The sequence below is a fragment of the Labrus mixtus genome, chromosome 1, assembly GCF_963584025.1.
Source record: "Labrus mixtus chromosome 1, fLabMix1.1, whole genome shotgun sequence".
Lineage (NCBI taxonomy): Eukaryota > Metazoa > Chordata > Actinopteri > Labriformes > Labridae > Labrus > Labrus mixtus.
In genome coordinates this window covers 36002659-36074747 of record NC_083612.1, presented here as the reverse complement: position 1 = coordinate 36074747, position 72089 = coordinate 36002659, and the positions used below count along the sequence as shown (strand labels likewise).

Here is a 72089-nt window from a genome sequence, read left to right as displayed (position 1 = left end):
CACATCTTAATCATATTATATAACCCTAGGCTATATCTTTCAAATATTCTACAACAGCTTTCTGTGTTTTCTTTAGACTCACTCCTGTTGTTCCCAGTAAACCCTCCAGGTTCCATTTCCTCCCTGCCTCACTTATCTTTTGTTTTATTTATTTAGCCTCATCCTCTCTTCTCTATATTTTTTACAATGGAACAGTAGGCCATGTGTTCATCATTTTCTATGTTTTTTAAATTCCACACATTCATCTGTTTCACTTTTGCCTAAAAAAAACAATGCTTTATTTAACCCTGTATGGTCAAACCTCAGTCTAGTTGAAATGGTCTCCTCCCTTCTTTTTTTCTATTTACACCGTGTGCATTCATAAATTTATGTTTACTGTAATATTTCCTTTCATTACTATCCCCTCACATCTGTCTTGCTATTTCTTTATCATTTCTTTTTTTAATCAATGCCTTAGTTTGCTCTACCAAAGGGTATATTTATAGTATCTTTGATCTTGGTTGAATTTTTAGTTATTTTGTCTGCTCTCTCATTTACTTCTACAACCTACATGAGCAGGTACCATAGACTGTACGGTACCAGGTACCTTCTTCTGTGTGGCGTTTTCTGGAAGTTGTAAAAAGACGTTTTGGTGCATTATTGCCACCAACTGGATAGAGTGTGAATCGGGAACTATAGCCTAATATTTAAAAAGAAAAAGAAAAATAGGAATAACTAAATTATTTCTATGGAATTTGTTCTTATAAGATATTCAAATAAAAATGTAACACTTTTTTTTGTAAAATGTCAGCTATATCCAATTTCATATGCCTAATCTCATTTTCAGCTCCCTCCTCTCGGCCTCATACATTTGACAGTGAATGATAATATGTTTCCTACTCCTATTGTTTCCTGTTGTTGACAAAAGTCGCATATTCCTGTAGGATCCTGTGTGCCTAAAATGTAGTCTTGCTATTATTGTTTCTTCTCTCCAGGTTCTCCAATCTTTTCTCATCTTATCAGTTTTCCTTTGTATTCTGTAGAACTACCTTCCTGTTGTCTTCTGTTCCTACTTCTTTTGCCACCTATTCTTCATCTTGTGTTTTATTATGGTCTTAATTTCAGTTTTACTGTATGGTACTGTTCAATGTCAGGTAGGTAGGTAGGTACTTTATTAATCCTTTGCAGGAAATTACATCGTCACAGCAGCAACTGCAATCACGGTCAAGACACCAAACAAAAAGATCAGTTTTTAAAAACTAGACTAAAACTTCAGAGTTATACATAAAAGATATCCTAGAAATGTGTAAACAAAATCTGATTCAGTGTATTTATAAATAAATAAATAAATATGAGTACATGTATTCATTCATTCTCCATTAAACCGTCTGATGGCAGTTAAGAGAAATTACTTTCTGTAACGCTTCTCAGACTTGACACAAACGGTAAATGCACAACCCCTTAAAAGGTTTGAAAGTTCAACAAAGTTTACTGACAAATGCTCAAAAAGAGAGTAAGCAGAGGTACAAAAATGTCAGGAAAAAAACAGGGGCCGTTTCTGAATAGTCACAGTTCAGTATGCAGTACTTTTCAGTGGGGCGTTTCAGTAGACTGAACCCTCTTGGTCATTCAGTGGTCATTTTTTGTGTCCACCTCAGTATACTGAACATTTCAGCATGGATACTAACTTCCTGGTTTAATGCAGTATGGATCATAGTAATAGTAATATAGTATAATAGTAATAGTACGTCACTTTCCTGTGCCGTTCACTTTACCATATTATTTTCGAGTTGGTTTGAATTATGATCACTTTTTAGCACAGCAAGTTTGAAAACGAAAAGCCAAAGACCTTTTAGTTTTCATTTGAATTATGTCATACAATATGCATACATAGAGAGTAAAAGTATAATGCAAACTGGATGACTGAATATTCATTTTAAATATAGGTCAAATAATGCACCTATATTCTGAAAATTAAAACATGTTTCTGTTACTGTATTTTCATTTTAAAATTAGCTTATTCATTTGAATTATGATACAAATTTAGCGGAGCATTTTTTGAAAATGAAAAAGCAAATGTAATTTTCTTCTTAATTTTAATTTAGTCAAAGAATGTGCATTTTTGAAGTTGAAAACTAAAATTCAAATTAGATAAATTAGTCATCATTTTATTTTTGAGTCAAATCATAATACACTCATATTCTGAAAATTAAAAAGCATTTCTGTTAATGGATTTTAATTTTCAAATTAGCTTTATCATTTGAATTCTGATCACTAATCGCTTCCATACAGGTTAGGACTGTAATGCTGGGTATGGATGGTAAGTGTTGTTCAGGTGATGTCGGTAAGAACACCAGTGAAGCAGTTTTCCATCTTGATTTGCCACCTTATTCCAGTATGCTTGAAATACAGATGGGTGGGTTTAGCATCTGTGCATGCCGCGTGTGGGTGTTTGTCTGTGTGTGTGTATGGTCTGCAAGCAATAAAGGCAGAAATCAAACACTGTCTCTGGATTAATGTTTAATACTATTCTGTTGCTAATACAAAGTATACACTTATAACTGACACTCATATAAACACACTATTAGCTTAAGTTACAAAATGTGCACCCACAGTAATAAGTAATCATATTAACAACACAGAAGATAAAGGAGGGTGCACAATAAGCATTGTTAGCAAACATAAAGCAAAGCAGTTACTAATAATTGTTTATGTTCTAGCTAGCAAGCTAATCGCTATCATCAATCAGCCTGTCGATGTCCGCTTTACTGTTTGTTCTTATGCATCTATATCGCTGCAGTTGTCAGTTTTTTAACAGTGTTGTTGTATCGTTTGTGTTATATCCTAAAAGCCTTACAAAGGACAAAGACTACAAATTAGCCATGGCTAGGAGTCCTATATTTATTGCATCAATTAGATGTAACAAAGCGCTAATTGCTAGCAGTAGAAAGTAAATGTGTTTTCATAAGTCGATGTGTTTTTTATCAGTCAATGTGTTCTTATAAGTCGATTGGTAATTATTCTAAGTGTTTTTATTCATCACTGTGTTCAGTTCTCAGTACGTTGTAGCTCCAAACTGAATCTGTGTGCTCTGAAGTTTCGATTTTTCTCAACCGGAAGGTCGAGTGCTCAATCCCCAGCTCCTGCAGCAACATGTCCAATGTGTCCATGGGCAAGACACTTAACCCCAAGTTGCTCCCGCTGCTACATCTGCGGCATATGAATGCGAAATAGCGAACGAATGGGATTAGTTACTTCTGATGGTCTCACTACATAGCAACCACTGCCATCAGTGTGTGTTTTTGAACATATACTTGCAAGCAGTCAGTCACTGACACCCTCTGACGTCAAGAGGTGGAGCCCTGTGGTCAGTGAGCGTGTGGGACTATCTGGCTCAAAAGTCAGAGCATTTTTGATGGTAGCTACGAGCATGGCTAACTTAAAGTTTACTATTACCTGCGCTGCGGCCATCAGTATGTAGTTTTGTTATTTACTCCTTTCGTTGCCATTGTGATAATGCTTCTGTTGCCTGTAATGTCTGTTTCTAAACACCGGGGGGCAGTATTGGACAGCTCACTGGGCAGAAAAGGTAGAGCAGGTTCAGCATCTTTGGCTCTGACATTTAGTGAGTAATACTGAAATGTAGCACTGAAATCTGTGTTGTGATTAGGCCTAGCCAATATGAATAAAAATTTTATCAGTTGATATCAATAATTGTCACGATAAATGTCAAATCATTTTTTCTTAAAATTCCAAGGCTGATCTTTGCTCCTGAGTGAAAGTTGAAGAAACTAGATGTTTAATTGTTTCAAATGGGGAGAAAGTTTTGTGGTGTTGCCCGTTTTACCTGCACTTGTCTTCAGCACAGTTTACAGAGCACAATACTCTGTTAAAATCCAAAGATGAGTGTCCTTTCTTGTCGACGATGTTTTTCTCCTGCTTTGAGCCAGTAGGCTAAGCGTTCTTCTGTGTCACTATCACTCATTTTGGCTGTTTCCATTCCGCTCCAAATATCTGTAAGCCTGCCTACCAATATCTCTGCGACATGATTGGCTGTTCTTTCTCTTTTTCTCTTTCTCTTTTATGTCTGGTGGCAACTAGCGTTTGATGCCCATTAGCACCGTCCCTTTTCCCAGTGTTAGCGTGGTGTAATAACAGTTTTAAATCTATGAAACTTTTATCGAACAGTTTAATTTATATTGACAAAAATTATACCATGATAATTATCTCTTTCGTTTTATTGCCCACACCTAGTTGTGATTGCCAGTAAATACTGGATCAGTTGGTATCGGTTATAGATTTCTGTATCCATCCCTACTCTTCACATGTTGAAATTGTTTTATTTTCTGATTTAACGCTTAATTCATGTATACACGTTTTAAACAGATCACTTTATTTTGCATTCAGTGATGCTGAGATTGCATTCATGTTTATAAAATATTGCACATGTAAAAATATTATGTCTCTGACATTTTCAGTCTCCAGTTTGGCTTTCTGGCTCCCGATAATGTTTCTTTTCGAGTCCGGGAGGAGCGAGGGATTAGCAAAAGTTGTTAGCATTAAACAGTTGAAGCAATATCCTTATTATTAAGCTGGTGAGTTAACTTGATAGTAAGCTCAGCTAACAAACATTTGGACATTTTAACATGAGGCTCTATGGGGACTGACTCACTGCAGGAGACAGACTCTAGTGGACACTGGAGGAACTGCAGCTGTAAAGTTTGACATTTTAACATGGGGTTCTATGGGGACTGACTCACTGCAGGAGACAGACTCTAGTGGACACTGGAGGAACTCCAGCTGTAAAGTTTGACATTTTAACATGGGGCTCTATGGGGACTGACTCACTGCAGGAGACAGACTCTAGTGGACACTAGAGCCATGCCCCATCTCTCCATATAAGGACATCCGATTGGTGCATCAGGACGAGAGCAGTGAGGTGGAGACACGTAGAAGTTGCAAGAGATGGCCCCAAAAGGCTACAAGAGGGGTGTGTCTTGGGGTTTAGATCTTGATTGTGAAATTTAATTTTAGATTTAAGAAGAATAATAAAGATGAAAAGTCATTTTTTGGTTAATTAAAACATTTAGCAATAGTAAATTCAAGTTTTTGATTGATGTCTATTAAACTGGATACATCTATATACTATATATATACACTCACCGGCCACTTTATCAGGTTCAGCTGCTTGTTATTGCAAATATCGCCTCAGTCAATCACATGTTAGCATCTCAATGCATTCAGGCATGTAGACGTGGTCAAGACGATCTGCTGAAGTTAAAACCAAGCATCAGAATGGGGAAGAAAGGTGATTTAAGTGACTTTGAAAGTGGCATGGTTGTTGGTGCCAGACAGGTTGGTCTGCCATTCTACTCGGATTTTCACGCACAAACATCTCAAGGTTTTACAGAGAATAGTCCGAGGTCAGAGGTCAGAGGAGAAGGCCAGACTGGTTGGAGTTGATAGAAAGGCAACAGTAACTCTACTAATGTAGCATCATTTAAACGCCACAGCCTACCTGAGCATTGTTGCTGACCATGTCCATCCCTTTATGACCACAGTGTACCCGTCTTCTGATGGATACTTCCAGCAGGATAACACGTCATGTCACAAAGCTCATATTATATCAAACTGGTTTCTTGACCATGACAATGACTTCACTGTACTCAAATGGCTCCACAGTCACCAGATCTCAGTCCAGTAGAGCACCTTCGGGATGTGGTGTGATGCTATCATGTTAATATGGACCAAAATCTCTTCCAGCACCTTGTTGAACCTATGCCACAAAGAATTAAGTTCTGAAGGCAAAAGGGGTCCAACCCGTTACTAGCAAGGTGTACCTAAGAAAGTGACCGATGAGTTTTCTTTTTATACTGAATGGAGTATTAATCTGTCGTACATTTTGTTAAAAGAATGTTTGTTAGCATTTTCTGAAAAAGCATGTTCTTCATTTGTGCCTACGCATGGGCTGAGGAAGTTGTAACTTTGTTCACAGTAAGAATAAATTCAAGTAAAAAGATATTTATGAATCTCAGATTTGTACTGAAAAATTTGTACAAACGGTCTAAGAATAGATTTATGTGTATGCACTGTAAATGAGGTCATTTATGTCAATGTCATTTAACGTTTTCTAATCTGCATGGGTATAGAGAAGCAGCGTATAGATCAACACGTTTCAACAAATTGTCCTTTAACGTTTGATAATAACGGTAGAGCAGTGATAAAGGCTTCCAGTGTGCTGACTTTGCTGTTTTCTCGTAAGCTGTAATGATGTCACCTTATTATAAAAATGATGATGAAATACACAACTTTTATTTTCCCACACCGTTTTTTTCTTTTGTATGCTTACAATGGAAAGACAAGAAAGATATAAACACCACAAATTTAAGTCAGTATCATAAGGCATTAGTTTTGACAGAGTTGGAATATAATTCAAGGGTTTATGACGATGCACAGATTTGGTCATTATTTCCCATTTTAGATGGTTTTGCTCTGCATTAACAATGTTCCTCTGAACAGACATCATGTTAAAGAAAGAATGTGTGACTTTTTGATCCAGTAGATGTCGTCCTTGAGCACCAGCATGAAACCAAAACAAACTGCTGTTTGGCCACACCTTCTCCACACTGAAGCCTCCGCTCTCCTACAGAGACACACCTCAAACACCCCTCCATTCTGGTAAACACGGAGGAGTTATCAAATAGGAACGCACCATAATGAAGCACTAAGCGCAAGCAGCAGACAAAATTGTCCTTGTCTCAAGCTGCATTGTTGTGTTAGCATGCTAATGTTAGCACTCTTTTGTTAGCTCTTACCTTCACATGTAAATTGACACAGAATGACTCTAGTCCTTGACTAAAACAGTTTTTATACACAAGGGGAGGAGCCGGCTGTCCCGTCCATGTAAACCCGGCTCTGACAACAACACAGCCAGCGGGACTCGAGCGTCTCACTCATTGTAGACAGTCATGACTCAAAGAAACATTTAACCAGGGGAGACTTGAGTTCTGCTGTATTTATGAGTAAAATGTTGCACAGTCTTTCAGTGATAAATTCAGTATACAGTCAAAAGAAAGATTCTTGTGAGAACTGAGCTCATTGATCCCCAGCATAGGATTTTGACCCACACTCTGGATGGAGACGAATCACAGTCAGGACTCAGTGCGAAAGCCGTCAGCCTGTCCAAGTCGCAGTGATAACAACCTGAGAAGACAAGGAAGAAGACAAACTGTGTTTGATTAAATTTTCCTCCAACTGTCAGCATGTTTGACTCGTAGACTCTCTTCATTCTGTTGTTTGGTTTGACACACAGACCTGATCAGAAAATCTCTCTTCATCAGAACAGTTGACTTTATAGTTCGAACATTAACTTCAGACCCAGCTCTTAATCTTACCCCTTTGGGTTAGGGTTAGGGGTCAGTAAATAGCCAAGTTGTGTCTTACCTAACTGGTCCACGCCATGGTGATCAAGGCTGGGGCTCCCTCTAGGTACATATTCCTGGCAGATCTGCGATGTTTTGACGTACATACCTGGAAGTTTAAGACACCGAATTAGAAACATTGATTCTTTCATGTCACCTTTTGTGTCAGGGTTCTTCTGTCAGACCGTCTATATGTTCAATACTGGGAAAGTGAGCAGACAGAACTCCCTCGCCACATGTTCACCATTCTCATTTTTCTCTCAGGAGGCTTTTTGAAATGTTCCACTTGAATAAGCCTACCAACACTAGTTAAAGGATCAATAAGATAATAAAGTGACCTTACGATATGATCAGGCATTAAGGAAACATGCTATGTTGAAGTGCTGGCTTCTCTGACAACAATGCAGCAGCCAGTATGTCCTCCTTCTAACTTTAGATTCTGGTCCTGAATGCTCTGGATTTGTTTGGACCAGAGAAGGTAGGCGGTTTTACGGCACCCCCCCCCCCACACACGGCCGTTTTGGACGCCCCTTGGTTTAGCAGAAACGTGCTCAAGCAAGGATCAATATTGGAGATGCTTTTGAAAAATGGAGAGAGGTTAGAACGCAGATAGGTTTACAGACACATGCAGAGCTGGTTAATGTATACATTGCTTTCCTAAAGACCTGTCTTATGAAATAGATGTGCAAAGGATATTTTAGATTCCTACAAGTGAAATGCCATTAAGAGCTTCCGGGTGAAGAAAAATTTTGGTGACTGCTGCACAAAGTTCTCCACGGTGATGCAATACACATTAAGCAGTTAACAACAAGACCAGCAAACAGAGCTCTTTGGTGCGATAGAGGCTCAGCACCAGTCTAATAACTGTTTACTGCGTTTTTCATCTTAACAAGAAGGGGAGACTGGAACTACCCTGGAGCTTGTACATGGTTACAGTGTGATGACAGGAAAGGTCGTACAGTTTATCTAACTGTTTTCCAGGGACAATCAGCTGGTTTCATGTGTGTGTGTGTAGAGGAGATTAGTACCGGGGCACAGCTCTTGTCCTTTTTGCCACACAGGTTGACTTTGCAATGCAGGAAGACGTAACCATTGCTCTTGGAGAACTGGAACATGTTGAAGGACAAGACGCTGGACGTTCCTTCACCAGTTCCCTTTACTTTCACTGACTTGTCTTTGGGGTTTGCACAGCTTCTCACAAACAGACACATTTATTAAAAAAAAATGTTGTTCTGATTCATTTTGAAACGCAGCAGACAACCTCCACCCCTGCATGTGACTCACCCTGTTTTGATCAGGTCGTATTTCGGTAACTTATCAGATTCTTTGTTTTTGTTTGCCCAGCAGGAGTCAATCACCACGGCAACCAAATTACTACCCAGTCCTGTAGTCTTCAGCTCCACCCAAATCTTCTGGTTCAAAGTAACCAATGTTGCAGTTTGTTGGAGGCCAGCATCGCTGTAGGCCTTCATGGTCAGATTGTATTGCCAAATTCCAGATTTAATCTCTGATACCACAGAGCTGCAAAGCACAAACACACACAACTGTTTATACTCAGAAACATCCAATCAAGTATTCTAATCCAACAGTATCAGCCACCCCTCACCTGCTCTGGATCTTGAAAGACATAGTCTTGATTGGTGGCTGAGCATAGCTGCAAGGAAAGTTAAGTGCCACTTCGTCCTGACGGATAATCGAGTCATTGCTTTCTGACGTACTAATGGTGTTCGTCTAGATAACCTGTGCATCGCTATCCTGCAGGGTCACAGGGAATTAGATGTTAGGTTGATAGTGGCTGACTAGAAAAAGCTCAAAAGATCACTTAACCAAACTAAGAAGCAAAAGGTCAACACTAAAGCCAAGCCCACAGAAAGACCCCAAACTAGAGAGAGAACCTCTGCTGAAGTGAACCCACAATGACCTCTGCCTTGCACATTTCAGTGTTGTTGAAACTGAAGGTCACCATGCCGTCTTGCAATTCACCCTTGCATTTTGGGTCTGAGGTGTAAGGTTGTGTAGTCGAAGCCTCTTTCCATCAGGAGACAGTTTATTAAAGAAACTGAAGCAGAGTTCCTATAGCAGGTGGTGGCATCCCCTGTGAATTCAGCAGCACAGACATGTTACACTGATCAAGTTAAACAGTAGAAACTCCAAATACATTTGAAACACAACAATTCCACATTTCTTCAAATCAGAGATTCTGCTGCAGTAGACATTCAGGTTGAGACCAAATACCAGATGATAAGCAGCAGAAGACACAATGGTCAAATCATCTCTGATTTCAAGAAGTGAAGTCTGTTCCTTGGAAAACATCAGAGTGCCAGTGTGTGACAGGACTTTCCTTCAGCCTCTGAGGATCAATACCCTGCACAAGTCAAACCTTCACTGCTGTCTTACTGAAAGTTTTATTTTGTCTGTATGGGGCTGCGAAACCAGAGTGACATAAGCAACCCAAGCCATTAGCCTCCGTCTCACCACAGAACTCGTGAGAAGCACAGACCTTGTCCGGACAGAAGATCTCATGGGTGGTGGCTGAGAGAGAAACAGAACAAAAGACATGTAAGGGATAACAACAGACTTTTGTGATTAAATGAAATACAAAATTGGAGGTCTTCTTGAAAACTGTTCATCAGGTGGACTCCATCAGGTGGAATACTGCCCAGCACCTATCGTGTGCAGTCATTTGGAGGAAAAGGTTTTGAGAGAGCTAATGGACGCGAGGCAAATGGTGCAAATTAAACCGCTTTGAAGCGACGAATAGTTTAAATTATCTTCCATCATAGTGAAAATTGTGCACTAGTTGTTTAACTCACAAATACAAGAGACCACAGCATTTTGCCGTTCTCTAAACTTAAAATAAACCCCCCCAAAAAAGTTTAGAAACATTATTTTGGTCACTTATTTCGCCCCTTTAATAATACTAATTGGTGTTGTATGTTATATCGTTGGAAAGCCTGATTACTCACCTTTACAACGAGGTATAACTTGTAAGCATCGTGCATTCATGGAATGAGCAACACAGCTAAGCGTGTGGGTAGCACTCTAAAAAAAATGTTCCAAAATCCCCGGCAATGTTCCTCTGTTGGTATTCACTCCTGTTTTGAGCTTCAAGTACTGCCAGGTGTGTGACAGTTACAGGTGTATGACTGACACCTGATTGGCACCTAATTGACAGCACATGTGGGATCATCTTGGGTGTGCTGTTCATGCCAGAGTGACCAACACAACCACGCTGGTTGACCTTCAACAACTCGCACCAGGCTGGTGACCAGCATGAGGAGGAGGGGCCAAGCTGTTGTGGCCTCGTATGGATCTTCCACACGCTACTGAGGTCCCTGACAGTGTCAAATGAATAAAGTGTCAAAATGGCCACCATGTGTTGTTTGTTCCTTATTACTGTGGGAGAGTGCAATCATCCAATCCACCAAGAAACTCAAAACAGGAGTGAATACTAACAGGAAAAGATTGCAGGGGAATTTGGCACATTGTTTTGCGGCGCTACCCACACGTTTAGCTGTGTGGCACATTCCAAGAACAAGTTATACCTCGTTGTAAAGATGACTAATCAGGCTTTCCAACGATATAAAATACAACACCAATTAGTATTATTAAAGGGGCCAAATAAGTGACCAAAATAACATTTCCAAACTTTTTTTGAGGAGTTTAGTTTATTGTGTTCTGGTAGGCTTTTGTTGTAGTGCGTCGTCATCCATTCTCATAAATCTTTTCTCTCAGTGCAGCTTTGGTGAGGGCCTGTCATGTTTAAATCATTCCCAGTGCATCAGAACACGCAAAGTAACGTCCAAGTTCTGCCTTTTAAAACCGTTAATTCGTATCAAACTAATTTTCCCTACTGTTGGAAGTCTGAGGACTGAGGTGAGCATTAAAAGCAACCATCATTAATTAAATACATATCATCTGCTATGCCTCATAGACCGGCCACACAGGCCTCATAGGCCTCCACCTGTCATGGGGCCTCTGAGACTGTAAATCTCAAAGGCCGCACACTAGGGAAGCTTCCAAGGAAGAGTTAAAGGGAGACGCCAGACACCCGGTAGAGTAGCATCTTTTGTGAACAAGTAACGGGTAAATAGGTTTGGTCTTACGGCAGTTGGACTTTTGTCTCCAGCCACTCAGTTCAGGGACGCCCATCAGGCTGCAAGCTCTGGCATAGGCCTCCAGGTAATGACAAGGCAGATTGTCAACCGAAGGATATGAATACAAAGTTTCTTCACAGACTTTTATGTAATTATCCAGCGCTATGATCGCGTGACAGCTGGTGAAAGGGTCTTCTCTCAGGACACCACATCTGTTCCAGAGAGGTAAAGAGGCAGAATCAGTGGAGTGTTAAACCTAAACAAAGGAAAGCTGCAGGATAAATGTGACAATCTGAAATCTCTGCTCACCTTTCCTTTGCCTTAGGGCAGTCGATCGAAGGGTCTGCTTTGTCTGTTTGCACATTCTCACAGCTAGAGGTCGAGAAACAAAGTGAACTCAGGGCTGCTGTGCTGCTCTCACATGTTCATATCAACACACAGACTCATCAGGATTAAGGTTGTCACTATATCAGAATTTTAGACTTCAATACAATACGAGTAATACTCTTCAAAATGTGTTCAGTTAAGACAATGTCCACGTGTCTGCTTGCATATAATGAGAGTCTCTTCCGCTCCTTTGTTTAAAGCTTTTGTTCTTTCTGATTTTATTAATCATAAAAATAAAGAACATTGTACTGCTTGTAACACGTGGCAATAAAAGTATCAAAGTAATGCTAATTTTTACAACCTTAATCAGGAAAGTGTCAGGATTGTGGGATTTGGAGATCTTGGAAGAGTCCTTACCTGCCGTCCGATGCAATCTTCTCATCTTCAAGATAATAGGTATTACCACAAAGTACCTTTATCCTAAAATAACTCTGGTCAGGTCCTGGACAGGTGGAGGAAAGACTGTTAATCAGATCAGTAAACTACTGTAACCAAAACCTCCGTCTTCATAAGAATTAAAGCCCCACATTTGTTCCATTAGTCTGCGACACACTCACAGACCATTTTTATTTTATCAAGAAATTAGACATTCAAAGATGCAGCAGTCTCCTTTTTTACACCTACCTCCCATAGTACATTTAGAGACTGTAGGTACCACTAGCAGGCCTGATAACTGAAGGCTCTACCTCCCACAGTACATTTAGAGACTGTAGGTACCACGAGCAGAACTGATAACTGAAGGCTTTACCTCCCAAAGTACATTTAGAGACTGTACCACGAGCAGGTCTGATAACTGAAGGCTCTACCTCCCAAAGTACATTTAGAGACTGTATCACGAGCAGGCCTGATAACTGAAGGCTCTACCTCCCACAGTACATTTAGAGACTATAGGTACCACGAGCAGGCCTGATAACTGCAGGCTCTGCTTCCCAAAGTACATTTAGAGACTGTATCACGAGCAGGTCTGATAACTGAAGGCTCTACCTCCCATAGTACATTTAGAGACTGTACCACGAGCAGGTCTGATAACTGAAGGCTCTACCTCCCATAGTACATTTAGAGACCGTGGGTACCACGAGCAGACCTGATAACTGAAGGCTCTACTTCCCATAGTACATTTAGAGACTGTACCACGAGCAGGCCTGATAACTGCAGGCTCTGCCTCCCAAAGTACATTTAGAGACTGTATCACAAGCAGGTCTGATAACTGAAGGCTCTACCTCCCAAAGTACATTTAGAGACTGTATCACGAGCAGGTCTGATAACTGAAGGCTCTACCTCCCATAGTACATTTAGAGACTGTACCACGAGCAGGTCTGATAACTGAAGGCTCTACCTCCCATAGTACATTTAGAGACCGTAGGTACCACGAGCAGCCTGATAACTGAAGGCTCTACCTCCCACAGTACATTTAGAGACCGTAGGTACCACGAGCAGCCTGATAACTGAAGGCTCTACCTCCCACAGTACATTTAGAGACCGTAGGTACCACGAGCAGCCTGATAACTGAAGGCCCTACCTCCCAAAGTACATTTAGAGACCGTAGGTACCACGAGCAGGCCTGATAACTGAAGGCTCTACCTCCCACAGTACATTTAGAGACCGTAGGTACCACGAGCAGACCTGACAACTGAAGGCTGTACCTCCCACAGTACATTTAGAGACCGTAGGTACCACGAGCAGGCCTGATAACTGAAGGCTCTACCTCCCACAGTACATTTAGAGACCGTAGGTACCACGAGCAGGTCTGATAACTGAAGGCTCTACCTCCCATAGTACATTTAGAGACCGTAGGTACCACGAGCAGGCCTGATAACTGAAAGCTTTACCTCCCACAGTACATTTAGAGACTGTAGGTACCACGAGCAGGCCTGATTACTGAAAGCTTTACCTCCCACAGTACATTTAGAGACTGTAGGTACCACGAGTAGGCCTGATAACTGAAGGCTCTACCTCCCACAGTACATTTAGAGACTGTAGGTACCACGAGTAGGCCTGATAACTGAAGGCTCTACCTCCCACAGTACATTTAGAGACTATAGGTACCACGAGCAGGCCTGATAACTGCAGGCTCTGCTTCCCAAAGTACATTTAGAGACTGTATCACGAGCAGGTCTGATAACTGAAGGCTCTACCTCCCATAGTACATTTAGAGACCGTGGGTACCACGAGCAGACCTGATAACTGAAGGCTCTACTTCCCATAGTACATTTAGAGACTGTACCACGAGCAGGCCTGATAACTGCAGGCTCTGCCTCCCAAAGTACATTTAGAGACTGTATCACAAGCAGGTCTGATAACTGAAGGCTCTACCTCCCAAAGTACATTTAGAGACTGTATCACGAGCAGGTCTGATAACTGAAGGCTCTACCTCCTATAGTACATTTAGAGACTGTACCACGAGTAGGTCTGATAACTGAAGGTTCTACCTCCCATAGTACATTTAGAGACCGTAGGTACCACGAGCAGCCTGATAACTGAAGGCTCTACCTCCCACAGTACATTTAGAGACCGTAGGTACCACGAGCAGCCTGATAACTGAAGGCTCTACCTCCCACAGTACATTTAGAGACCGTAGGTACCACGAGCAGCCTGATAACTGAAGGCCCTACCTCCCACAGTACATTTAGAGACCGTAGGTACCACGAGCAGGCCTGATAACTGAAGGCTCTACCTCCCACAGTACATTTAGAGACCGTAGGTACCACGAGCAGACCTGATAACTGAAGGCTGTACCTCCCACAGTACATTTAGAGACCGTAGGTACCCCGAGCAGGCCTGATAACTGAAGGCTCTACCTCCCATAGTACATTTAGAGACCGTAGGTACCACGAGCAGGTCTGATAACTGAAGGCTCTACCTCCCATAGTACATTTAGAGACTGTAGGTACCACGAGCAGGCCTGATAACTGAAAGCTTTACCTCCCACAGTACATTTAGAGACTGTAGGTACCACGAGTAGGCCTGATTACTGAAAGTTTTACCTCCCACAGTACATTTAGAGACTGTAGGTACCACGAGTAGGCCTGATAACTGAAGGCTCTACCTCCCACAGTACATTTAGAGACTGTATCACGACCAGGCCTGATAACTGCAGGCTCTACCTCCCACAGTACATTTAGAGACTATAGGTACCACGAGCAGGCCTGATAACTGCAGGCTCTGCTTCCCAAAGTACATTTAGAGACTGTATCACGAGCAGGTCTGATAACTGAAGGCTCTACCTCCCATAGTACATTTAGAGACTGTACCACGAGCAGGTCTGATAACTGAAGGTTCTACCTCCCATAGTACATTTAGAGACCGTAGGTACCACGAGCAGCCTGATAACTGAAGGCTCTACCTCCCACAGTACATTTAGAGACCGTAGGTACCACGAGCAGCCTAATAACTGAAGGCTCTACCTCCCACAGTACATTTAGAGACCGTAGGTACCACGAGCAGCCTGATAACTGAAGGCCCTACCTCCCACAGTACATTTAGAGACCGTAGGTACCACGAGCAGGCCTGATAACTGAAGGCTCTACCTCCCACAGTACATTTAGAGACCGTAGGTACCACGAGCAGACCTGATAACTGAAGGCTGTATCTCCCACAGTACATTTAGAGACCGTAGGTACCACGAGCAGGCCTGATAACTGAAGGCTCTACCTCCCACAGTACATTTAGAGACCGTAGGTACCACGAGCAGGTCTGATAACTGAAGGCTCTACCTCCCATAGTACATTTAGAGACTGTAGGTACCACGAGCAGGCCTGATAACTGAAAGCTTTACCTCCCACAGTACATTTAGAGACTGTAGGTACCACGAGTAGGCCTGATTACTGAAAGCTTTACCTCCCACAGTACATTTAGAGACTGTAGGTACCACGAGTAGGCCTGATAACTGAAGGCTCTACCTCCCACAGTACATTTAGAGACTGTAGGTACCACGAACAGGCTCGCATTCTCGGAGTGTAATGTTCTCGGAGGGTAGTACGGCATTAATAGCTCCTTAAGATAAAATGGTGCCTGACCATTTAGAGCTTTGTAAGTGAGAAAAAGGATTTTAAATTCTATTCTAGATTTTATAGGGAGCCAGTGCAGAGAAACCAGTACAGAATTAATCTGGTCCCTTTTCTTATTTCTAGTTAACGAGCTGCAGCGTTCTGGACTAGTTGAAGAGTCTTTAGAGACCAGGGCACCCTGACAAAAGAGAATTACAATAATCCAACCTGGAGGTAACAAATGCATGAACTAGTTTTTCTGCATCCTTTTGTGACAGGATATGCCTGATCTATATTACGAAGGTGAAAATAGGCTGTTCTTGGAATATGTTTTGTAAAGCTGTCACACATGGTGACCTACAAGTCATAAAACTACCTCCAGTCTTTGAACTTTTTTTACTCTACATACCAACAGTTATGATTTTCCCACAGCAGAGGAATGCAACAGAACAAGCAGTAATTAGTTAAGAATTAGCAGCCTATAAAATTGTTCCATGAAGACACACTCCAAGCTATCAGTAATTCATTTGTATCAGTTTATGAGCTGTATTAATGATGAAACGTGTGGTCCACAGATTTCCGTAACTAAGAGTCTCCATTTGTTTTCTGCTTTCAATAACTTCTATACTGTATTTGAACATATGGTTAACATGCTTATTCAGCTTTTAATAAGATGCTTTAAATCTTTTTCATAAACACAAAAAACAACAAAAAAATAGAGAATAACAGGCAAAGGTACAACAAGACTGTGTGGATATTTTTCTGCCGGAATCAAGGAACTACCCATCCGACAATCCATTGCGAATGATACCGCTTCTTCTTAAATGTAATTTACTCAATCTATGGTCGTGTAGTTCTTTTCCCCGATATTGTGAATAAACCATGTTGTTCTTCAAACAAGGTTGATATCAGATGAACTTGTGTCTCCTCGGAGCATTGACCATCGTTTCACACTCAGCTCGTGGTCAGTCTACCTGTGATGGTTATGAAATCATGGATAATTATTAAATCCTCTATGGATTTTTACTTCAGGAACCACCCTGTTGAGCCCTATTTCAAATAAATAGATTATTTCGGTTTGATGAATTTTTCCAGAGTAAATATGGTTTACTAGTTTTCCTAGTCCTAGCTTCTTTTTTACTGCCATTCTTCGTCAATGTGTGCATGTTGACTCCTGCATACAGAAGAAATGCTGACAGTTTCAGCACACTTGTGTTGCGCGAGGATTTGCATTTTGTCCCATATGTGTTTTTTTGAGACGGGAGGGGGTCAAAATAGCTTTTTTGCCTGGAGTGGCACAAGTGCATGCTCCGGACCTGAACATCCTGAAATTCAAGCTGTCAACAAGTATCCATCCATCCATTTTCTTCCGCTGATCCGAGATCAGGTCGCGGTGGCAGCAGGCGCAGTAAGTCAGCGCAGACTTCCCTCTCCCCAGCAACGCTTTCCAGCTCCTCCTGGGGATATATAATCCAGAGTCAGTTTTACAACCATCTTTTTTAAGAAAGCCCCTTGATCCCTGGATCCCAAGGCAAGTGGGAACAAAGTAAGTCTAGAGCTGGGGGACGGTGTGTCCGGTGTGTGAGGACATCAGAGATCTCTTTTTCAATTGGCCAAGAACAGCAGAAACACAGACTCAAGCAGAAGACATTTCATAAAAAGACAATCATCAGCTCAAACAGAACATCCAGATTCTAGGCTTTTGCCTAAAGATTTTGAAAACATTCATACCAAGTATTCCTCATTTTAAAATCAGACTGCAGGTTGTTTTAAAGCAACAGGAAAAAGCATCCTTCAAAAGCTTAAAGCTTTCTTTCGTGACTCAGTTCAGACTTTCAGAGCAACAAATTGCACGACAACGAGAAAAGGTTGTTGATTCATCCTTCAAAATAAAAGAGAGGAAAGGTCATCCAGAATGTTTCCCAGAATAGCTTTACAAATGAAGATCAGCCAGCGTGTACTCAAGCATCCAGTTGACTTTAGAATATAAAGAACACTGATGAGTACAATTAACAAATGTTAATTATTATTCCTTGCTGCTGCAATCATATTGCGAGCACAACCTGTTCCTATTGTGGTGAGATGAAGCTCTAGCGTAAGTTAGTCAGGAAGACTTTACAATTGCCTTCACGATCGGGTCTTTCTCATTCATCCTTTTTGCACGCTCACTCACATTTCCGGTGTTATTCTTGAGCTGTCATTTTCTGGGGCCCTCATTTTCAACCTATCATCATTCTGCTCCCCTTTTAAATATGTTTCTTTGCCTTGGTTCCTTCATGCTGATGTTTCGGGCGCCCCTCCACCTCCCCATCACCGCCTGTCTTCGCAGAATCATCATTCATCAATTTTTCACCCATCCAGTCTCATCAAGTCATCAGCTTCACCATCACCAGGGTTTGGACTCCAGAACTTTGGTGTGTCATCGCGATTGCAATATAGCAATTGCATTAGTAAATTGTATATTGTAATCTTGACCTGCAATATTTGTGTTCCTAACATACAAAGTTTGCAGATGTATTCCTGTGTGCGCCTTTTGATTCAGACCTTGGGCTCCAGGTGTCCTAGTCTTCTGATGTTTGTCCACCTTCAACACTTTATTTACAGTAACATAGGTTGTGGTGGTGGACTTTAGGAGGGGCAGGCCTGAACTAAGCACCATCTCTATCTTTGGGGATGAGGTGCAGGTGGTGGAGTGCTATAAATACTTGGGGGTGCACATGAACAATAAACTGGACTGGAAGCACCACACAGAGGCCGTCTACAAGAAGGGTCAGAGCAGACTCTACTTCTTGAGGAAGCTTAGGTCTTTTAATGTGTGTAGCAAAATGTTATCCATGTTTTATCAGACTGTTGTGGCAAGTGCCATTTTCTTTGCAGCCGTCTGTTGGGGCAAGAGCATCAGGGCTTGTGATTCTAAAAAGCTTAACAAGCTGATTAGGAGGGCTGGCTCTGTGCTGGGGACTGCTGTGGAGCCCCTGGAGGTGGTGATGGGGAGAAGGATGATACAGAAACTGTTGAACATTATGGACAATAACATGCATCCCTTACACAATCTTGTGTGTGAACAAAAGAGTGTTTTTAGTGGGAGGCTACAGCAGCTAAGCTGCAAAAAGGACAGATTTAAAAATACTTTTTTACCTACTGCAATTGCACTTTATAACGACTCCCCTTTAAGTAAGGACAGAAGACATTTAAACTTTTAAACTTTAGCCTGAGTTGCATATATCGAACTGTATTGTGGGCTCATGTTTTTTTTTCTTTTTTGTATGGGTGGGATATGTATGTATATATGTGTTGTGTTGTGTGTTTGTATGTATGCTGGCTGCTGGAACACCTAAATTTCCCTGCTGGGATGAATAAAGTATATCTTATCTTATCTTAAAAACAACTATGCTTTTCCCCTGAATTTGATCAGATATGTTGGTAGCTATGACACATCAAATGTTGTCATAATGTTGTTTACAGTTAACGTTAAAGATAATACTTGTATTTGTAGCAGCACTTTTTTTTCAAAAGTTTAATAGACCTCCTTTTTGTTTCTGCGTTTACCTGAAAGTTGGACCCTGTTCCCACTGAGCTGTTATTAAGTGCATAATAAAGTATTTATTAATCTTTATAAGTAGTGGTCCCACTTTAGATCCAGTACCTGCAGAGGAGCTTTATTAACTGTTAATAAGTGCATAATAAAGTATTTATTAATCTTTATAAGGCTTTAATAATATCCTAATAAAGTCTGTTAATAAACATCTTATGAATGTTGATAAGTGATCTAAAACAAGTTTCTTTGTGTTAATTAATATCTTACAAGCCAATTATGAATTAATTTATAGTTTAATTAACACTCATGAAGTCTTATTAATGGTAATAAACATCTTATTAATGTTTATGACAGTATATAAAGTGTTAATAAGTTTCTTATGAGACATAATAAATGTGTTAATTATGCCTATATTTACACTTATATAGTCTTATTTATGTTAATAAGAATCTAATAAGGTCTTATTACCTGTTATTAATGCTTATTACAAGCACCTTAATATAAAGTGTTACCACTAAGACTAATATGTAGAAGACTAAATAAGATAATAGTGCAGTGGTAAGTAGTGCAAAAGATACTGAAGTAAACATGTAATAAAAAAAATGCAATTACGTGACGGATGGGTTAATTTACATGAGGTAGAGTTTAAGAGTATTTTCTTTAAAGGTGTGCAAAGATTGATTATTTAAATTATATACGTATATGTACATATTTGATTCCAGAGTTATTTCACAGCGACAGGTCTGACACTCTGTGACTGTTTAGCGTTCATCAGAGTGACCGCTTGGGGGAAGAAACTGTTCTTCTGTCGGATTCTTTTAGCGTACAGTGTTCTGTAACACCTGCCAGAGGGGAGGAGTTTGAAAAGTTTGTGTCCAGGGTGGGAGGAGTCTGCAGTGATACTACCTTCCCGTTTCCTAGCACTGGACTGGTATAAGTCCTGGAAGGGGGGCAGGTCGACACCAATAGTTTTTTCTGCAGTCCTTATAGTCCGTTGCAGTCTGTGTCGGTCCAGTTTGGTTGCAGATCCAAACCAGACAGTGATGGAGGTGCACAGAACAGACTGGATAATGGTGGTGTAAAACATGATCAGCAGTTCCTGGGGCAGGTTGAATGTCCTGAGCTGACGCAGGAAGTACATCCTCTGCTGTGTGTTTTTCCTTATGGTGTCTATGTGGGAGGTCCACTTCAGGTCCTGGGAGATTGTGGATTGTGAAACAACCTAATAGATCAAAATTCTGAGCAACCGTTGGATTTGACGCCAGCAACCGTTTTAGAAGCAAAAATGTGTCCAATTTTACATTCACAAGACATAATTGATATTATCTGCTCAGTTTAACTTGACACTGGTGTTCTAGATGCCAAATGAAGAGGACGGTCCCACTTCACCGACCCCTACAAGGGATCAGGGTCGTTTGCCTGGCCTATCATCCTCTTCACTTGAGCCCTCCTCTGAGCCTTCTACCTCAAGAACACCTTCAGTCCAGAGAAAGAGGAAGTGGGCCCAGGAGATACTGTAGATCCTGTTGACGCTGCCCTCCTCCAGAGACTGGCAGAGAGAGAGAGAGTAGACGTGCAGGACAGAATATTTACAGCAGCTTTGGGAACTACATTACCATGTTCCTTCAGGAAATGACACCATATGATACAAAAAGGCTGATTATATCCCACTTTTATGGGAAATTACAGTCCCTCAATACATTTAACATTGACAAAGTTAAAAGAACATGGGCGAGGGACCTTGCTACTAAATATGGTGAGGAGGCATGGTCTGATGCTGTGGAGCCAATAGGGAAAACCTTTCTGTGCAACAGGTTAACGGAGAGCCAGTACAGGATCCTTCATAGGCTGCAACGTACACCCCAATCACTTAACATTTTCTAACCTAACATTTCTCCTATTTGCATCAAGTGCAGGAAAGAGGTTGAGTCTTATTTACATTGCCTTTGGAGCTGCCCTGTGATATCTAAATTCTGGGAAAAGGAGAGGCCAAGAGTCCTTACTCAGACCAAAGAGGGCACAAAGGGGCTGCTGTTGTCTAAACTCCATGTTTACTGGTCTGTCAGGTGACCTAGTTGTACCTAGTTTGACAACCTTGTCCACTTTGCTCTTAGTTTGTACTGACAATGCGTCATATGTCATATGTGATGTTGACATGCTGTTAGGCATTTACAATGCATTTACAGTGTCCTTGTGTGTCTTGAAAGGTGCTTATAAATAAAATGTATCATTATTATTATTATTATTATTACAAGGCCCTCTAAGAAATGTGGTTGAACAGAAAAAGCTCTGCCAGGTTTGTGATCCATTTTGAACAAATGTTGACAGGCGTGACAGCAGGAGATACCGATTTAATTTGCATACTTAAAGCACAAAACTTCAGGGACTTTAATTTATAAATGACATTCTTCTGTGACAGCCCTCCCACCAGCAGGGTCTACTTGTGTCTCGCCCTTCTGTCTGTGTTTTTTGTGTCCCAGCAAGTCGCTGGTAGGCAGTGTTCCGCCACACCATGGTCACTGATGGAGTCCAGAGGTAAGTAAGTAGAGGTGAGGAGGTGAGCAGTCACAGGTGGACAGCTAGAGTTGATGCTCACGCAGGTTGCCGTGCCATGGACACTGAAGGCGCGGTCACACTGGCCATCCGTACCGTGCCCAAGTGTTTTGCCTTCCAGGCTATTTCTATGTTTTATAATCAGTTTTTCTGTAATTTAGCTCCCCCTACTGTATAGGGGTGGTTTTGCATCACTTCCTTTAGGAACAGGAAGTAGGAAGTTTTAGTATGCACATGGTCTAATAGAGGGCTAGAATTTGTGGCAGGAGCTCAAGAGTAAATCCAGTGCCATCCAGTTGTTTCTCCAGCAGAGGCATTGCTTGTAAGTTGTTCAGATGTTTATTTAGGTTTTCACCTTAAGATATTGGAAAGTATTTTTGTTATATTATTACATTTGCATATATTAAGTAAATTAAGACACATCTACAAGTATAAAAGTAGTTACCTCGTTTATTATTTTGATAATTACAAATTATCTTTGTGTAAAGGACATCTTGTTAATTGTGTTGTACCAATCTATATTTTCAGTTTCACTCCTGATTCTTAACCACATGCACATTGAGACTGGAATAAATTAAGGAGCTAGAACGCTACATCCTGACTCCCGTGTCGTTTTATATGGAGTTTGGCAGGCTGTCTAGTTGAAGTTACGACACCTCAGCGAGGACAGTACACCAAGCATGCTTCAATGCTCGAAGTCCAAAAGTCCAGTTCGTTTGGCCAGTGTGACCGCTCCGTATCGTGCTCAGGCACGGTACACTTCCTTGGCTTTGGCACACTTCAGAGAGGTGTGCTTCGGCACGGTACACTTCATGCACGAGCACAAGCACGCGGGTACACAACGCTGACAGCCTTCATTCTGGAGAAATCCAGAGTTTCATGGCTGTATCTGACTAAAATGACACAATATAAGCCACAAAGTAGCTGTCATGCTCTCTGTGTTGTTCTCCGATGTGCGAGCGCGGACTCTGCCGCGCGTCTATTTTATTTTTTTATTTATTTATTGCTGTGTCTGATTAAAATGGCTTAAAATAGCTGCACATCAGTTTTGAATTTTTCTTCTTTTGAAAGCCGTGTTCTTAGTCGTTCACATCCAGTCTCAAGAACCTTTCAGCCAGTTCTAGTTGTTGTAGTTTACCGCCCTCCTGGGCCATATTCTCAATTTCTATCTGAATTTGCAGAATTTTTATCAAATGTAGTCCTTAGCAGTGATAGAATAATTGTTGTAGGTGACTTCAATATCCATGTGGATGTTGATAATGATAGCCTTAGCACAGCTTTCATGTCATTATTAGACTCTATTGGTTTCACCCAGGGTGTAAACGAACCTACTCATCGTTTTAACCACACCCTGGATCTTGTTTTAGCTTACGGCATTGAAATCCAAAACCTTAGTTTTCCTAGAAAATCCTCTTCTATCAGACCATTTCCTTATTACTTTTGACTTTGTCTTACCAGAATTATCTCTGCTTATAAAAATGTGCTCTCTAGAAGTGTATCTGATATTGCTGTAGCTAAATTTAAGGAAGCTATTTCAGCTGCTTTTGATTCAGTACCATGTTTTAACCCAGTTGGAAACTCTTATCATAGCTTTAGTCCCTCTCCGCTAGATCAGTTTGTTGATAGTGCAGTGTGTAACATATTGACCTGAAATCAACCCAAAACTCACAGGACATGAATGAAAACCCCCACTCTTCCTGTTTACTGATAACAAAAGCCATTCAATTGATTAACTGTGAAAGACACTTCACATCGGAATGTGAAGAACAGGACGTCATAAAAAAAACAATAAGCCTTTAATCCAAGTTGGCGAACCAGACCACTTGGATACGTGTGAACAACTTTCAGAATAAACAATCCCAGGAAGACAGCCGTCTGCCGAGTTAATCAACACGGCAGGGGAGGCCTTTGATGTGATCTGGACTATCTCAAACGGACTTAATAGCTTTTAGACCCGTTGAACGAACTGCCTTAACCAACATAATCTATTTCTGATATAAAAGAATTTCGGTTCAATCCCTGAATCGGATATATGTATCCATGACATCAAGACTAACACTTTCATGCAAGTTAGATTCCGCTACGATCATCTAGGGCGAACTTAGATATTGAAAAACTAAATCACATTACCTGATGAACTCTACTTGAATCTTACGTGGAGCACTACTGCCCCCTAGTGGCAAGAGCGTTGTACCGACCTGAGTTTCAGGACGGAGGAAGTACGATAGTTACTGTGATTTTGTCCTAGTTATAAATGTAGTATTTTAAGATATGATTCTATACCCTTCATACTATATTAATGTGTGTTTGAATGTTGAATGGTATAATGCTGATTTCATTCCCATACAGGCGGAAATCGTCTAACTGTCTTCCGGTTGGACGTAATGTCTATTTCATTGCATAATTGTCTGAAATGTTTACTGCCGGAGATAATTCTACATACGAATATTGACATGGTGATGTTCATATGATCAAAGTTCTTATTTATGCTCTTAATAAGTAAAGAACTCGGAGTGGATTGAGATAAAAGTAACATCGGAGGCGGGTTAGATATTACGCCCCGCCCCCTCGTAAAGTCATCCCCAGGATAAAGTAGCTCGTCTCTCAGGAGCGCACGCTTTTTTCTCTCGCTTTTTTTCTCGTTTTTTTCTTTGTAAAGTTTCCTCGTAACTTGTTCTTCTAAACTCTCTTAGATGTCTCTTGTTAAATCCTTGTTTCAAACCACTTTGTTTCTTCAAGTTTTGCCGACGCGAAACTCTTTGAATTTAAGTCCGGATTTGCAGGACCTGCAGAACTCGAATCCAACTTAAACCAATCCTGATTCTTCATGCCCGCATTCTAAGGTTTTTCCTACAGCCTAAGATTGAGCGCCTCTGTCTTTTTTCCTTTTTTTTTTAAGTATTAATCATTCGTCTTCCAGAACAGTAATTATTTTTTTCTATCCTCACATTTGACTACAAGTGAACATTCAAGTCAAGTGAGGATCAACGAGCGTCAGTCCTGACAAACGTTAATTAAGACTCTTTGAGCCGCTGAGAGAAGGACCCACGGACAACTGCTTGGACCGCTGTGTTTTTCTTCAAACCCATCTCATTGTCGACTCCGACCAGATCTGCTACGGCGGTTATTGTGGGCCACCGGCATTCCTGATCCGAAAGAACTCAACGGGAAGTCTTGGTACCATTCGGCGGAGTTCAATTGAACACTACATCTCAGTAAGGAAGCGTTCTGATTATGAGATTGGGTTGTTGAGTCAAGCTTGTGGTATCCGAATCAAAGCCTCAGAGCCAACTTTCACCAAATTTATTAAGTTCCCTTTTTATTTTTATTTCTCAAAATCCCACTTCGTTAAATCCCTCAAATAATATAGTTAAACTCCAAACTTGACATAAGGATCTCACCATGGCAACTTAAACAATTCAATATTATTATTAAAGTTATATCACTGTTGTAATTATACTGATATTACTTGTGCATTTCCTTTAAATTCTTCTGTTCATCATTTTTCTTTATTGAACTTTCATATAAACTTTCAATACTTTGTCTGTGTAATTTTATGGTTTTTACTGCTTGAGAATTCATCCCAATGATATGAGACCGATTTTATAGATTCATTAATTACTACAAGTAATATTAGTTTCCTTACTTAACGAGGATGGTGCCCCGAGTTATATATATATATATATATATATAAATATTAAAAGTAGATACGCTACAAGTGGATTCGCTGAGAGTTACTCTTGATTCGATTGCTCCCCTTAAACAGAAGGTTATCAAACGGCAGAGACTAGCTCCATGGTTCAACTCAGAAACCTGTACTCTAAAACAAACATCGCAAAATTTTTAAAGAATATGGCGCTCTACCAAAATGGTAGAATCTCGTTTATTCTGGCAGGATAGTCATAATAAATATATGAAGGCTTTACGTCACACTCGAGCTGCCTACTACTCCTCTCTAATCGAGGAAAATAAAAGCAATCCTAGATACCTTTTCAGCACTGTGGCCAGGCTGACAGAGAGTCATAGCTCCATCAAAGTCAAAGTCAAAGTCAACTTTATTGTCAATTTCAAAATATGCCAGACATACAGTGGAATCGAAATTGTGTTTGTCTCCGACCCGCAGTGCAATACAACCAAATGAGGTAAAAAGATAAAATAAAATGAGATAAAAATCAGAAATAATATTTACAGTAATAAATTCTAAATTGTGCAAAATGGTAAATAAAATAAAATTTTAAGAAAAAGTAAACTTGTGGAATATGTGCAGTGTGCATTAAACGGATTGATAATTAGTTATTATTCCAGAGTTCTTGGTGGCAAACGGGAGGGGTTTCAACATCCAGTGTTCGTGGGGGCAGAGGGGGGGGGAAGGAAGAGAGGGGAGAGAGTTAAGCTTCCTGACAGCTTGGTGGAAGAAGCTGTTTCCCAGTCTGGTGGAGCCGGCCCGCAGGCTGCGGTACCGTCTCCCCGATGGCAGGAGGCTGAAGAGGCTGTGTGAGGGGTGGGTGGGGTCACGCACAATGCTGGTTGCTTTGCGGGTGAGGCGGGTACCGTAGAGGTCCAGAAGAGTGGGGAGTGGGACACCGATAATCCGTTCAGCAGCCTTCACTGTGCGCTGCAGGGTCTTGCGGTTGGCAGCAGTGCAGCTCCCAAGCCACACAGTGATGCAGCTGGTCAGGATGCTCTCGATGGTGCCTCTTTAGAAGGAGCACATGATGGTTGGGGGGGCTCGTGCTCTCTTCAGCTTGCGGAGGAAGTAGAGGCGCTGCTGGGACTTCTTGGCCAGTGATGTGGTGTTGGTTGTCCTCACTGATCCTCACTGATGTGAACCCCCAGGAACTTGGTGCTGCTCACTCTCTCCACAGCAGCACCATCGATGGTCAGTGGGGGTTTAGGAGTGGGGACTCTCCGGAAGTCGACAACAACCTCCTTGGTCTTGTCGACGTTCAGGAAGAGGTTGTTGTCTCTACACCATGTGGCCAGTTGGCTGACCTCCATCCTGTAGTGCGTCTCATCGTTGTTGGAGATGAGACCAACCACTGTTGTGTCGTCCGCAAACTTCACAATGTGGTTGCTGCTGAAAGATGGAGCGCAGTCGTGGGTCAGCAGCGTGAAGAGCAGGGGGCTGAGCACACAACCTTGGGGGGCCCCAGTGTTCATGACGGTGGTTTTTGATGTGCTGCCACCGACCCGCACTGTCTGAGGCCTCTCGCTGAGGAAGTCCAGCAGCCAGTTGCACAGGGAAGTGCTGAGCCCCAGCTGGTCCAGTTTGCCGATCAGCTGCTGAGGGATGATGGTGTTGAATGCTGAACTGAAGTCTATGAACAGCATTCTGACGTATGAGCTTTTGGTGTCCAGGTGGGTGAGGGCTGGGTGAAGAGCAGAACAGATAGCATCCTCGGTGGATCTGTTACCTCGGTATGCAAACTGGTAGGGGTCCAGGGTGGCGGGGAGGGTGGATTTGATGTGGGCCATGACTAACCTTTCAAAGCACTTCATGGCGATGGGGGTCAGTGCAACGGGTCGATAGTCATTGAAAGTGGATGGTGAGGGCTTCTTTGGAACGGGTATGATGGTGGTGGCTTTGAAGCACGACGGAACAACAGCCTGACTCAGAGAAGCGTTGAAAATGTCCGTGAAGACATCTTTGAGCTCCTCTGCACAGTCCTTCAGCACACGGCCAGGAATGTTGTCTGGACCTGCAGCCTTGCGGGTGTTGATCTTGGAGAAGGTTCTCTTCACGCTGGCTGCAGTCAGGCACAGGGTCTGGTCGTGGGGAGGGGGGGTGGTCTTCTATGGGGGCGGTCTTCTATGGGGGCGTGCTGTTGTGTGCTTCAAACCTGGCAAAGAAGCTGTTGAGGTCGTTCAGCAGAGAGGTGTTGCTGTCACAGGTCTGTGGCTTGGGTTTGTAGTCCGTGATGGTCTGGATACCACGCCACAGGTTCTGCTGTCCTTGAAGTGTCCGGTTATTTTAAGTGTGTAGCTGCGTTTGGCTTCCCTGATGCCACGGGACAGGTTGGCCCTCGCTGTTCTCAGGCAGGCTGCGTCCCCAGCTCTGAAGGCGGTGTTCCTGGCCCCCTCTGGCCACACACATACCTGCTTCAGAACTGGTTTGGTGACTTTAACCCTGGGTCTTGTTGGGGTTGTATCAAGTCAACTTTGGTTATATTCTTTAATAATTATACTTAATTATTAATAATATAAATAAAATATCATTAAACTATGTTTAATCTCGTTTTGGGGCACCACCCTGTACTCAGGGAAATATAACCAAAATTTCACTCAAATCAGTCTCAAATTAGTTATTTAATTACTAATATTATTAATAATTAATAACTATATTTAATAAATTGAAGGCGTGAAATCCGTACACAAAGCCTTCGCACCCAGCTTATATCACAATGCAAATACACCAGTAATCACAAACAACTGCTCTCTTAAATTATAACAGAATTTATTTAAACAAAGCAACATCAATAAAAATCAATGAACTTAATCAAACAAATAACTATCATAAACTAATCTAAGCAACAAACATTATCAAGCAAGGCTTGGTGTGTGTGTGTGTGTGTGTGTGTGTGTGTGTGTGTGTGTGTGTGTGTGTGTGTGTGTGTGTGTGTGTGTGTGTGTGTGTGTGTGTGTGTGTGTGTGTGTGTGTGTATGAAAGAGAGATAGAGAAGGGGAAGAGGGGGGAGATTGCTTCGTCCCACGTGGTCGCCCTTCCGATGGCACACACCTGACAAAGACCTAATGTGGCCTTAATGTCTAAAAGAGACCGAGTTCGACCCTACACGATCTGTGTCTCTGAGGCGTCTGGATGGCCGCGAGTGTACAGATCTCTCTCTCTGTGTGTGTGTGTGTGTGTGTGTGTGTGTGTGTGTGTGTGTGTGTGTGTGTGTCAAAGGGGAAGAAAAGAGGATCGAAGAGGAGTGGAGAGAAATGCGTGCCTGAAGAGGCCCGGATCACAGTCCGACTCCCGCGCCACAACTCGGAGTAATTCCCTTCATTCACAGAAACAAACCAATGGCCGAATTCAAGTTAATACGGCTTACACTGGCCTTTCTGATGAGAAGAGTAATACCCGGTTATAATGCTGTTACGCTAAACACATATAGGACGCAGCGGTCCGAAATGGGAACAACAAGAGTTTTAAACAGGTAAAACTCAGGACGCAGCGGTCCAACAAAGATAAAAATTACAGTTTCTGCTTCAATCAAACAATTGTTAAAAACACTCTCTAAAGCTAATTCTGCCCAGACCTAATTAAGCCTCACTTGTGAATCGCTTTGCCTGCGATCGGTGAAGGAAAAAGGAGTCCGGCGATAAAACAGATCTTCTGTCCGTCCTGGTGCAGAGGCGTCTGATGGCGGCAAGGGTCCCTTACGGCAAGAGCGGCTTCGTTGGTTCTCCGTCGAGTGGAAAGATGTCCGTTGATGTCCTTTCGTTGCAGGACGGAATAAGGCCGTTATCTTTCTGATAATCTGTTATAGTCTGACGCTCTCCGAGAAACTGAGATGCGTTCACTGGACAATCCGAGCTTGGAATTTAGAACACTGCCGGCGGCGGATTACCTGCGCGCCAAAACTTAAAACAAAGGAAGATTGTTGCAGGAAACAGGAGGTGAGCTTGGGTCTCCGAGCACTTGAAGTCAGCGCGTGGAAAGAGATTGAACGAGGGGAGTCTCAGAGTTTTGTCACCTGGCCGACTTCCTGTGGGGTCTCCCTCAGGTTCCGGTCCCCCCTTTACGTCACACGTAGGTGTGAAGTACCGCAGGGGATTCTGGGATAAAGAGTCCTTTTAGGTCCTTTGTGATCTCAGTAAATAACTCAAAGGCACATAGGTGCAGGCCCAAGTCCATGGTTTGACTCTCCTAAGCCTGCGTGGCCAAACAGTCTGTAAGCTGGCATTAGCATGACACTGATATGGTCAGAGTGGCCGATGTGGGGGAGGGGTGAAGCTTTGTAAGCACCTTTAACTGATGTGTAAATCATGTCCAGAATGTTACCTTCTCTTGTGGGAAAGGTCACGTGTTGGTGGAAGTGGGATAAAACCGTCTTGAGATTTGCATGGTTAAAATCCCCAGCGATGATGAAAAATCCGTCTGGGTGGGCTGTCTGTTGCTCACAGCAGGGTCGCTGTGTATAATGCTCTCAGTAGCTCTATATGGTCCATTTTATTGTCCAGAGATCTTACATTTGCCAGTAGAAGAGTTGGAAGAGCGGACCTGTGTGGTATTTTAGCCAGTCTCGCTCTTATGCCTCCACGTTTACCTCGCTTTTGTTTCCGCTCGCACCGTTTACGTTTACGTCTCCTCTCCGGGGGGTAAAACGGCTCGCGAAGCAGTCCCAAAGTTTGAAGCTGTTGTGTCAGTGATTCGGGTAATAACTCCACAGAAAGGCTGTTACTGTTTAAGTCCAGTAAAAATAGACAGCTGTAATTGTGTTTTTCCATAGTAAAACATGGAGAAAAGTCAAAAGAAAAGTTAGAAAAAGAAGAAAACACCGCTCTATCGGGAGAGAGAGGGGCTGCTGCGACTGGTCGCGCCGCCAGTCAGTCAAAGACATTGAGCCTTGTATTCCTTTAGTCCTCAGCAGTAATGATTTACTGAGCTTTTTCAACAACAAAATTGTAGACATCAGAGACAAAATTGGTAACCTCCTGCCCTTACCTGGTGCAGATACCTCTGATATGAGAGAAACAGTTCCAGGACCTGATATTAATCTCGACTGTTTTTCTCCAATCGACATTTCAGAGCTAAATTCAATTATTTCTGCGTCGAAACCGTCAACCTGTCTTTTAGGCCCAATCCCAACCAAGCTGTTTAAGGAAGTCTTTCCCTTAGTTAGCAACTCTATATTAGATATGATCAATATGTCTTTACTGACAGGCTATGTACCACAGTCATTTAAAGTAGCTGTAATCAAACCTCTACTTAAAAAACCTACTCTAGATTCAGTAACTCTAGCTAACTATAGGCCTATATCCAACCTTCCTTTTATCTCAAAGATCCTGGAGAAAGTGGTAGCTAATCAGCTGTGTGACTTTTTCCATAACAACAGTTTATTTGAGGAGTTTCAGTCAGGATTTAGAGTCCACCATGGCACTGAGACTGCACTAGTTAAAGTTACAAACGATCTGCTTCTAGCTTCAGACAGGGGACTTCTCTCTGTGCTCGTCTTGTTAGATCTTAGTGCTGCTTTTGACACTATTGACCATCAAATCCTATTACACAGACTAGAACATTTACTTGGAATTACAGGGACAGCTTTAAGTTGGTTTGAATCCTACTTATCAGATCGATCTCAGTTTGTACATGTTAATGACAAGTCCTCTATGCACACCAAAGTTAGCCATGGAGTGCCACAAGGTTCAGTGCTTGTACCAATTCTCTTTACAATATATGTGCTTCCTCTGGGAAATATTATGAGGAAACACTCCATACATTTTCATTGTTATGCAGATGATACTCAGCTTTATGTATCAATGAAGACCGATGGCACCAGTCAGTTATGTCAGCTAGAAATGTGCCTTAAGGACGTTAGGACCTGGATGACCAGAATTTTTTTGATACTGAACTCAACAAGACTGAAGTTATTGTGCTAGGCCCTAAAAACCTCAGAGAGACTTTTTCTAATGATGTGACTGTCCTTAATGACATCAGCCTGGCATCTAGCACCACTGTTAGGAATCTAGGAGTTCTTTTTGATCAAGATATGTCCTTTAACTCTCACATCAGGCAAATTTCAAGAACAGCCTATTTTCACCTTCGTAATATATCTAAGATCAGGCATATCCTGTCGCAAAATGATGCAGAAAAACTAGTTCATGCATTTGTTACCTCCAGGTTGGATTATTGTAATTCTCTTTTTTCAGGGTGCTCTGGTAAGTCTCTAAAGACTCTTCAACTAGTCCAGAATGCTGCAGCTCATGTACTGACTAGAACTAGGAAAAGGGACCACATTACTCCTGTGTTGGCTTCACTGCACTGGCTCCCTATACAATCTAGAATAGAATTCAAGATCCTTCTTCTCACTTACAAAGCTCTAAATGGCCAGGCACCATCTTATCTTAAGGAGCTACTAGTGCCGTACTACCCTTCCCAGAATGTAGGCCTGCTAGTGGTACCTACAGTCTCTAAATGTACTATGGGAGGTAAAGCCTTCAGTTATCAGGCTCCTCTCCTCTGCAATCATCTTCCAGTCGGGGTCCGGGAGGTAGACACAGTCTGTATTTTTAAGAATAGACTTAAAACTTTCCTTTTTGATGAATCTTATAGTTAGGGCTGGTGCTGGTGTAGATCAGCTCCTAGTTATGCTGCTATAGGCTTAAACTACCGGGGGAACTGGCACCCTGAGCTCCTCTCTCTCTCTCTCTCTCTCTGTGCATATACAGTACATCATATTACTGCATGTATCTATCTGTAAATCTCAGTCACTAACTACCTACTTTCCTGGGAGCTCTTGATCTCTCTTAGGCTCCTCGAGATCGTTGATGGACGGCTTGCCTGAACAACTGAACAACACCCCCCACCCCACCCCCTTGCTCCCTATCCCTCTTCCTGCATCTTATCCCGTCTCTCCCCCTCTCCCTTTCCCAGCCCGGCGCAGTCTAGGCCAGTGAAGGCTGTTTCGTCATGAGCCGGGGATCCAGCCGAAGATTTCTGCCTTTTAATAAGACAGTTTTTTCTTACTACTGTAACTTTTGCTTCTTTGCTAAAGTGCTCATGATGGATAGGCTTTGTAATATAGCAATAAGTAAGGTATTTTACCTGCTTTTTGTAAAGTGTCTCGAGATATGAGTTGACGCTATACAAATAAAATTGATTGATTGATTGATGATAAAGTAGCTGTCATGCTCTCTGTGTTTTTCTCTGATGTGCAGACGCGGACTCGACTGCGCATCTCTTTCTCTCTCTCTCTCTCTCTCTCTCTCTCTCTCTCTCTCTCTCTCTCTCTCTCTCTCTCTCTCTCTCGAGTCTGCCTGTTTGTAAACTGAGCACGCTTCATAATAACATAAAGCGTGCATGTGTTGTATTACAATGTTATGTTCAAGAGGTAATCGTGCTTTTAAGCACGATTAGTCCTGGCCAGTGTGACCGCGGGCCGTGCCGGCCAGCCTGGGAATGGCGCAGTGGGGGGCCAATCGTGCTTGAGTACAGCACGGTACAGATGGCCAGTGTGACCGCGCCCTGAGAGGCTTTTTGAGGTAGAGCCTTCAGTTTTCAGGCCCCTTCAGTTATGCATACCAGTGCATGCATATGAATGCAAATACAATAAGAGACGACCACAAGTTAAGCTGCAGTTTCGATTAGCATCACAAATGCAGTGTACATTTATGTTATAAGTTTTTATTCAGTATGCTTACTGCGGGAAAACTACTTACTACTCTGTTATCAGTTTGTATTTTTGCTGTATTATGCTTGTTTAGATGCTTATAGTCATCTATCTGTGTGAATATGTTGCAACCAGTCAATGCACAGACGATCTGAGGAATGTTTTGTGTCCGTGTTTCTTGACTCAAATATCCCCTTTTTCAGGGCTTTTACATATTTACAACTATTAACTACTAAGTATTAAGTAAACCATACACCCATTTAAGTCCAAACTAAAAACTGTACAGGACATTCATACATGTTGTGCAATAAGTGGCAAGTCAAGTTAAAGTGACAGTTATCAGGTTGTTAGGTGGGGCTTATTTCTGTAGTAGATGGACAATGATGAAATCGTGAAACAGACTGTGGATCATCTTAGGATTTATTCAGCCATGGTCAGACAACACAGAAACACAACACACATGGCTGACAAAGTGCTCCTATTTGTGGTGCCACATAGACTCTGGATGCATGTACTGTACAGTATCTATTGCAGTTGTCCTTTAACCTTGTCTAGTTCTGATTACTTGAAGCATTCATGTGGGTGTTTCATAGTGTAGTTTGCTTTCTATTGGTTTCAAGTTGCAAACTAGGAAGTGGCCACCTGGTTGGAAGGAATGCCCAGTGGTCTCGGCTGGTGGAATCTACCACCTGCTTGGAGCACTAAGAAACAAAACAGAGTAAATACTTAGCATATTTGATCAATTAAAACAAGTCCTAATCTTTCTAAAGATTTAAAATTCTGTCATTGATAACCATGCAATAACACATTCCATCCTCAAGGCTTTGATTTCTAATACTGTCTGAGTAAAAAGATAAACCATTGTAGGAGAAAAATTATGATTAAAGGTATCTGCCTTTGACTCTGTGTCAGTCATTGCAGAGTATACAAACAGCTTGTCATATACAGTATGTCATAATATCAGCTTGTCATGCATTAACAGCTTTGTTTGGGTTTAACATGTCTTAGTTTACTGACATGTTATGCATTATGAGAAAACTGTAGAATTAGTTTATCTGTTAGTTCATCTACTGGTCCTATTTTTCTGTCTTATCATTTGTTTATGTTACAAGGCCATTGAAATCCCATGCTTTAAACACAGATAACATGTAGTCTCTATCCCACAAAAGATCACATGCTGAAGTGTTATTTATTAAAACCATGGACCTTAATCCAGTGTCTGTTTGTTAAAGCTACCTTCTATGGGATAGTGATTATCAGTCCATGCTGCTGAACAAGTCAAATAAAGCTCTACATTATAAAACTTAATCTGCTCTGGATCTACTCTCTCAGAGCAATTTTATTAACAGATAATGTTACCTATGTTGTTACTTTTTTATGGTTAGTTATTTAAGAGTTTATTATTTTCCTATTTTTATTCATTTTATCATTTAACAATAACTTCATTAGTTCCATGCACACACAACAAATTAGTAAATTTATATTTATTATTATTATTATTATTATTATTGTTTAAAGTAATATAGTGCACCCTTGTATAAACCGTAAGATAAAACAAGTCTGCTGAATACATTTTCTTTGAAAATTTTCTATGAATTTGTAAAATTTAGTCATATAAATCTAGTTTTCTAGACAGTAGGAAAATAAAATGACAATTGCTCGAGACTTTAAGACAAAACAAAACAAGACAGTCGTCCAGCAACATATATTAGGCCTATTTCAGTAATATTCTTTTTCCATTAGCCAACACTACGTCCCTGAAACAATCTGCCTGCAATCACCTTTGATTCAGTTAGCAAGTTGCTATAAATGACTCTTCTTTATTCCTTATATTCTTCCATGTATTTCTGTATCGATACTTTTTCCATAAAAATCCCTTTCCATAAAAAAATCATCAGCTGCTATCATTCTCGAATTAATTAATACAATTTTACAAAGGGTTTCTACACTCTTTTTATTCTGCAAGCCTACCCCTACAGCTAAGTATTAGCTGCTCTAAATCCCCTGATTTAATAATAAATTTAACACGAGGTTTCTAAAACATGCTTACCTCTGCAGCCCTGCCAGTGTCCACACTGCAGTTAATTCTATGTTCCTCATCAAATTTTCACAAATATAACATTGATATTCTAATCCCAAAGATAAACTCTGTCACAGCAGAAAGTCCTCTAATTAGCAATACCATGTAAAACATAGACAACTTAACAATAACATTAATTATACATTTAAAATTTTATAAAGTCCAGAAATACAACACTGCGTGATTTAATTCAACTACAGTACTTATAAATGTCCAATCCAATAATACTTAATTGTCCAACTCATACAGAAATAGTCCCCAACAGGTCTGGAAGAAATACTTCTTCCAGGCAAGCAAAAAGGTTGAATTGCTTACCTGGGTCTGAAGTGACTGTTACTGTTATGTAGTCACTGTTAGGTGGGGGTTATTTCTGTAGTAGATGGACATTGATGAAATCGTGCAGGTGGGAGTGTGCCGGTGGAGGAGCTCAGATAGGTAGGGGGGAGCCAGGTTATAGAGCTGAATTATGGAGAGATTTATCACCTTCAATAATGAGTCTCGCTGAGGGTAATGGGGGGCCTTAGTAATCCCCCTCGGTGCCATCTTTAGAGGTAGTAACAGAGGCGTTACAGAGGAGATCAGCTGAGCCAGCGGAAGAGAGCAGTGCTGTGTGGGTGCATGTCTGACTGTGTGTGTATGAGGAGCAACCACCGTGACATGCTGAACTCGTTTGGATAATTGAAGTATGATACATTAAAATATTTGTTTGTGGGGGCGCTGGTGGTGAAGTGGTTAGTGCGCGCGCCCCATGTATGGAGGCTGTCGTCTCAAGCGGGCGGCCCGGGATCACATCCCACCTGTGGCTTCTTTCCCGCATGTCATTCCCCGCTCTCTCTCCCTGATTTCCAACTCTATCCACTGTCCTATCTCTCCATTAAAGGCATAAAAAGCCCAAAAATACATCTTTAAATAAAAATATATATTTGTTTGTGGAGGCCACTGCTGGACGACCAGTCGGACATGTTGCCCAGCTGGGGATTGAACCCTTGGCCTTCTGGTTGAGAGGCGACGACTCTACCAACTGAGCCACAGCCCCCCCTAACCCTAATCCTAACCCTAACCCTAGGTCAAATGATTGAAGATTAATTTATTAAGATATTACTCAGTAGTAAACTGGTAGTATTTTTGAATGGTCGTGCATCCAGCGTCACTGGAAACTGTTGCGGTTAGCGGTGTGAAACTACAACGCTAGTTCCTCATATTTTCGACCACTGAAGCTACAGACCAATCACAGATCAGTGGGTGGGAACTCACTCCCAGAATCGAAACTTAATGTCCGCCATATTGCTTGGAAGCTATGCTAACGGTATCTATGGAGAAAGCTGATAATGGTGAAAAAATATAAATATAGTGGCGAGATGGCTGCTGCCAACAGGCTGGTCTTGTGTTTTGGCTGCTGCAGCCGCTGGCCGCCGGGGCTGTTGCTAGCCACCGGGGCCGCCGCGACACAAGACCGGCCTGTCAACAGCAACCGTCTCGCGGCTGAATTGCTATATTGCTGGCCGCCGCCGGCCTCTGCCAACTCAGCACCCGAGACAAAAGGCCTGCCTGTCGGTGGCGGTGAGGACGAGGAGCTGGGGCCGGCTCGAGCTGGGGCGGACTGGTAATGTCGGTGCTCTCACTGTTTGTCTATGGACACAGACATAGAGTCTGTTTTCTGCCAGGAATTTACAAGATCAATTCTGGAAGAAATCTCTGAATCAGTTGAGGAAATGGTCTTATGTGTTGAAGTAAATCTGTCTGTAAATGTTTTTATTTCTATATTTCTGCTGCTATATTGTGTATTTTTGAGAAACCGTAACGATCGAATTTCCCTCTGGGATTAATAAAGTATTTCTGATTCTGATTCGGAAATCGAGGACCTTAGTGGGAGTGGCCTGCGGTGCTGTGCATTCTGGGATTTGCTGTCTTTCATCCACATGAGCCAAAAAGACAATTTCTGCATTTTCTCGGCCAAGAAGGCACCAACTTCAAAATGTATTTCACATTTCTACTACATATATGACCAAATGTCAATACAGATTCATGTTTCAACGGGTGAAGTATCCCTTTAATGACTGAAATGCTCCTAAGGATTCACTATTCTGATAATTTTTTTCTTTCGGCTTTGCAAGCTTGAAAGTGGTGCCCCCCTTTAATTTAACCCGAGGAAAAATTAGGATATTAATATCTTAATAAATTAATTATGCTACATAATGGTGCCCCATGTGAGGCTAGGAAATAACACAGACAAATAGTCAAACGAATCTCATTGAATAATTCACAGCAAACAAGTTCATGTTCTTTCATACACCCCGATAATCCACTTCTTAATGAATCTACTCTGCTATCCATTGATGTTTTATGTGAGTGCTTATGTGTTTGTTAGGTCCGAACACAGCCGTCACTTCCATTGTTCTACTTCTTGTAGCATTAGATTCTACTCTGAGTCACACCCTTGTGGTTGCTATAGGTGGTTGCCTAACCACCAACTTGGGCCAGTTGTTGCCGCTTGTACGAGGGCTCCATCTGCTGGCCGTTTTAACTAATTAAGTTCTAATACTAGGTGTTCACTTTGTAGCTGTCTTGAGTGAATAGGTTTTGGCTCACTTGTCTCCAAACTAGTGGTTGTTTTGGTTAACCGAGTTTGAAAAGATATTAAACCTTCTGTTCCTTGCAAATACTGACAGTTTTCTAATCACAGAGATTTCAGAATAAAGACGAGATAATTTGTGAAGTAAATTGACCAGTCTTCTTCCTAGAATAGGAATATATTTTTTTTATTGGGCTTGAACTCTAATTTACATTGAACCTCATTTGCCTTATCCCACCATTTATTGAACATAAAGGATTTTAGGTCTCAATTTCGATTCTGGATTACATTTAAGAGTGTAATACTGACTTTAAAATTTAATTTCCAACCAAAATTATCATTATTGTTATTTTTCACACCTGTTATTTTTAAAACAATCCAAATTTTCTTTTGTTTACAATCAATCCCAAATTTATTCGAAACTACAGTAAATCTTATTTTTGATTCACATTTGCAACACTCAATTGTGATCTTAATTCAAAGGTTTCCTTTTTCTTATCACAGATTTAATCTGAATTTCTAAAGAAATGAAAATTTGACTGATTTCCATCCAAAATTTGTTTTCTTTTATGAAGCCCTTTCAATACCATTTGTTTTCAATATTGAGCTTGCCCAATTTTCATTTACAATTTACTCACAACTTTTTTTGCTCTGCTTTCAATAGCTTTGGCTAGTATTAACTAATTCCTTCCCTCTCAGATTGGAACTTTTGCTATAACTCATATTATTATCAATTATTTCATTTTCAATGCTGACTCATTTTGATTTTTATTATTATATATATTTATTTTTCTTGTACATTTTTTATTTCTGCTTGCTCATTTGACAAAAGCTAGACATGGAGACCTCTGACCTTTCAGAACAGGATAGCATAGCTGACTTAATGGAACAGCTAGAGTCTGTTTTGATGACTAAATCCTTGTTCCTTGGTTATATGGCTGAAGTTAAAGAAACTGAACCCTCTCACCTTCGTGACATGATGTCAATGTCAAAGAATGGTCATTGTCATGGCAGCCCAGGAAAAGTATGCCCACCAACTGTTAGAACAAGTAACACAAGGGCATACACGACTAAAGCAGGAGAATAAATCCCTCAAGCTGCAGCTTAAAGAGAAAGACCAGTCCCTAATGAAGGCCAAGAAGCTCATCGCAGAGTTTCAGAATGCTGACACCCTTACACAGGAAGAAGGTGAGGGGGATGATTGAGCTCAAAAAAGCTCTTCAGAAGAAAGAAAACAAGTTAGATTCGATCAAGGATCAACTCACAGCAAACGTCAAACATCTTCACAGGTCAGGCAGCCTCCTCATAGAGGCTCAAGAAGAGATCAACACCCTGACGAGTCAAGTCAAAGCCCAGAACAGAATTCTGGAAGCGGATGAACAACATGTGCGCAGCCTCTAGACCAGGCTGGACAACGCCCTTGATTAGGTAGACATGTTCAGCAACAGAAAAACATGAAAGAGGAAGAACTAGCAGATGTTCAAGGAGAATTACAACTCTCTCTTGAACTAGATCGCCGCCGACAGAGACAATGGAATGAGTCCCTCTCTGAAAAAAAGAAAGACATCCACCCTTCAAAGCAAACGTCCTCTCCATCCGGCTTTCTGGCCGCACTGGATGATCTTCTTGGGCTCAAGGTCCTGGGCCTGTTCTTTACAACGGGGGAGCCAGCTCCCCACCCAGGATCCCTTACGTCCATTAATCACCATTCCTCTCCAGGTCCCGCATTTCAAGACCTGGACAAAATAGCTTGTAACATAACCCGCTTCGAGCCTGGTAGCCAAGGCAGTCTTGATGCCAGCCTGTACTTGAATGACATCGAATACCACCTGCGAAAATTCCCAGGTGCTACAGTCGATGACAAAACTTACTTGGTCAAGATAACGTCCAGTCGACGTCAGTAGCTTCATAGAGCGTCAGCCCGACCATGTCAGCAATGACTACAACTTGCTTTGTCAAGCCTTGGTAGAAGAGTTGTCAGTCTACATTTCTCCGACAGGGCAGGCTGCTGCTCTTGCAGTCAAACAAGAAAGAACTGAGTCTCCTCAGCAGTTCTACAACCGCTTAAGACAAGCTTACTTGGTTACAAAAACTAACCAAGGATGGAGGAGGACTTGAACTTTTGACTCAAAACCTCCATGCCACCACAAGCCACCATCTTGGCGTCTCTGCTTGTCCACGCACCCTCTCCAGTTGAGAACTGCGTGACCTGGCTTTAAGAGGTAGAGAAAATCTCTGCTAAAAAGGCAGAGCCAACACTGTCCTAAGCATTAACACAAAAGATGCACCCCTCGAGCTTGAAGAAACTTCAAAAGGTGTTTTCCATAACACCTTCAAACCTGAAGACAGGCCAACCAATGAAGGCTGCAACTTTCAACCATCAAACGCTCACGGCGATCAAAGCCAGTCAGACTCAAACCGACACTTTCAAGACTCTTGCCGAGCTAGGTTTCCACCCAAACAGTGGGTTAACCGTGAAACCCTTGACAATAGGGCACAGGAGTGGCATCAGAACTACCACTCCCGCCCAAGATACCACCGGTTTACTCGTGACGCGACATGATTTCCCAAACAACCGAATCTGGGAAAATGAGAAGTCACCCCCTCCGATGAAACTTGAAAAGGTTAGCAATGGCACAGAAACTCCTCCCCTTTCAAAGGAAGAGCTAGAAGTTATCAGGCGCCTCCTCAATGGACGCCCTAGGGACAGTAACAAAGCTGATCTTCTTGCAGTTGCCTTAGTGGACCCCAAGACTCCTCCTCTAGACCAGCAAAATGAAGTAGAGGACGGAGACCTTTATCGGAACGTTACTGTCTATTCATTCCAAGCAGACGCGTCTAACGAACCTGAGAACCAACAACTTGAGATAGACCATGACAATGCAGTCCTAGGAGTCAGCGCTAATTCAACAGAAATATCTCTCGATAATGGCCTTGCAGTCACACAAGGTGAACCACTTTTCCAACGGTTCTTGTGTCACCTAATCAAAAAAGGAGTGGCCCAGAAGTTCTACTTGTCAACCACCCTCGAAAATCAGCTTGAGCACGAAGCTCTCCTTGACATGGCAGCCGACGTCACCTTGATGTCATTGAAACTTTTCAATAAGCTATGTAAGCTAGCTCATCAATCCAATAGGGATTTAAAGCTCCAACCATGTACACTGGAGATCCAACCGTATTCCAAATCTAGTAAAATGATCAGAAAGTTGGCACTGGTACAACTAACCATTGCACCAATGACCTTCCTGCACCCGGTTTATGTGTCTTGACTCAAATCCAAATACCGTTATTAAAATTATAGAAAGTATAATCTTGGATATTTTCTTCATTAATCTGCATTACTGTTCGCAATTCCTGTAATAAATTCATATGTAATCATTTAGAACTTTGTATTTATTTAATGATTAAAATGCTCTTAGGGATTCACTATTCTGATATTAGATTGATTCGTTCATTAATTACTACAATTAATGTTTATTTCTTTCAGCTTATCAAGCTTGTGGTGCCTCCCCCTTTAATTTAACTGGAGGTAAAATTAGGGTATTAATATTGTAGGAGCCGATTTAGTGTGTGTGTGTATTTATGTATTGTATTTCAATGGCTTTTGTTTATATGTTCATTTATGTACTCAATTTGGACATTAGGTGGTGATAATTGATAATTTGGGTTAATTGGTCAGGTGGTTGGTTGAGTGTTTATATGTCACAGGTGAACAGGAAACGGGGGCATAGGTGGTGGGAACATACGGTTCTTACCTTAACACAACGTAACACAGGATAACGCAAGTAGGCTATTTAACATAACAAAAGAACGACAACCAACAGTATAATCTCGGATATAACAACTCATCATATCATCATCACGGTTTGTCTCTGCTTCATATGTGACAATAAACTGGAACATCAGAAAGTACTTTAATTTTGGACATTTGTTTATTTTTTATGCGTCAAGAACTTTCCATACACCTATGCAAGTGACTAAAGGCAAGAGAAGAAATTTGGACATTAGATAGTCACTACAAATATCTTAATAAATTAATTACGCTACAGAATTCACAAAATTACTCCAACTGATGTCACTTGTCTTAATAATGTTGTAGATGACCTTAATTACTTAGTTAGCTGTAGATATTTATAGTTCTCCCTGTCGCTGACAGACATCACATTCACTTGACTTCTCTTCTCTGCGCTCCAGTTTCCCTTAACCTTTGTAAGCAGGCTTTGGTGTAAGCTGGAAAACAGTCTCCATTAAGAGCTCAAACAGGAGCAATCAACCGTAGGACATCCCAGCTCTCAGCAGTTATCTGACAATGATTATAATGAAGAACAGTAACAGAGTATTTTTCCTGTATCACTTTGCTCTGTAAATAATGCTCTGATTTCGCTCTGTGTCAGTTACCCCGTGTTTATCTCCACTGTCTGAGCCACAGAACAGACTCCACTCCTTTCCTCCTGAAGGATCAGCAGCTCTCCAACCGTCTGCTGCCCCTGGACCACAATGCACTGCTCCGCCTCATCAGATATAACCACCTCCACCAGCTCTGACCCTGCCCCACCTGGCAGCGAGTTATCGGTTGTGAGCATCAGAGGGGCAGAACTCTGCGAGGACAGATCTTCTGAGAGGATGTAGACAACATCACCCAAAGCCTCCTTCTCTCCTTCTCTTTCTGCTGCATCTTCTTTTCCCTGAATCCTCCTCCTCTTCTCTTGCCCCGCCCTGTTCTCCCCTGGGAGCGAGTACTTCCTGGGTCGTCCTCTGATTGGCTTCTGGTGACAAGAGCGTAAATACACTCTCTTGTTGCTGTCAGTGTCCTCTCCGTTTCCTTTCGGTGACCCCTCCCCCTTCCCGTCCTCCTGAGGTCCTCCCTGTGACTCCGCCCTCTCTTTATTGGCCCCTCCATCTACGGGGTGCTGTGCCTGGTGTCTGAGCAGACTCTGTCTCACGGTGTATGAGGCTCCACAGTGACAACTGAATGGTTTCTTTGCAGCGTGGGAAGTTTTGATGTGTCTCCTCAGTTTGGTGGCCAACGTGTAGCCTGGAAACAGACAGAATCCCGAAAAGTAAGTAATCAAATAAGAATACATGAGAATGTGCGTGTCTGAGGCATCTTCATTACAATAGATGAAGTGTTGAGGTGTAAAGACTGGAGGTGGGTTTCACCACCACAGCACACTTGACAGGGGTTTCCAGGGCAGCTTAGGGCTGTTCCCGACACAAATGGAGAAAACCGTGATCCTAAATCCCTGAGAAGACGGTCTGGCATGGATTGTGGTTGTTTTTAAGAATTAAGTTTTGTACTTTTTATAACTATTTGATAGGACAGTGGCTAGAGGAGGAAACCTGAGAGAGAGTGAGTGAGTGAGGAATGACATGTGTGAAAGGAACCACAGGTCGGATTGGAACCCAGGTGGCCCACTTGGGAGGACTAAAGCCTCTGTACATAGGACGCTACCTGACTCTAGACCATTGGGGAACCCCCTTGCATGGATTGTTATGCAGGATCCATTTTGATTAGTCATGACCAGCAAGTGAATCTGTGTCCGTCCTGAAGGGTAGACTCTGTATTCAGGGACTTCAGAGCGCTGTTTGATTTTATATTTTAATATATTTAAATTTGAATGTCTTATTTTTGCTCTGTCTTGTTTAGGTCTGCAGCTCAGAGGGAACTTCCTTCCAGAATAATTATCTGATCAGACAATGTGAGATTTATTTTATCCTGATATAAGGTGTTCTGACCTTTCCCACAGACAGGGCAGCGGTGTGGTCTCTCTCCTGTGTGCAGTCTCTCGTGGGACTTCAGGCTGTGGGGGTCTCTCAGAGATTTTCCACAGAAGCTGCAGAGGAACCCTCCTCCCCCTGAGTGACAGAACATGTGACGACGAAGCTCGGTCTTCTGAGAGAAACTCTTATCGCAGTCAGAGCAGTGATACGGCTTCTCTCCACTGTGGATCCTCAGGTGAGACTCCAGGTTACCTGAGACACAGTCAGAGTCAGTCAGCTGGTCGCTGCACGTCACAACAGTTTGCAAACCTGAGTTCACCTGTCTGCTAATAAGCTTGTTACCTTTCTGACTGAAGCTCCTCCCACAGTGCTGACAGTTGTGAGATTTCTCCCCCGTGTGCAGCTTCATGTGGTTCCTTAGAGAGCCGCCGTTAGCCAACAGCTTGGGACAGAGCGGACACTGAACCTGAGAGAGGAACATGCAACTCAATCATTTTAAAAACGTTCTGTTCAAACTGTTAACTAAACGCATTTTTGGAACATGTTGTGAGCCTGTTATGGACTCGAATGATTCATCATGAAAATACATTGCAGTAAACAGCTCTGCTCTTTATCATCAGGAGAGTTTGGAAGATAAGTGGACTGGTTTCTCAACTTCCAATCCAACACAATATGGCTTCATACTGGAAGAAACCAATGCACTTTAAAATCAATAAAATTCATTGATATCTTTAGTAAGTAGCCGTGTTATAACCGGGATCGAGTAAAACCAGTGGGTTGTTTTAGAAGCAATACAGCACCTCAGGGTGAGTTCAAGCTCCATATCTTTAATAAAGACTCCCTGGCTGGTTATTGTCACTAAAATCAAACTTTTAGAACGTTGATTCATAATTACTTTCAATCTTGTGATGTTAATATCTTTCTTCAGCATGCACATGTCTTCTCTCCTTTTGTGTACACATTGATGCATATAATGTATGTATATCAGTGTTTAACCTCCACACGTAGCTCTTTGGAATAGTTTGACTCCATCAGGTGGACCGGCATACATCTGAACGTCCACACAGAACCTTTATCAGTGTATACCTCCTCCTACCTTTGGAGTCTGAGTGTAGGTCACTCTGCTGCAGTGCAGGAGGCGGTGAATGCGTAGGGACGGCCGGCGTGCGAAGGCTTTCCCGCAGTTATGGCAGACATACGGCTTCTCCCCTGAGTGTAGCACCAGGTGCTCCTTCAGGTCCCGCTTCAGGCTGTACGTCTTCTCACAGTGAGGGCAGGAGAAGGGACGTTCCCCTCGGTGATTCATCTGCAACAACACCATCATTGGAGTTAAACTGTGTTATTAGCACAGCTTTGTCTCTGCTCTGTGTGTTTGGGGTTAATGACTCAGATCTCAAGCTTGCCCTCGTCCTCTCACACACACGTTTTTTTTTTTTAAATACTTTTTATTTATTTATTTACATGTACAAAGAACATGAGATCAACATGAGTGTTACAGGTAAAATCAAAGTATTCTTTTACACACACATCATGGTATAATGTCATACTATTCAAGGTGCATACACAATACATTTTTCCCAGCGTTCAATGCATTTCTCCAACTGAAGTCTTAAAACAAAAGTAAGTCTCTCCACACAGTAAATTTCTTGAATGATCCCGCGCCACTGGTCCAGTGTTGGAGGGTCTGGTTGCAACCATTTCCTAGTTAGAGCTTTCCTACTACTTGCCAAGAGTATCTTCAATAAGTATTTATCCTTCTGTAGGACTGTTTCCGGTATTTTACCGAGATATAAAGTTACAAAAGAGAAATCTAAATCCACCCCAATTATTTTATTGATCTCGGTAGCCCCCTCTCTCCAGAATGACTGGATTTTCGGACAGGCCAAAAAAACATGAAAGTGATTAGTCCAAATGTGTCTGAAATTAACTCATAACTCTGAAATTTTCTGTTTGAGGTGAGGGAACAAAAGGACGTGATACCTCTCCTAACCCACTGCTTAAAGCCCCCGTCCAATCTAGCAGGTTCAAATTCTGGATCATATGCAACCCAATTCAAGACCCCAGCCTGTTTCTCTATTTGTAACTTCCTCAAAACCTTAAACCAGTGGTCACCAACCTTTTTAAGCCCAAGATCCCTGACCTCAGCTTTGGTGAAAGGCAAGATATACCTATTGAGGAAAAAAAGACAGCCCAGATTGTACTTCCAACTTGAGGCCTTTTATTTAAACTAATTGTATTTGAATTACATGAAATGTGTTGGTCCAACTTTCAAACTGTTGCTACCAAGAAAACAGTAACACAAAATAAATGCATATGGCTCATTTTCCACTTGTATGAGGAAATTATTGTTTTCATAAAAGACAACAAAGAAAAAAAATCTCCACACTTGAAGTGAGCAGATCATATTAAGTGCCATTGTAAACCATTTTGCTTTCTAATTACATGACATGCTTTAGTTCAAATTTGAGAATTTTAGCACCTAAGGAAACATTAACAAAAAATAAAGGCTTGAGGCTTATTTTCCATTTGTATGAGGAAATTATTTTGTTCATTGAAAAAATCAACCCACTTGCAGTGAACAGATCATATAAGTGCCATTGTTGTGAACGTTTTGCTTATCAATTGAAGCTTCATGCAAGTTAATACATTTAGCCTACCATGTGCATTTTAGAAAGTAGAACTCTAACATGTGCTAACAAAATGCTTAGTCAGTGCAATTAAGATAGTGCAGTTATGTGTCCCCTCCCATCCTCTGCATCACTTTTCACATCATCAGAAGGCAAAACTGTTGCAGTCATGCTACTCACTCAACTCAGTGGGATGGCCGTGACTGAATACTGTCTATGAGTGCCTTGTAGTTTGGCTCTTAGCTACAGACAGCCAGTCTGAGACAGTCAGTGAGGTGTCTGTCAGTTAGGCAGCTCCTGTACTTTGTTTTGATTATTTTCATTTGTGAAAACGCCATTTCACAGAGGTAAGTGGATCCAAAGTAGGCACTCACTCACTGCACATGCGGTGAGAAGAGGAAACTTCTCTCTGCTGACAAGTTCCCAAAAGTCAGTGTCCCTTGATCTGTCTTTCAGCTCTATGTCATTTTGCAAATCAACTATCTCCAAGTCAACTCCACTTTGCAAAGAAAACACTTGCTGGAATTTGGCTGATAACTGTTCTATATCAATGGGCAGGAATGGGTTTGAGACGAATGCAGCAATATCTTCCATGACGTCTAACTCACCAAAACGCCTATTGAACTCTGTCGCCACTTTGTCCAGGTGAGCACAGTACTGCTCTGGGTGAAAAGCATCCTTGACTTCGATGGCCTGTGACATTTTTTCCAGGTTGGAAAAGTGTGTCAGCGTCCCGTTCTTTAGATGTGTGGTCCAAACACCGAGCTTGGCCTTGAACGCATTCACTGCGCTTATCATGTGGGGCAGGTGTCGGTCTTAACCCTGGAGCTCGTTGTTTAATGCGTTCAGTTTTGCCGTTAGGTCTGTCAGAAGGTCCAGGTCCAGTAGCCACGCATCATCGGACAGTTGCTCGTGCTCCTCGTTCCTTGTCGACAGAAAAGTCTTAATCTCTGGCAGCAAATCAACAAAACGCTGCAGCACTTTGCCGCGACTCAACCACCAGACATCAGCGTGGAGAATTAGGTCTCCACATGCAGCATCGAGCTCATCCAATAACGCCGTGAATAAGCGGTGCTGAAGCGCTTTTGCTCGAATCGAATTTATCAGTTTGACCACCAGTGCCATTACATGAGAAAAGTCCAGGACCTTCCCAGCTAAGGCCTGCTGATGAATAACACAGTGGTAATTCACAAAGTCAGGAAAATCGGGGTCATTACGACACAGTGCTACGAAACCAGCGCGCACACCGCGCATTGCCGGGGCCCCGTCAGTAGTAATAGCAACCAGTTTATGAATGGGGATGTCGTTTTCACTGACATATTTTTTAAACTCATTGTAAATATCCTCACCCCTCGTTCTCTCTTTTAAATGCAAAAGAGTGAGAAAGTCCTCCTTTGTTGTAGAATCCTGGAATGCCATTCTGACAAATACAACAAGCTGAGCCGTGTCCATTGCATCCTGGGATTCATCGAACTGTAAAGAAAAATATTCACAGAGAGACAAGTCTTTTAACACTTGTCGATCCACGTCCTCCGACAGTGACTCGACCCTCCTTGTCACTGTTGCAGGGCCAAGTGGTAAACCACGGAGTGCGTTTTTGATGTCAGCTTTGTTTTTGAAGTCGTTGAAAACAGTCTCTGCGGTAATGGCCATTGCTTCCTTGAATAAATCGCTATCTGTAAAAGGCTTCTTGTGTTTAGCCAACAGGTGGCTTATGCGAAACAATGCTTCAGCAGCGGCCTTATTTTGAGCAGCAGGTTTTGTGAAAAGCGATTGCTGGGTCTTCAACCCCGATTTTAATTCGTCAACTTTCCTTGCCCGGATGGCGCTCTTTCGGGGGTAGCTTTCTTTGAATTTCTGGTGGTTGGTATTGTGGTGCCGCTCCAGGTTTCCTCTCTTAGACAATGCTTGTGTTTGGTGGCACAGCATACCTACGCGATCGATGGGTTGGCGACCACTGCCTTAAACCATAGCTTAAGAGTGAATAAAGTCCATCGATTCAAGCTGTTATAATGTCTTTCAGCTTGGCTTTTATTTCCTAGTATAGATTGTATTGGAATTTTTATCTGTGTACTTTCCAAGCTTTTCCATTTGGATTCATAATTTGGAGCGCACCAGTATACTAAGGGTTTCAATTGCGCAGCATAATAATAATCCTGTAAGCATGGTAAAGCTCTTCCTCCCTTCTCTTTTTTCAGCTGCAGTGTCTTAAACTGAACCCTAGGTCTTCTACTGTTCCAAACGAACCTTGAGATCCAGGCATTCCACTCATCAAATTGTTTTTGGGGTACCTCTAGAGGCAATGACTAGAAGAGATAAAGAAGCCATGGTAACACATTCATTTTAATTATTTCTATTCTATTATTCATATCTAGTGGGAGGAGGGTCCATCTAGAGATGTCAGATTTGATTGTTGTCAAAGTTGTTTTTAAAAAGTTGTGACATATCCTTAGTAAGGTTTATTCCTAAATATTTTATTTTGGGCGAGTCAGATTTGAGATTATATTTCCCTTTTGTATCTGGATGGGGAGTATAATTAAATGTGAGGGTTTGCGTTTTTTGAATATTTAGCTTGTATCCAGAATATGAATTATATTTATTTAGCAGGGACATCAATTTAGGGATGCTTGAGTCTGGGCTTGTAATAAAAAGCAGAACATCATCTGCAAACATACAAGTCTTATGTTATTCTCCTCTAATCATAATCCCCTTTATCTCAGAGTCCTCTCTAATTGCTTGAGCCAAAGGTTCAATAAATAACGCAAATAGGGTCAGACTCAGGGGACAGCCCTGGTGTGTCCCTCTTTCCAAATGAATAGTTTGCGACAGGTGTCCATTGACCCTGATCTTGGCTGTTGGAGAGAAGTATAACGCTCTAATACATTGAATAAAACCGTCTTTGAAGCCAAATCTTGCAAGCACCCTGTATAGATATTCCCAACCCACCGAGTCAAATGCCTTTTTGGCATCTAGGCTGACCAACATTGCACTGATGTTTTCTGATGTAATATGACTCACCACTTGTAGTGTTCTACTTAAATTATCCTGTGTCTGTCTATTTAATGCAAAGCCTGTTTGATCTAAATCTACCAGCTCCGGGACAATGAATTCCAGTCTCTTAGACAGGATTGAAGCAAATAATTTATAGTCTACATTCAAGACTGATATTGGTCTGTATGAGCTGCATTCCTTTTTTATCTTTTCCTTCTTTCGGGATGATAGAGATAACTGCTTCCTTCCATGATTGGGGGGCTTCCCCTGTTCTCAGTGTATGATTAAAACAGTTAAGCAGAACAGGTGTTATTTGAAGTTTAAATGTTTTATACCACTCGGACGGATATCCATCTGAACCCGGAGCCTTATTAGCTTTCAATCTTGAAATGGCTTTATTCAGTTCTTCTGCTGTTATCACAGCCATAATTTCTTTATTTTGTTGTTCTCCTATAGATGGTAGGTCTAGTGAACTTAGAAAAGACTCTATTGTTGTAATATCTGCCATGGCCAGTTGGGTATATAGGTCTTTATAATATAGTTCAAAAGCACGTTGAATATCCTCAACTGCAAACCTTTTGTGTCTTGGGATTCCTGATCTTATAAATCGTATTCTTTCCCCGTTGTTTTCGTATCCTCCAGTAAAGTAGTTTCATTGCCCTAGGCCCCGTCTCATAATACCTTTGTTTGGTAAATTTAAGTTGTTTTTCAATTTCCTCATCATATATACCATTTATATCTTGTTTAATTTAGTTTATTCTAGTTAATATCTGAGGATCTTTTGTTCAGTGTGTCTGATTTCTAATGACTTCATTTCCTCTTGTAGTTCAACAAGTGAAAAAAAAGTGCCTTTGCAGCGTCCCATAAAGTATTTGGAGACACCTCTCCATTATCATTATTTTGTAAATATGTTTCAAATTCCTGTTGAATCTGTTTCTGTACTGTTTTGTCATTTAAAATGCTTGTATTAAGTCTCCAAAGTGTATTTTTCCATTGATTAGTTAGGTGCAGGGTTAGGTACACCCCTGAATGATCAGATACGTCCCTAATCCCTATCTTACAGTCCCTGACTCTGTGCCAGTCTGATTTGTATATAAATAAATAATCAATTTGTGAATATACAGAGTGACATGGGGAATAATAGGTGAATTGTTTTTCTCCTGGATGAGACTCTCTCCACACGTCAATCAGACCCAGCTCTGCAAGCATCCGCTGGACTAAAATGGCATTTGGACTTTTCTTTTTTCTTTTCATACACATTAAGTAAAGTTACTTCTACATTGTCTAATTTGCCCTTTACTAAAACAAATCTCCCTTCCTTATCTTTCACTTCTGAAATAATTTCAAAATTTACTGCATTAGGGATCAGTATGGTCACTCCCCTCCTGCGGCCCATTTATGAGATGAGTAATAGGTATTTTGAAATCCAAGTTTTTTAAATTTTTCATGTTCTAAAGAAGACAGATGAGTCTCTTGCCAAAAAACTACCTGCAGCTTTTCTCGTTTCATTTTAGCTATAATTTTACTCCTTTTAATGGGATTATGCAGCCCATTGACATTTAGCGTGACTATCTTATATTCCTGATGATGCATATACTCCTTTCAAACTGTGTACACCTGTGTAACATTACCCATGATATCCCAAACATGAACAATGAACAACAAAACAGAAAAACACAAACCAAAGACTTCCAAGTCCAAAGTTCAAATAAAACCTCAAGTTGAGAGGAGATCCTCGCTTCTGTCGAGGGCCTCTCGTAGGTATCAAAGAAGATAGTCTGCATCGGTAGCATTTTCAAGTCAGTTTCCCCAAAACCGGTATAAACCTCCATATTATCAAGCTCAGTAAATAATAATATTAAGTCTCTTTGTAAATTGGCAGAGAGTCGAGAAACACAAGTATTGTCTTCTCAAGTATAAGGATAGGAATAAGCACTTATAGGAAAGAAAAAATTAATTCCTAGGTAGATTGAAAATTAAATAAAAATGCAACATAGGTAAGTTTGAGGAAGTACTTAAACTCTCATATTAAGTAGACAAAAGTCAAAAAGTCAAAAGCCCAAGCGTTATCATCTTAAGTAGGCCTATATAATTCCAATTTAGGTAGAAACAGAAACACTATAGTATTTAACTCTTAAGTATAAGGTTCAACTTAAACAAATCTGGGTATTTATAGTAGTAACTCTCCTGGTAGACTGACTAGAGCGCAGTAATATGTCATCCACTTTACATGGGAGTTAATAACACTTTTCTTTTGAAGCCCAGTGTTAAAGATGAGGGTCCAAGCTGGGGGGTTAGTCCCAGATGACATGATGATATCTCAATTAACAGTCACTGGGTTTACCTTCTATAGAGGTACATGGCTCCAGCCGGTAGCCACTCACCCCGCGATAGTGTGGAGATGTTTACCCTCGGGCGCTTCACTCACCAGCAACAGATGCTCCCAGTGGAGTACGCTGAAAGCTCCGCAGTCTCTCTCTTATCCACCTGTGGTCCACTACCTGTCTGCGGCGATTTGCACCTGCCTTCTCCCACGTTGCCAATCTCCGCTGCTTCAACGCTGCAGAGTCTGGCTCCTTAACGTTTTCCATAGGGAATCCTCTCTTCTTCAGGTCTTTAGCCGCCTCAGCCGCACTCTAGTAGACCTGGGTGCCGCTGTCAAAAAAACACCTTCAGCTTAGCTGGATGTGGCGTTTGGAAGCGGATTCCTTTGGCTTTGAGCACTCTCAGTATCCCCTTGATCAAATCTTGATCAAAATAAATCCTTTTCCCCTCGTAGCAAACATCTTTCTTTCTCCACGTAGTATGCAATACTTGTTCTTTCACTCTGAACTCGAGGAAGCAAATCACCAGTGATCTAGGCGGTGCGTCTTGGGGAGGCTTTGGGGCAAGTGCCCGGTGACAACGCTGTATTCCGAGGTCCATGTCCGCGACCGGCAGTCCGACTGCTGATTTTATTAGCTTCGTTACAAACTCTGATAGATTGGACCCCTCTGATCCCTCCAGTACTCCGCATATACAGAGATTGTTCCGGCGTGAGCGTGCTTCTAGCTCGGTTAGCTTAGCCTGCAGGACCTCTTGGTTCTCTAGAGCCTGGGTGAGAGCCTCCTTCGCTACGTGTCCCATTCTTCAATGTCAGATATACGCTGTTCGGCATCTGTCACTCTTGCTATGGTAGCCTGTAGCTCACCTGTAGTTTCCGGTTGATTTCTCCTCTAAACTCGTTCAACTCCTTCTTCATGTCGTTACGAAAGGAAAGTCGGAATTCACTCATTTCACTTTTAAGATCCGACCTGAGAGCACGAATCTCGTTATAGATGGCCTGCATGACGGGCTAGCTACTTTGTCAGCGTCGCCATTGTTCTCATAGTTTTCCTCCTCGCTGTATGTTTCTTCGACTGTCTCTCCTTGACCACGTCTTGAGCCTTGTTTACATTTAGTCTTTTTTTGTTTATCCCCCGACCGGTTGGGAGCAGGGTTTTTAGGCTGCCATTCGCTTCAGCGCCACCGGAAGTCCCCCTCACACACACATTTTTAAAAAAGAACTATTTTTTATTCATACAGATAACTGATTCAGATAAAACAGGAAACAACAGCTAACTTCGTGTCAGCCGGCAGAAACAAAGAGGACAGAAAATGATTGAGCGACGTCGTTCACGAGGAGGACACAGAGAGGAGCAGGCAGGAGAGAAATATAATCTGATATTGTTGGCAAATGTTGCCTGATCAATAACCACAAATGTCAGCACAGAAATGTCAAACATATGATTGTGCTCAATTAGAGAAGAAAATCCTCCTTAAAGTCAGTGTCAGACTACAAGAGTTTAAAATCAGGCACATGAAGAGAATCTGAACAGATCTTCTTCTCTATCATCTCAGCATGCTCACACTAAGTTGTGACAATAATGACTCATCACAGACTGCAGGGTTTTATTGAGGATATCGTGCCCAACGGAAGGATGCACCACCTCACGTAAACAACAGAGTTGGAGGTTAGATTTGAAAATAAAGACATGAAAAGGGAGTTTGGGTGAAGAAAACTCTCTGAGGAGACACGGACAGCATGAAGAAAGTTTACCTGATGAGCTCTGAAGCTCTCTGCAGATGTGTAGCTCCGGTCACACTCGTCGCACCTGAACGGTTTCTGGTCCGTGTGGCTGAAATGATGTTTCTTTAAGTGTCCGATCTGAAAGAACTTCTTCCCACAGCTGTAGCATTTGTACCTCCTCTCTCTCACTGCGACGGGACAGGTGAGCCCTGCCCCCCGCTCACTCTCTGCAGGCGCATCGTCAGTGTCCCGTTCAGACGCCTTCATGGACCCCACCCTCCTGTCTGTGGTGGACACACTCTGCCCCTCTGTCTGTGTGGGGGGATCAGGGTGCTGTTTCCCACGGTTAGAGCGGCAGTGAACACGTCGTGGTTTAGCAGCCAGGCGGGAGCTGCAGCGGACGGGAGGAGGTGAAGGGAGGACGCAGGAGTGGAGGTCATTGTTATCATTATTATTACAGCCTGTGTCAGCTGTTCGGACTCTGTGAACGCTCCTACTCCTGTGGGAGCTTAGCTTCCTCCTCCTTATACATCTAGGTGACTCTCTGTGCTCCTCCTCCTCCTCCTGTCTGTCCTCCTCCTCCTGTCTGACGTCCTCCTCCTGTCTGTCCTCCTCCTCCTGTCTGACGTCCTCCTCCTGTCTGTCCTCCTGTCTGACCTCCTCCTCCTGTCTGACCTCCTCCTCCTGTCTGACCTCCTCCTCCTGTCTGTCCTCCTCCTCCTCCTGTCTGACCTCCTCCTCCTGTTTGTCCTCCTGAATGATTGACATGTTGGTGGTGTCTGGCTCTGGCTCTCTTCTGTGCTGCAGCCTGTGAACTGTTCAAAGATGAATAACACTAAATCAATGATGAAGAAAATCACATGTTTTCTGTCAGTCTCCAAGATGTCATTTCATTAACATATCTGGATCAAAAATTGACGACATGACAGCTCCCCAAAAGTGATGCCAAAATATTTGTAGCTCTTCCTATTGATATAATGCAGTCATTAGCTCCGCCTCCTACATGTTAACAAATTCAAACTATAAAAGTTAAACTACACATGACTTAAATGTTTCTCAAACATTGTTTGTGTCATTAAGAAGTTTAGTTTTAATTCGTTATTCAAGTATAACACACCATGATTGCACAAAATCTGCCTCCAAACGTCCTGGGGGGATTTTGTGATAATTTTTGCTCAGCGAGAGGAGGTGCAGACGTGCCGTCCATCTTTATATACAAGCATTGGTTTAGCTGCTGTTTGACTCTAAGGGCGCACTTACACTCTGCAAAGTTTTCCCGTACCATGCTTAAGCACGATTGCCGCCCCTTGTTGAGGAAATTACTAAGAACTTGACTTCACACACGCGACGATTCAGGAGACTCATATGACTTAAGTTGAAGAAAGTTTACAGACAAAAATACTCCGGAGGAGAGATGGAGTAGCAGAACACGTCTGAAGCTGTGTCCATGCTATGCCAATTCTCCCAAACTCTTCCACAGGCTTTGCATATACAGAAAAGACATTATTGATGTCAGGGTCATACTGACCTAAACTAATCTGTGAAGTCAATTTGGAACTTGGAATATATGTCTGAGTGTGTGTGTGTGTGTGTGCGTGCATGTGCACAGTATTTTTACCAATGTGTGTGCGTGTGTGTTTACAGTATTTTTACCTGTGTGTGCAGCGTCTTGTCCGCCATGTTGATCTGTCGTCATTATTTTCCTCGGCGTATCGTCGTACTGCAGAAGCTCTGACCCCGGCTGGATGTCCCGACACACACGCAGACACAAGTCCACACACTCACACACACACACCTCTCCACAGACACACCGCACGGTCACATTCTGCAGGGCTCTGCTCCGCACCTGGCAGGCAAACCTGATGAGGAAAAAACAGGTGAATGAATGATACACTCATCATCGTCATTGTAACAGTATTTTAAACTACGTGTGCATGTGTGTATTTCTGTCAGAGACACAAATTAAACTTTAACACCAAGAGGACTTCAGAAAATAAAATTCATTTGCGGGGAAATGCTCAGGCAGCACCGGCTGCTGAGGTCGCGGGGCCGGACGATGCTGAAGCTCGGCCGTATATTTGGATTCTTTGGGTCTCTGTGTTTCTCATTTGATAACTTTCATAAGGTCTTTCTCATATTTTTACAACCATGATCAAACCATTTATTACTTAATTGTTTTGGTTTTTGATTAGATGTTTTCAGTATTGATAGAAATGCCAATTTATAAAAATTTACTTGATCAACAGCAGAATTTTTTCCATCTTTGTTTTGGGGAAATGATTTGGAGAAAAATAAATCAATTAGATATTTAATTTGAGGATGTTCAAATGCTTTTTGGTATCTCTCTGTTGTTGGACCTCAGCCATGTGTGCTGTACAAATGACTTAGGCCTGTATTGCAGTTCTCAAGCCTGACTAGAGTTGTTTTGGAGGGAACTATACAAAGGAGTCTTAGTCCCAGCACCCCCCAACAGCAACTAACAAATAGGTGTGAAAAGTGGGGGGTCTGAATTCTCTATCCCCATTGAGGGAGGCCCGAGGTACAGGCAGCCCCAGTCCTTCAAAGCAATCGCCTCACACATATGATGGACTCCAGCAGTCTAGGAGACAAACCCTTTCCTCCTCTTGACTTACATAGGTTAAACTCCAGAGCTGAGGTTGCTCAGTCTAGGTAGCTCTTCACATGCTGAATTCAAGCATCAGAGGATTCAGCTGACTACTTCCACGGCATATTTTTAAGAGTTTTGGGCGCAATCAGATGCTATCAGGTTCGAGCAAAAAGGAGAGTTTCTTTCCTTTGTGTCATTGAACGCAACTAGACTGGAGCGCTGAAGAAAAGCCCACTGAACCGTGAATCCACAAGGACAAATAAAGAACTCGGCTCCTGCAACCAGAAGACCACAGAGCAGTGCTCTGGTCGAAGATCTGAATCCTGCTACCCTCCTCCTACATCTGCCATGAAGGAAACTTGCCTGAATCTGTTGATTTAATAGTCAACTGAGTGGAGATCCAACCAACTTTGCAATGATCACCAGGAGTTAGCCCAAGTAAGAGCTTTGGTCTGGGCAGAAATAGTTTCAGAAATAGTTATGTTTCTTTTATAACCACTGATAATTATGCATCATTGTTGACGAGAGGTCATATTCTGTTTATTATCTGTTGTAAGCTGCTGCATTTGTTTTATTGTGATGAACTGCTGTGTTCACCTATGTATGTAATGCTATGCTAGTTTACCTTCAGTCAACGGCTTTCACAAACAGAAAGACCAGTGTACCCGCCGTTGAATCAAAGTCCGGCCACTGGCTTTCTGGTGTTTAAGTAACAGTTACTGAACTCAGCTCAGAGAGCTCAAACTATTTCAAAAGGCAGCCACACGGCTTCCTTTGTTGTCCACCATTTTGTCCCATTGTCTCTCTCCACCATCTTGTTTTCTCTCTCTCTCTCAGCCACACACACACACACACACACACACCACATTCACAAGTTTTGATAATGTTTGTTTGCTTAGATTAGTTTATAATAGTTATTTGTTTGATTAAGTTCATTGATTTTGGATTCATGTTGCTTTGTTTAAATAAATTCTGTTATAATTTAAGAGAGCAGTTGTTTGTGATTACTGGTGTATTTGCATTGTGATATAAGCTGGGTGCGAAGGCTTTGTGTACGGATTTCACGCCTTCAATTTATTAAATACAGGTTATTAATTATTAATAATATTAGTAATTAAATAACTAATTTGAGACTGATTTTAGTGATATTTTGGTTATTTGTTCTCTGCTCTTAGAGTGGTGCCCCCGAGTTGATTAAATGTAGTTTAATAATATTGGTATTTATATTAACAATTAATTAAATATAATTATTAATAATATAACCAAATTTGACGAGATAAAACCCCAACAGTGTGCTGTAAGATTTCCATTTGTATACACTTTTAGGATTTAAGAGTTGGCTGGGCTCAGAGTTTCAGTTTTCATTCTTTAAATAGACACTGATCTTACTGTGGTCTGACAGTGGGCTAGGCGTGCTGACTGTGAAAGCTTTGAGAGACATTGGGTCGAGGTCTGTGATGGCATAGTCAACCGTGCTGCTACCAAGAGCTGAGCTGAATGTGAACCGACCCAGGGAGTCTCCTCGTAGACGGCCATTGACGATGTACAGACCCAGCGTGCCACAGAGCTCCAAAAGCTGGCTACCACTTGTGTTAGTGGTTTTATCGAAGTTGTGTCTGTGGAGTAACTCAGAGAAAGAAAAGCTGGTTACATCAGGTAGACCCAGGTGTTTGCCTCCCTGTATATCAATGGTGTCTGCTTTCTCTCCTGTCCGAGTATTTAAAGGGATACTTCACCCGTTGAAACATGAATCTGTATTGACATTGGATCATATATGTAGAAATGTGAAATACATTTTGAAGTTGGTTCTTGACCGAGAAAAGGCAGAAAGTGTCTTTTTGGCTCATGTGGATGAAAGACACCAACTCCCACGATGCACAGCACCGCAGGCCACTCCCACTAAGGTCCTCGATTTCAGAATCAGAAATACTTTATTAATCCCAGAGGGAAATTTGATCGTTACAGTTTCTCCAAAATATACAGTATAGCAGCAGAAATATAGAAATAAAAACATTCACAGACATATTTACTTCAACACATAAGACCGTTTCCTCAACTGATTCAGAGATTTCTTCCAGAATTGATCTTGTAAATTCCTGTCAGAAAACAGACTCTATGTCTGTGTCCATAGACAAACAGTGAGAGCACCGACACTACCAGTCCGCCCCAGCTCAAGCCCCGGCCCCGGCTCCTCATCCTCACCGCCGCCGACAGGCAGGCCTTATGTCTTGGCTGCTGAGCTGGCAGAGGCCGGTGGCGGCCAGCAATATAGCCGCGAGACGGTTGCTGCCGACAGGCCGGTTTTGTGTCGTGGCCAGCGCCAGCGCTAGCAGCCCCGGTGGCCACAACACAAGACCAGCCTGTTGGCAGCAGCCGTCTCACCACTATATTTATATTTTTTCGCCATTATCAGCTTTCTCCATAGAGCCTGTTAGCATAGCTTCCAAGCAATATGGCGGACGTTAAGTTTCGATTCTGGGAGTGAGTTCCCACCCACTGATCTGTGATTGGTCTGAAGCTTCAGTGGTCGAAAATATGAGGAACTAGCGTTGTAGTTTCACCCCGCTAACCGCAACAACTTCCGATGACGCAAAATGACGATATTTGCGTCACTGGAAGCTCCTTTACAGACTTAGAAATACAGAACTTTCCAGTCTCAGGGGGAAATGAGGGCGGGATGCACGACCATTCAAAAATACTACCAGTTTACTACTGATACAAAGCTTAATGCAAATGGGTGAAGTATCCCTTTAAATCTCCACATACAAGAACATTTCCCAAACTTTTAAAATTATTAATCTCCCCCTCTAAAACAGAAATAATATCTTCTTTAAAGTATGGGGATTCTGAGGGGGGGGGTATAAACAGCACACAGGTAGACATGTTTATCAGTACATATTATTTCTTTGTTAATTTTGAGCCAAATGTATGATTGTTCTTTTTTAATCATGTCAATTGAATGTGTTAATTCTGATCTGTGCCAGATAATCCTGAGTCCCTCCCCTGAGTGACACTCTGGAGTTTGATTGACGGGAGTATAATTTCTTTATAACCGAGAGGACAACCAGTGGGACCGTCTCCTCTGAACCACGTCTCCTGTAGGATTGTCACTAGGATAGGATGATCTCATCTCTCTCTCTCTCTCTGAGTAGATAGAGAGTTGGTGTGTGAGAGTGTGCGGAGCTCTTGAGTGAGTGTTAATTTTCCAAACTTTTTTTAATCTAATTTATGTGTTAGTTGTTTTTTTGGGTACTTGTTTATTGTTACTGGGTGTATAGAGATCGGTTTAACGTTTAGTTGCGGTGTGTTTGTTTGCACGTGTGGAGGTAATGGGTGTCGAGTTCACTGGATTAACGAGTTGCTGAGGTGGTGGGAGATTTAACACTCTGCGGCCCGGATGAATGGAGCGGTGGTTCTGTTTTTAGACAGCGTTGATAAGGTGAACGCCGTGGTGGAAAACGGAGTGGTCATAAACGACACTCGTTCCCGTGTCTCCTCTGTCTCTGCCTTCTATGAAGGTCATTTTGTCAAATTGTTCGCCGTTTATTAGTGATGACTTTCTGCAAAGGGAGTTATCAAGACACGGGAAAATAGTCTCTCCTATTAAGAAGCTGCCTTCGAGCTGTAAAGCACCGCAGCTCAGTCACGTGGTCTCTCACAGACGTCAGGTCTATATGATCTTAAATAAAAGAAATGTGGAGCTTAATCTTGTTTTCAACCTGAGAGTACAAGACTTTGATTATGTGATTTATGTCACTTCTGAAAACATGAAATGTGTTCACTGTAAAAGGGAGGGGCATCTTATCAGAGCATGTTCATACAAAGATGAAGCTGAGGGATCCAGTGCAGGTGGGAGAGGGACAGGTGAGCAGACACAGAGTAGAGGAGGTGAGAGACGGACAGGTGAGGAGACACAGAGTGGAGGGGGTAAGGAGCAGACAGGTGAGCAGACACAGAGTGGAGGAGGTGAGGAGACACAGAGTGGAGGGGGTAAGGAGCAGACAGGTGAGGAGACACAGAGTGGTGGAGGGTTTAAGGAGCAGACACAGAGTGGTGGAGGTGAGGAGACACAGAGTGGAGGAGGTGAAAGACACAGAGTGGAGGAGGTGAAAGCCAGACAGATGAGGAGACACAGAGTGGAGGAGGTGAGGAGACACAGAGTGGAGGAGGTGAAAGACACAGAGTGGAGAAGGTGAAAGCCAGACAGATGAGGAGACACAGAGTGGAGGAGGTGAGGAGACACAGAGTGGAGGGGGTAAGGAGCAGACAGGTGAGGAGACACAGAGTGAAGGAGGTGAGGAGACACAGAGTGGTGGAGGGTTTAAGGAGCAGACAGGTGAGCAGATGGAGGTGGGGAATGGGTCTAGTGTTGATACTGAGCAACAGGCAGCAGGTAAAGGGAGGGGCTGTACTGAACATGCTGAGGAGGAGATGGAGGAAGAGGAGTCTTCTCTTAGTACTCCTAGCGCCAAAAGAAAATCAAAGACTAGTGAAAATGTTTCACTAGAAGAAAAGAAAAGAACAACAAAGAAAGCAAAAGGAAAAATAGAAAACAAACCAAAAGAATGTGATCCAGGATCAGAGGTCAGTGCTAATGAGGACTCTCCCCATCTCACTGACAGTGAAATGTCTGAGTGCAGATACTCTCAGAGACACAAAAACAAAAGAGACTACAGTGTCGAAAAAATTAAACTGTTTCTACAAAAAAAACAAAAATATGTGGGGTGTAAAAATAGAAAATTATTTCCCTGGTAAAAGGCTTTTTTTTTAGTCGGCACGAGATCTCATTAGAGATAAAGGGAAAGGGTCTTTTCTGATCAGGAAACTTATAGATTAAGAAAGTACATGTCCAAACTGAGACAGGAACTGTGTAACAATGTTGGTGATGACGGGGATGATGATTATGATGATGAAATCTTTTAAAATACAGATGTTTTTGTTTCTAGTTGTTACTTTTTTGATCTCTCTCTCCATGAGTAATTTTAAAGTAGGAACTCTGAAACAGGTCATCCTGAGCCACAGTAGCAGCAGTAGTGGGGGGGTCAGGTTATCCTGAGCCACATTCCTGATTAATTCCTTAGGATTAATTAATTCCTGATGTTTTGAACGTCTCTAGTTCATTGGACATAGACCTCATTTCTTTAGCTCAAGAAAAAGCTTTTGACCGGGTTGAGCACCTCTACCTCTGCTGGAAAGTTCTGGAGCGTTTTGGTCTCAGCCCTGGTTTCAATGCTATGATCAAGGTTTTGTACCAGGACATTGAGAGTGTAAAAATGAAAATCAATGGAGGACTAAGTGCACCTTTTAAAATTAAGAGAGGAATAAGACAAGGTTGTGCTCTTTCAGGGATGTTATATTCCATCTCTATTGAACCCATGTTGTGTAAAATACGGTCTTCCATTGAAGGGTTAATTTTACCTCACTGTTCAAAACATTTTATTGTGTCAGTCTATGCAGATGATGTTACTGTCATGATAAAAAATCAAAAAGAAGTATTTTTAATAGAAAACATTGTGAAGGAATTTGGTATAGTATCATCTGCAAAAGTGAACTGGGGGAAAAGTGAAGGGTTAGCAGTTGGTTTTAAATCCCATTCGCTGCCCAACCTACCAGCAGGACTAACATGGGGAAGAAATGGTTTTAGGTATCTTGGTGTGTTTTTAGGGGATGAGCTCACTGTACAGAAGAACTGGGAGGAGGTGGTGGAGCAAGTGAAGGGGAGGCTGGAGAAGTGGAGGTGGCTGCTGCCACAAATGTCGTACAGAGGAAGAGTGCTCATCATTAACAACTTGGGGTGCGTTCGAATTGTCCCTCCTATCTCCTTTCACTATCCACTTTACCTTAACCCTGGAAGCATTTAAGTGATAAGAGCCGTTCGAATTCTCTAAAAGTTGAAGGTGGGTCAATGCTTCCTTTATAACCTCCTTTATGCTGATGTTGTAAAACGATCAAAGTGAGTTTAACTTTTATTGCAGCCTATGTTCAGTTTGCATTCATTATTTATCCACTTTGAGTGTTTTGGCAGCCGTAAGCAATATCATAAATAACGTTAAACTTTCCTTCAGTCACAGATGCTGAAACCCTTGCCTTGATTAAGGTTCTTGAGATATTATGCAAAGCCATATAATCAGATTATAATCACCATAAAAAACATCACCCTGTGTTTCAGGTAAAAAGGGATCAGAGACATTTAGAGCCAGATGATGTTTTATTCAACATATTTCATTCAATTCAGAATGTTTTGTGCATTTCTTCAGTTGTACATTCTTGTCTTGCATAAATGTAACAATTAATTTCATACTTATGTTGATTTCTGAGTGGACAGGAAGCTGATGGTTTCACTTTTGTTACTTGTAGCCTGGTAGTCTATATTTCTTTTATTTCAATCCCAGCCTGATTAGGATTATTTCACCAATAACAAGACACAGGGGAAAGTTTTTTAGATGCGTTTTTTGTAGTCCATTTTCTGAACATTGTAGTTTCAACACGGCAGACCCACGTCATTAACCTCCACCGGCCCGTTGCATTTAATGACGTCGCCTCGAGGAAATGTGGTCAGATTGTTAGAGCAACGAGATCGCCTTTCCCTAAGTCCTTTATGAATTCTCCTAACATCTTTCCTTAAGCTCATGACGTTTTCACCGGGGTTAAGGTAAAGTGGATAGTGAAAGGAGATAGGAGGGACAATTCGAACGCACCCTTGGTCTCCTGCGGACTCTGGCACAACATGGCATCTATAGAGCCCCCTGCTGGACTCCTTTAAACAACTGCAATCAGTGATGTTGGACTTTTTCTGGGACAATCTGCATTGGGTTCCACAGGCTGTGCTGTTTTTACCTAAAGGGGAAGGAGGGCAGGGTCTGGTCCACCTGGCCAGCAGAGTAGCTGCCTTCAGAATCCAGTTCCTACAGAAGTTCCTCACTGGCCAAGCTGATGTGGTCTGGAGACCAGTGGCCAGCAGCATTTTTTTAAAAGTGAACGGGTTGGGACTGGATTCCTCACTGTTTTTAATGAATACTGACTGTTTTAATCTGTGCAACCTGTCTGCTTTTTATCAGAGCCTTTTTAAAACCTGGAAACTGTTTTTATGGAAAAGACTAGAGCCCACACTGTCCCTACACTGGCTGCTGGAGGAGCCTCTGATCTATGGGGATCACATCTTTAATGGGCCTCAAGCATGCTTTCATCTCCACTGACAACACCACACTGAGACAGATCTTGGACATAGCTGGACCTGAACTGAACAATACAGTAGCAGTGACCTCTGCTCTTGGTCTCCGGTCTGCACGTTTTGTGGACAGAGTGCTCAGACTGTTGCGTCTCAGACTGACGGGGGAAGAGAAGGAGATGCTGCAGGATTACTGTAGCAGGAAGGAAGTACCTATTGACCGTGATCCTTTTCCTGAAATAGGCCTCACAATGAATTCTTGTGTTTCAAGTGAAAGACATTCAAAAGGGACTGATGATAAATGTTTGAACTTTTATAACGTTAGAGGTAAGGAATTGTTTTGTGTGTGTGTTAAAGTATTAAATGAGAGTGTATTGAAAAACAGAGTGGACACCAAGTGGAGACAATGGTTGAAAGTGTCTGACCACATCAAGCCAGTGTGGAGAGTTTTTTTATAAAAGCCCTCTGAACAAGAGATCTGGTGATCTGTAATGGAGGATTCTAAATGCAGCAATAGCCGTAAACTCTTTTTTCTCTCGTTTTAATCCTTCTGTGTCTAATCAATGTTTTTTTTTGTGGGTCTGTGGAAACATTTTTTCACTGCCTTTCAGAGTGTGTCAGACTCAGCGATCTGTTTGGGGTTTTTTAATGAGACATGGTCAAAAACATTTTTTATCGGGGCGCTGGTGGCGCAGTGGTTAGGGCGCGCGCCCCATATATGGAGGCTGTAGTCTCAAGCGGGCGGCCTGGGTTCGGGTCCGGCCTGTGGCTCCTTTCCTGCATGTCGCTCCCCTCTCTCTCTCCCTGGTTTCCGACTCTATCCACTGTCCTATCTCTCAATTAAAGGCACAAAAAGCCCAAAAATAAATATATTTAAAAAAAAAAACAAAAAAAAAACAGTTTTTATCTTTGGAGCAGGGTACAACAAAATTAACACGGTTAAATGGAAACTTTTAAACTTTTTATCAGGACAAGCAAAACTGGCCATCTATCTCAGCAGGAAGAAAGAGTTGGAGAACAGGCAAGGAAAGGAAGTGACTGACCTCTTCCTTTCCCTAATGAGAGCCAGAGTCTGGGTGGACTTTCATTTCTTTAAAGCGATGACTAATTCTAAAGATTTCATTGAAACATGGTGCTATGGAGGGATAATCTGATAATCAAGAAACTCATCTTCAACCCTTTTTTTTAGCATCTAAAAAGTCAATCATGTGATATTAACTGTTCAGTTTCTTTATGCTGTATAAAAGTATGTTGTTAATTGTTGTTAATTATTGTAAATAAAGTTGTTTTGTAAATCTCAAAATCTTTCTCTCTCTCCCTCCCTCTCTCGCTTGCTCTCTCTTTCTCTCTCTCTCACGCTTGCTCTCTCTCACTTGCTCTCGCTCACACTCTGGCTCTCTCTCACTTGCTCTCTCTCTCTCTCTCTCAATCCATGTTGCCAAAGCAGCACAGTAAAGTATGATTCTGGCCTTCTCTTTCTGGTCATTTACATTTGTGTGTAATGTCTTTAACCATAATATTACTTCAAATGTGTGTTTTTTTTAGTTAGTATTTATTCTGCAGAAAGTCAGAGTGATCTGATGTGAGAACACAGCAGGATATAATCAGGAGAATTCACCTGGAGCCAGTGGGAGGGGGTGGTGACCTTTATTCCCTGTGATCGCTGCACGACCATAGACTGTCTGCACGCCACCTCTACCATCTCCGTGCTCTAATCAACCTGCTGCTGCATGTTTCCTGTTCTCCAGGATGTTCTTCTCCACTCTTTAGTTCACATTGAGATTCTCTTCAACTACACGTAGCCTTGATACAAAGACAAATATTCTTATTATAGAGTCCTATGGAGGACTCTGATGCTGCGTACACTACTTCCTACACTACTCTTTTTATGTCACGTCTTACCTCAGGAGACCCCCCCGCCCCCCTTCCTGTCTGACAGGGATAGTCTCCCACTGTGAGGAGCATGTGTAAACATCCAGGTCGGGAGAATCTCCGGAGCAGTCCTCCCGTAATTATCTAGATAGTATCCGGAGTGCATATGTGATTACTTCCTGCTGTTACCTGCGTGAGACTCACCTGATCCAGACGCTGCTTTGTTTGAATGTTTCCTTATCTGCTGATGTCATCACCAGAGCCTGCAAAACAACAACAAAAAGGTTAATAATCACAAACGTTGTCTGTTTGTTTCTGTATGGTCTCCTCTGTGTAGAGACTCCTGTTGGTCTCCTCAAACACGGGCCATGCCGACTGGTAGAGGTGGGGGATATGGGAAAAATATCATATCACAATTTTTTTTTTTGCAAAATCACGATCACGATTTTAATCATACTGTTCTTTAGACAAATTTGCAAGTTACTGACCAGTTCAACCAAACTTACTTCCCTGTATAATGTTTTTAAATGCACAGTCTATTTGAAAAACATCGTCAAAGTTCTATTGGGTCGGGGGCCGGATTTGTTCAAATGAGACCTCAAGTGGGCCGGACTAATTTTGCAGACATCACTATAACTCAACACATGGATATATAGGCTAATGTATGATTAGAAAAAAAGACAAAAAAAGGTACTTGTATAGAAAACTGCATGTTAACACATAAAATGTAAAAGTACATTAAGCAGAGGGATTAACTGTCATTACAAACTGCATGTTGGCACATGGAAATATTTAAATATACAACATTACAGAAGACAACATCAATCATTATGTTTTGTTTGAGATTATTATATTATGTTTTACTATTGCTGTTCAAGGTTATAGAAACTTTGACACATGTTATTCTACCTGCCCTGGGATCAGCGCATTACTAGAGAGAGAGAGAGAGAGAGAGAGAGAGGGAGAGAGAGAGAGAGAGACTTTAGATCTGTGTGTGTCAGGCCACAGCACAGTTTGCACTCGTTAAGGTTCATTACAGATAAAACCTGCTCACATGAATATGTTGTCACAAACAAACAGAGTGTCTTTGATGTAAACAGTCATCTTCAGGTATTTTAGTGTTAGGCATTAGAAAATGATAACATGTTTCCAAACCAACAGACTTGAATTGATCCTTCAGCGTTGCGCACTGCAGTCTGATCAGCTCCGTGTGGAGTGCACGTTCTTCAACTAAGTAAACTCAGTTAAACCACTTCTGATATGAGTCTGGCAGTCCGTTCTTCTACATGTCCGCAATATTGTGATCTAACTCTGTCACTGACTTTTTATGCGCCATGAATCTGTGCCATCTCCGTGCGCAATTTGAGAAAGCTTTTTAGCGCTGCTCTACGGTTAAACCAGCGGACCTCTGTATGATCGGACAGCCTGTGTGTGATATCGTATTTGTATAAGAATGAAATGTTCTGTAATACTTATATTTTTACGGTCTGATGAAAGCTGGTGATAAAGGTGCAACAGCAGTCTACTGCATTTAGAAGTGATGTCGCGCTGAAACTTTTAGGTGATCAACACAACACGTTCACCTCTGAGTGACCTAAAAATGAACCATCTGTAAATAAAATCAGTTATTATTCATTTTAATTTATTGTTTTTACAATAACCAGAGGCAAAACTAGTCAGGAGATGCATCAGGCTCAACGCCGGTGTCCACAACCTACACTTAGTGTGGATGTGTGGAGACGGTCTTTGTGGCTCACTCTATAGGAAGCTTTGTTATTATCAGCCAAACTTTTGTTTTACATCAGACAAGACAGGAGAAACTGGTAAGAAGTGTGGACAGAGCTGAAGACCGTCAGGATGAGCGCGCAGTGCAGCGGTTAAGTCCCGTAGCTTTGATACAATTCTGGCAACTTGTGAGCAAATAAAACTAAAGAAATATCGCTCCTTCGATCTCGCTCGTGCGCTCGGCCACTCGTCTTTTTTATGATACTCCCTGCTGAGAAGATATTTCAAAGTGCCCCGTGTAATTAATATTCGTATCATGATATCAACCTTTACGTTGCTCATTTTACATAGGTTTTAATACAATTCGGGGAAAATACATGTTATAAATATTTAATTTATAAAAAATCTCAAAATATTTTTCAATACATTTCCTCCTTCTTCCCAAAACGTCTCGCGGGCTGGATGAAACCTGCTGTCGGGCCGTATGTCTGACAACCCTGGTGTAGGAGAATAAACTACAGCATGACAGAATAAACACATTAGCCGGGTTCTACAATCTCCCTGCTCTGGCAGATCGTCAGCACGTTCAAATCCTTCATCTAAGATCGATAAATCGAACACCACTACCGACTGGTATCTAAGGGTGCACTCACACTCTGCAAAGTTGTCTCGTACCGTGCTTAAGCATGATTGTCCCCTCTCCCCATTCCCGCGCAGTCCTGCACTCACTGCTTGTAGGCGGAAGATGTGTATGTTTATGGGAGAACAATGTGTCTCACTTCTTCTGTACTGATGGCTGGGCTGGGCTTAGCCATGAGCTCGGGCTGCTCAGAATCTTTCCCCTCCTGATTTGTATCAACTTTGATAACAATAACGAGTCATTCATGGCATTCCCACAGGGTCAACATTGAATCAAAGCGAGCAGCTCCTCAGTCTGCAGAGAGAGGAGAGCTGAAAATAAACCCTGATGGAGAATGAGAAGGTGTTTGCATAAGTCAGCTCTGGGACTCTGCTGCATATAGAACTGTAGATTAAATCATGATTATCTGTGAAGACTTTCTGAATCTTAATGGGACATTTTGATTTCTCTAAGCACAGCCTCTTAGCCTCTTCGTCGCAGAGCTCTCATGCAGGGTTTTTCCTGGCTCAGAATGGGCCTTTGGGGGGTGATTATACGTGCTGTAGTAAACATTCGACCCGCGTATTACAGTATAGTTTGAGTCTGTATTACCTTATTGGACAGAAATCTGTGAATTTCCTGTTATTTCTAAACATTTTATGAAGAATATTATCATTATGCTTAAGTTACTGAAACCCAAATTAAATCTGGTAAAGATTTTTTTTTTCATTGCAACAGAGAAACAGGGGAGGAGAGGGATTTTAAGGGAGAGGGGTGTAATGAGATTGGGAGAGGGGGGGTCACATCCTGCCAGTTCATTTCACCCTCTTCCTATGATGGCTGCTCTTTTCATTTAAATTGTGTTTTCATTTTACATACACATTTGTTTAAGTACATTTCTTTGAGTTACTAAGGTATTATGTCAAATAATCACAGATCATTTGGATCATTTGATCAGATCAGGAACTTGAGAAATAATAAAAATATATTTGCTGGTTATAACACAGCGCTGTTTGACAGTCTGTGTGGAGAAGTTCACAGACTACAGCTGGCTGACGTTACGATCGTTAAGTTATTGATTGTTGATAAAAGCAGACACGGTGGAAGTGGACGGAGAAAAGTTGAACGTGGGTTCCCGACTCGGTCCATACGGATAGCGGATCAACCGTGTTCCGTTGCACTACAAGTAAACAGGTGCACGCGGTGGTTGGCCTTCCGGTGTGTGTGTGCGTTTGCAGCCATGTATGTTGGTGTGTCTCGTCTGGGCGTGCCCCCGCGATGACCCGTTCCAATTAGCCGCAGTTAGCCTACATCATACGCGGTTTAGTATAGTTTTAACATGACTGTTGGGATAAATATTTACTGCCATGAAGTGAATTGCTCTTTGAAATTAACTTGCCAAACGGAAAATCAACCCTCATTTAACGCTTGTGGGTGTCAGCGGAGCATCATGAACCAGTCAAAAGAAACGAACAGTCAATCAGCTGGCTATCCAGTGCGAGCCACATGCGTAAATGGATGAGAGGGGAGATGACTGCTAGAAGTCAGAGACGTCGTATTTAAGTTTATGTTCTGCTTGTTCAACAGTCGTTTGATGTATTGATATTTTTAACATACATTCAGAGAGGATTTGATTTGCAATTTGAATGGTCTTTTTTTTCTTTTGCCGCTCGTGATTTTCCTTTGGCGCTGGGTAAAACCTCTTTGGGGGGGCGCCAAAGAATTCTCTATACAGGAAAAACCCTGCTCTCATGGCAGCTGTGTCCTTCAGGCAGTTTTCAGTAAGAACTTGATTGAGTTTGTGTGTTCCCGCTGGTTGCTCCTCTCGTCCGTCGTAGAGCAGTCGAGTCAAACGCCACTCTCAACACGCAAAAATCTTTGAACCGCAATGGTGGGATATATTGCTTGTACAGTGACCATCGGTTGTACACTACTTTTCACAATGCATTGTGGGATACAATGCATGGACTATACAGGGTGTGATGACACTCACTTTACAAAACAGCGTTTTCACTCTAAAGTGAGTGAGTGATTTCAGACACAGCTTCCATCTCACTTAATGTCCCGCCCACAACACTATCTGACGAGTAATAGCCAATCAACACTGCGTTCGCACATGCAGCTCACCCAACAGACTTAAGGAGTTTTAAGGAGTTTTGTGAAGATGTGAAACTGTAAGTGTCAGAAATACATTTACTGACACTGTTTAAGCGCCAAAACCGATAAAAAAATGTGCAAGAGTTAGAAGTAAAGTGTAAAACAATGAATCAGTCCTAATAGAGATTAAATCTGTTTATTTGTTATTATTATTAGTTTATTTGAACCTACCTCCTCAGCCTCTTTGCTAACCTTCTGATCTGTTGCAGGCTTCACGGTGCGTTCACTGTCCTCGCTGTCAGTCAGCCCCTCGCTGTGATACCTGGTGGCCCACTCTGTGTCACCCTCCCTCCCAAGCAGGGACCCGGCCTGCAGCGAGCGGCCTACCCACCATAGCCCGAGTCGCCCCTCACAGAGCCCCGAGGGCCCCACGGCGAAGCCTTGGGGGAGCACAGAGGAGAGAAGGGAGGCAAGGGAGGGGAGGGGGGGAGGAGGAGGGCGGGCCATCAACCTGCGGAGGCAAACAGGTAAATAAAGAGCAGGAATCTAAAGTTAGAAGTAGGACATACTGGCTGCTGCATTGTTGTCAGAGAAGCCAGCACTTCAACATAGCATGTTTCCTTAATGTTTGATCATATACTAAGCTCACTTTATCATTTCACTCACTACACATCTCACTGAGTGGACCTTAGTGGAAAAATACTACATGATCTGATGGTAGGAGAGGAATGCTGCACTCTGTCTTAACTGCACAAAAACCCTGGCAACATTTTCGCTTGCTTTTGCGAAGGTTAGACAGCGTGCAGGAGTTTGTCTGCAATCTCAATACTGGGTCCCTTTTTGTTGCCGTTGTATCAAAACAAATATCGATATCGTTTGATTTTTTTCAATTCATACCAAAATGTAAAATCTTTAAAGAAATATTGCAGAGATCTGAGGCCGAGATGTAGATATGAAGTGTTGATGGTCTGTCACTGAACAATCGTTATTGAAGAACCATCCAAGTAATTTATGGTTTTTATTATTCTTTATTTGATTTGATCAATAAATCGTATTTAATAAGCTGTTTTCTGTCGGCTGTGATAGTTTAAAAAGTGTGCGTGTTAACTGGTGGCTTTCATCCTTTTGTTAAGTGTTTGTATTTCATTCTAATTTCAAAATATTCTCATTAGATTTGTCTTTTATTTATCAATTGTAATTTGAACTACTAAAACCAACAGGAGGTCACCAGATGACACGGTCACTCGTTACAACGATACACCGGCTGATTTCAGGCTAACGCAGGGAAACGTTTTTCTGGTCAACAACAGTGATACCAGTTAGCATGTTAGCGTTAACATGATAACTGTTAGCATGTTGGCGTTAGCTGAAATCTGTTTCTGTACATTGACTGAACAACATCTCCACGTATTCAGCTCTAACGTCCGGGATTTAACATACTTATTAAAATTAAAGCTCAATGTTTAAGAATGAACATTATTAGCTAAACTTCTCCGGTTAGCTTGAAGCTCCGGTTCTTCGATCAGTTTATACACTCTTTTAACAGTTATATTGAAGGTGTACATACTCAGGACGTGCTCGTTTTTTGTAGCCGATTATGTATTATAAAATAAATTCAATTAATCGTGTGTAAACTCTGGGGAAAGCCTTAATAATCCAGCAATAAACACCCACGAAGTCTTCTTCTTTTTCCTGACTTCAGGCGGTTGACACACAACGAAATTGGCCCATTACCGCCATCACCTGGTGTGGAGTGTGATAACTTATTTTACCTACAAAATAAGAATATATTGTAGGCTATATTACGATGTGTTGGTATGTATTAAAGAGGTCATATTATGCCCTTTTTGGGGTTCGTATATTTAATCTATGTACCTACTAAAGTATGTTCACAATAGCTAAAGTTCTAAAAAAGTGTCTGTTTTCATGAATTGCCACTCCATGCACCGGCTCGCTTCTGACTCTCTCTCTAAGGCTCTGAAGTGCCCACATGTGCCAAGTCTGATCTGATTGGTCGGCCTGTCGGCTCTGCCGTAATTGGTCAGTCACTCAGCACGGTTCTCGGAAATGTCCCGCCCCTTTTATCATATTGGGAATGCAGCCACTTTAGCTCTGAAGGGAGCAAAAACATTAGCACCTTAGCACTACTGTACTACCGCATATCGTGGGCGTGCTACAGAAGTTAACGGGCGTGCAACATGAATTGCAGGGCTTGCCACAACGAGCCAATGGGCTTAGATCAGTGATATCACACTGACAAGACGTCACACTGGCAAAAACATTCAGAGGGGGGCTAGAACCGAGCGTTACATGCAGCTAATGCTACAGCTAACAGGAGGACGTAGGAGAAGCCGCGTTTCCGCCTAAACATGCACAGGACACTTGGAAAACACACTAAAGAGCATATAAAACCAGAAAAAGGATAATATGACCCCTTTAAAAAAAATACATAGTGTGAAATGTAATGAAACATGACCATATGTGGAAACTGCTGATGCTGATTGAATTGAGTGCAGCTGCACCCTGTTTCAAAACACCGGTTCTTTTTCTTGTGTGACAAACCTGATAAAGCCATGCGGGGGCGAAATGTGTTGTTTGTTTGAGAATGTAATAAAATAAAAAAAGAAGTCATTCAGCCCTCTTATGTGAGTTGAATCTTTTCAATTT

General features: G+C 42.0%; 2 protein-coding genes across 8 annotated transcripts; both read right to left on the bottom strand.

The window, feature by feature from the left end:
• Window positions 1-6444: 6444 nt before the first annotated feature.
• On the bottom strand, window positions 6445-12331 carry LOC132978501 (pancreatic secretory granule membrane major glycoprotein GP2-like). Of its 2 annotated transcripts, XR_009673937.1 has the most exons (9): window positions 12242-12331; window positions 11807-11869; window positions 11507-11709; window positions 9798-9932; window positions 9007-9495; window positions 8685-8921; window positions 8429-8591; window positions 7423-7509; window positions 6445-7182 (listed from the first exon to the last, which is right to left on the bottom strand). XR_009673937.1 is itself a non-coding variant. In XM_061043710.1 (8 exons), exons 5-8 carry the CDS (start codon window positions 9027-9029, stop codon window positions 7423-7425), a joined length of 510 nt encoding a protein of 169 aa, XP_060899693.1. In that variant the 5' UTR covers window positions 9030-9495; window positions 9798-9932; window positions 11507-11709; window positions 11807-11869; window positions 12242-12316; the 3' UTR covers window positions 7408-7422. The 2 variants fall into 2 exon arrangements, 1 of the variants encoding a protein (XP_060899693.1); XM_061043710.1 differs by lacking the exon at window positions 6445-7182 and having other exon boundaries at window positions 7408-7509; window positions 12242-12316.
• A 29525-nt stretch (window positions 12332-41856) lies between these two features.
• Window positions 41857-71114, bottom strand: LOC132978418 (zinc finger protein 408-like). 6 transcript variants are annotated; one of them, XM_061043644.1, is made up of 10 exons: window positions 70990-71100; window positions 69654-69933; window positions 65186-65244; window positions 54987-55192; window positions 54027-54148; window positions 53364-53990; window positions 44764-44973; window positions 44010-44133; window positions 43683-43919; window positions 41857-42981 (listed from the first exon to the last, which is right to left on the bottom strand). In XM_061043644.1, exons 2-10 carry the CDS (start codon window positions 69927-69929, stop codon window positions 42341-42343), a joined length of 2502 nt encoding a protein of 833 aa, XP_060899627.1. In that variant the 5' UTR covers window positions 69930-69933; window positions 70990-71100; the 3' UTR covers window positions 41857-42340. The 6 variants fall into 6 exon arrangements, with proteins under 6 accessions (XP_060899627.1, XP_060899637.1, XP_060899645.1 ...); XM_061043654.1 differs by having other exon boundaries at window positions 53364-54026; window positions 54066-54148; XM_061043662.1 differs by having other exon boundaries at window positions 53364-54008; window positions 54066-54148.
• Window positions 71115-72089: the final 975 nt, after the last annotated feature.

Bases quoted from the DNA above. Each gene is read 5' to 3' on its own strand.
- LOC132978501 (XM_061043710.1), bottom strand. From the start codon at position 9,029: ATGTCTTTCAAGATCCAGAGCAG. The intron at 8,922-9,006 runs GTGAGGGGTGGC...TGTGCTTTGCAG, and splicing joins TCTTTCAAGATCCAGAGCAG to CTCTGTGGTATCAGAGATTA. The intron at 8,592-8,684 runs GTGAGTCACATG...GTTTGTGAGAAG, and splicing joins TACGACCTGATCAAAACAGG to CTGTGCAAACCCCAAAGACA.
- LOC132978418 (XM_061043635.1), bottom strand. From the start codon at position 69,929: ATGGCCCGCCCTCCTCCTCCCCCCCTCCCCTCCCTTGCCTCCCTTCTC. The intron at 55,193-65,185 runs GTGAGTCTCACG...TTTCCTCATCAG, and splicing joins CAAAGCAGCGTCTGGATCAG to GTTTGCCTGCCAGGTGCGGA. The intron at 42,982-43,682 runs GTCAGAACACCT...GTCTGTTTCCAG, and splicing joins CTGCCCTGTCTGTGGGAAAG to GCTACACGTTGGCCACCAAA.